A 67,926-nucleotide genomic window follows, 5' to 3' on the forward strand; every position below is an offset into this window, starting at 1 on the left:
TCTTAAAGCAGCAGCTGTAATTGTCTGCTGCTTCTCACTCTGCAATGAAATGACAATTGGCACATTGTGGGAGCAAGTCTGGGGTGTCTCCTGGTAGTGCTGCAGCCTTTTTATGTGAGAGGAGAGCAGCCAGGCTCTCTGGAAGAATCCTAAAGGAGACTTGTACTCCAGGCACACAGCTTCAAACCCAACTAACTCACAGCAGTCAAAGTCTTGCGAGTACAAAGAGATTTTTATGTCCCATTCTTTGCAAAAAAATACCTGAGCACTGCTTCAGCTCTGGCCTTCACACACGCCAAGGCATTAATTCTGACTGCAAAGATGAGGCTGAAAAACTCACCTCTGTGTATCCATTTCAGACTCTGACAGGCACTTGGTTCTCACCTTATCAGTATTTATAAAAGTATCAGTATTTTGACAAAGAATCCTGTAACTGGAGCTGGTTCGGTAAGCCCAGGAGCAGAAATGCTCTGTTTGTGCCAGTCCTGGGCACAGACAGACAGACACACAGGCAGACAGACACACAGACAGACCCTGCCCAGCCCAGCAGGGCAGTCTGCAGCTCCTTCTCACCTCCCACCTGCAGGAAATCGTGCTGAGGGCAATTCCATCTTATCCAGCACCACTGGGAGTAAACACTGCTCACAAAGCATCCTCCAGGTCTTCAGGAGGAATTCTCAGACAGAAATCCAGAACGGCTCCAAATCTGGAGCTGAATACGGATTTAAACACGACAGACCACTTCAGAGAACCCTGGAATGGTTTGGGTTGGCAGGGACCTTAAATACCATCCCTGCCCCGTGGGCAGGGACATTTTCCACTATCCCAGGGTGCTCCAAGCACATCCAGTCTGGCCTTGGACACGCACAGGGATGGGGCAGCCACGGCTGCTCTGGACAACCTGTGCCAGGGTCTCTCCACACTCAGAGGGAAGAATTTCCTCTGGATAGCTCACAAAAATTCCCCCTCTTTGAGTTTGGACCCGTTAGTCCTTGTCCTGGTTCTGCAGTTCCTGATGAAACTGTAAACTTCCTTTACATCCTCCTTCCCGGAGGTGAAAGCAAAGCAGCGGCCCCCGAAAGTCGCCCATCCTGGGCAGCGGCAGCTGCAGTTACACACCTCAACCATTCAGGAGCAGCGTGCAGGACCTGGAGCTCTCCCAGCACCCACACCCCTACCTGAGGGAACCGCAGGGCTCATGGAACCTGGAAACACACCAAGAACAGGGCAAGCTTTTGTCTACGTCGCCGCGACAGAGCCAGAGAGGCTCAAGGAGTTTTCTGAGAATGGAGCAGCAGTGGGGAAAACAGGAGGAGATGAATGAGCCCTTGCCAGAGCCTGGCAGAGCGGAGGAATGCAGAGGAGCAGGGTGCCAAAATCCCAGCCGTGACCTTCACGCTGACTAATGGCAATAATGCAAAAGCTGGAGAGGATCTCAGCCGGCAGCAAGGTGCAGAGGAGGTTTTTGTTGTTCCAGCTGCAAAATGAGGATGGTCCCACAGAGCTCCTGGCAGCACCTGAGGGACAAGGACCCTGCCTGCTCCTGCCCACAGAATGAGCTGGAGGAACCAGGGCTGCAGTTTGTGTCTGAAATTCCACCATGCACTGTTTACATCTTGTTAGGTCATTAGCTCATGGAGCACTGCTGAAATAAATGAGGAATTATTAATTTTTTATACAGAAAAGAAGAGCAAGGAATGTGTTCCACCCAAAATTTTGCACGTAAAGTTTTTTCTATTGATAAATGTCAGTCTCCCAGCCTGTAGTTAGATGCAGGTTACAGGCCAGAAGTAAAAGGCTGAGAGAAAGTTGGTCTTAAAACAGAGTTTTTCATTGAAACACTTACTTAGAAGACACAGGAAAATGCATCTGAGAGTCAGAGGCTCCTTGATCTACCACAGAAAGGCATTCCAGGATCCAGGGGCTGAAATGTAAACTCCAAAGTAAGGTGGAAGTTAAAGGCTGGAACAGCTCAATGTGCAGGTTCAGCACAGCTCCACACACTGACAGCTTTGCAAGGATATGTCCTTTATGGCCTAAATTATACACCTTAACACACTGCAACAACTTCAACAGCTGGAGGACTATTCTCTTTATTTTATTTATTTATTTATCTTATTTATAACGCATTTTCTAGCCTTGTAATTCACTGATTTCAGTCAACACTGAATTCAGACAACAAACAGCAAATTACACAAACTGCACCACCAAAAAAAAAAAAAATAAAGTATCTCTAAACAAACTTCCCAGTCTTATCAGAGAAGCGCTAGGAAACAGTTTAAAATAGAAAAATGCCTGTTTCCATACTCTCAGTTCTCTGGCAGCAGCTCAAAGTTAAGTCATGTTTTACTTTCCTTCCTGGAAAAGCACCCCTTGCTCCTTGGGAGCACAGGGCACAAAGAGGGACCTAATGAAGTGGAAATTAATTGAGCTTTCTCTTTTTCATGGGGATGCTGTATCCTGCACAAGGTTTTTCAGGAGTATCTCCGGGTTTTTGTTTTGTTTTGAAAGTGCTGGTTGAACTACACAGCATAGTTCAGGAATCCTGGTGATTTATTTTGGTTTTCAAGGCCCAAAACACAAAGGGATCTTCATAAATAGCAAACACGAGGCAAAGATCCTACAAACACTTGCAGGGACTCGGGGCTTTATTTTCAGATTGGATTTCACAGATATGCACACACACCAAGTGTAAATGATGTTTTTATAGTTAATTTTGCCATTAAACAATTCAAATTCTAAGCTTTCCATATGTGTACAGTGAAGCCTGAATCCAGAGTAAGGAGGACTCAATATCCCACCACTGAACTCAACCACACAGCACCAAAACTGGAGATTCCCTCAGGTCAAGGCAGAAGGGAACTTTCCCAGAATCTGATATTCTTGGACAAAAATGAACTTCAAAGAAACTTGAAGACAGTCCTCAACTCCATCAAAATGTGATTTACATCAGAATAATCCCAGAGCAAAGACAGTGCTGCCCTATGCAAGATCTTCTTGCATTTATTCTTGCATTATAACTAAAAAGGTTTTGAAGCTATTAAAAAGTTCAGGCCTGAGTTTCACTGTGAGTCCCAAAGAGAGAAACTTCCTGAAAGTAGGGGTTTATAATTTTCTCTTATTCCTCTGGAAAAAGAAAATCCCATTTGCACAAAGATTAAAAATACAGACAAGAATAACTAAAATGGGTGGCACCAGTAATAAGAATGGTGCCATTCCCACCTGGAATGAACAACTCTCCTCGTGATAAACAGAAATAACCTGTGCTCTTGAACCAAGAACATGGAGGCAGATTAACAATTAGGGTTTATGTCCCTTACTCTTTAATCTGCAAATTAAACACAAATTAGAAAACAGAAGAGAAATACAAGGAATACAATAGAGTTGACCAATCATACAAAATCTCAGCAATTCTACTTTACATTTCATATGCCACCACATTATTTTCCTTGCAGAGTTTTCCTGGACAAGGTGCTGGAGGACTTGGAGAAGGTACACAAGGCCAACCAGAGGGATTATTTTTATTAAGTGCTTCAGGAAATGAAGCAGATGATCCCAGGTCACTAAAAACAAAAACAAAACCAAAAACAAACCCAAGCAATCTTTCAAAAAAATTATTCCAGTTTATAAACAGCAGCTTCAATGTTTGTGTCACCCAGAACAAAACAGTTCCATAAAACATCTTAAAAAGCAAACCTGTAAAAAAAAAGGAAAGGAGAAGAAAGACAAAAGGAAGGCGCAGCATGAAGTAATTTCAGACAACCAGTTTTGTGAGAGCTTTAATGGCACAAAATGTTTATAAGCTACAACTTATACATGTAAACTGTATATAATGTTACAAAGTGCTAACTAATTTATGAAGAATGCATAATCACTTTGGCTCAGTTAACTCCAATATTTCAACAAATGTCAATTAAAAAATTTGAATTTCTAACAATCTTCAGCTTTCACTTTTGAAAACAGTAAGTAAATATGCATTTGCTGCAGTTAGGTCAGCTTGCATCTTTAATGTGCGAGTTTATGCATTTTTTGTCTTGATCCTATTTACAAATAGTCTAGGCCAGTTTTCACTGAATGTAAGAAAAATGAAGCCTACTTTTCTTTTTTTTTTTTTTTCCAAAACTGTAAACAGGTATAAAGCTTTTTAAACAACATTTATCTTAACAAAACTTCAACTCTCAATCATTGAAACCCCTTTCTGAATGATACAACACTCTGTTGCTGTTCAATGTACAACTGGAAGTTGCAGATTTTCCTCCAAAGCTTAGAACAGGGTCTCAATAAACACTGCACTGTACCCCAGGCAGTGTTTCAGTGACCACGGGGCATTCCTCAGCTCTGGGTTTCATAGGTTTTACTCCAAATATCATTATCCAGCCACAAGCTTGCACTGTTATTTATCAGCTATTCGGAAATTAATTTAGAAAGGGGTAATTTACTGGATTTTCCTCTTTAAAAAATACTCCCTACTTAGTAAAAATCTCTTTTTCCACTACTCCAATTTCATACAAAACAAGGTGCTGTGTTAGAACTGAAAGTGGTCCAGCCTTTCACCCGTGCCCTCAGATTTCAGGGCTGTAAAATGAAGGATTTGATGCTCCCTAAAGCACCCTCCACCACGTTCCCCTGCCCGCCCCCACCTCTGGGTGAAACCCAATATCCACACCCAAAACAAACAAAACCCAACTTGTGGGCAGCTCAAGTGCCACTAAGTATTCACAACCAAAAGGAAAAAAAAAAAAAAAAGCAGATTACTCAAGAGGATTTGTTGTTCACCCTGAAAGCATTCTCTGACAGCATTCAGAAGTAGAGAATGAAAATAAATACAGTTTAGCAGTGGATTCATGCTTCACTTTTTCACTTCCTGGGAGCTAACTAAAGTTTTTTTAACCCAAATCTCAGCTGGGCTTTAGCTTCTATGCATCAATTGGTTCAAGCAATCACTGCTCTAACAAATAATCAACTTTATAAAGTCTGATGCAAGCAAGCAATTACAGGTAGCTGTTTTCTCCAAATGGCTGACTAGATCTTCTTATTTTCTACAAAGTCAGCCTGCTAAAGTTTTTATTTAAATGAGATTTTTGCTAGTCTTAAAATTAGCATTGGTTCCCTAAATACTTAGTATTAAAGTCTATATCATATTTTTATATATATATTCATATACATATATATATAAAAACAGTATTCTATCCTTCAGAGTTCATGCTACATGTTCTGAAATCCAATAAAATCTATTTAAGGACACGTCTGTCCCGATGCTTTGTAACAATTTGGTACTAAAGCTTCACATTTTGAAAAGAAGTGTCACTGAAGGAGGACAAGGCTTAATGTTCCCTAAGATAAAAGTTCAACAACATCAGTGAGAAATCTACCCTAACATGAGACATCACAAGTGACTTTCAGGTTCCAAGTATCCCCAAAAAGGAGATTGTACAGTAAACAACGAGAGAGAGGAATATTGAAAATTCATTAGCAGAAGACATTTCAGAGCTTTCACAACTTCTGAGCCTTTATGCACCTGCAAGATTGTCCCCCTTAAGGATGAGCCAAATGCTTTTCCTGCTGAAACTGCTGGATCCTCACAGCTGTAAATGGTTCCACAACAAAAAGAATCATTTCCTTTTACACAGAGCCTACCTACACTACAGCTGTTGGGTTTTTCCTTAATTTAGAACTACTTTGAAAAGGAAAATTCCACACTGAAAATTTTCCCTTAAGAGATCAGGTAAAGAAAAAAAAGAAAGCTTCTTCACATGCAAATAATGCAATTTTTCTAATGTTTCCTAGGTATCAGACAGGTTTTCCTACAAGGAATAAGGAGCTGACTTCATAGAAAAGACAAGATTACAACAATTACCTAGTATTAAAATATGCTGATGGATTTAGTTATCCTACTTTAAAATTTATGCAGTCTTTGCCTCCTGCAATTCAAATGGTGTTTGTTAGCCAATACAAGGGGCCAAGTAAATTCCCCCCAAAAGCTGATTTAAACTGGATCTTTATTGCCAGTGATTTCTTAGTTTATTCCATAACCAGCTTCTTTTTTCTTTATTTTTTTTTTACAGAAGAAAAACTCTTTCCCACTCCAATCAGTAATTTTCTTCCAAAGAAACTGTTTTATCACCACCATGCAGTCAACATTAGACCATGCACAACTGCAACTGAAGTCAGGTTGCACTAAGGAGGCAACAGCATCACTGATAAAATTAAACTTGCTGGTGGCATTTTGCATTGAGAGAAGCCCTTGCAACATAGAGACAGTTGTAAACTCCATCCAGCAACTCTGACGTGTCTTGCAGGCCAAGAGGCAGGGGAATGGGAGAGAGGGAAAAAATGTGGATAGCCAAACACCTCAACAGAGTTCCAACACAATACTGAATTCCAGAGTTAGCAAAAAACCTGGATATGGAAGGAAAGGGTGAAGTCAGGGTCATGCTTAGAATGGTCTCAAGTCAAATGTACTAAATGAGACAGTAACACCTTCACAGGGCACGTGGGGTCCAGGTGTGCACTCCGTGGTTCAATAGGTGCTGGTCGAAGGTGTGGTCAGACGTTTCCCAATGTAGATGCTGAAATAAAAACAAAGGATGTGATATTGCACGGGAATGCTCCCTGCTCTCCCACAGCCCCCACACACCCAGCTGCCCTAATCCCCCTCTCCAGTCTCACATCCATCCACACACTCCACTTCTCTTCTAGAAAATGACTTACAGGGAGGTTTTGCATGAGTCTGGAAGGATCAGTGCTCTCAGTACTCACCCAAAGTGGGTTTTCCTCCAGTCCCAGGCTCATCTGAAAACCCCAATCCAAAAGCTTTTGAGTACCTGACACAGCAACACTCCCAGACAACTGGGGAAAAACAAATCAAGTGCTGCCTACAGAGAGGGGGGTGAGCTTTAAAACTCTGAGCGTTGAGGATCTGTGCAAACACTGACCACAAGCAAGACTTAAATCATTGCAGAAATGCACAATTTTGCTGCAGTACAAATATCTCGCAGTACATCCTCACATATTCCACCCTAATTTATTTGATAGTTCACAAGAATTTAAAGTGACACTTCAACTGCATCCACAAAGCCAAACACAAAGCTAAACAAAACCATGCTTTGAGTCCATGCCTTTGCACCATCCCAGAAGAACATAATGTGGATAAACAGAACATAAGGATTTAGGCAAAACCAGAGATTACGTGGGATTTTATTACACAGGTAATGAAAACACTGCTCAGCAGAGACACAGCTGATCCTGCAGGACACATCCAATATTTCATTTCTCTTTCTCTAAGTACTCAAACCTTGACTTTCAGCAACATCACAGGGCAGCATTAAACTGGAAATTACAGAGTTTGTGCCACACACACCACCTCAGCATCACTGTTTGGACAGTGTCCTTCCATACTGATCAGTAAAAGTTATTTTTCATCTGTTCTAGTTTTCCCCTTTATAACCTCAAGCATTTAAATAGAAGGCACATAATCAAACTGCACATGTTACAATTGCTAAGGTTATTTGCAAACTCATCCATATATAACTTGATCTATTCTAGAAATAAAGCACATTAAAGGCTGCAAAGTTTTAATTGCTGCAAAGTTTTCCTGCTTTTGTAAAAGTACATCAAGTTTGAGTGATTTAAAAATTGTTATTCTAGAAAAAGCCTTTTTCAGCAGGACCTGACATTCAAGCAAAGTGGAAAAGTAAAAGCTGAAGTGAGAATTAGGTTAATACTTACCCTAGTCCCAGAGCCAAAACATGAGATATGAACAGAGATGGAATGAAAACCTTAAGAAATTCTGCAGAGAAAATGCCACCTTTTTTCATTGCTCCACTTTTTCTCATACTTAGAGACACTGAACGTTTAGGATGTCTGAAATGGAATTCCCTGGAAGAAGAGGGGGAGGGAGGAAAAAAATTCAACAAGACTCTTTTGTTTCTTTCCTTTTTTTTTTTTTTTTTTTTTTTTGCACACAAATGCACAGATCTCTGTAGGAACTTTTTTTTTTTTTTTTTTTTTTTTTAAGTACAAAGAGCTAGAGATCAAAGCCCGAGATCCCTTACACAGAGTAAGGAATCAAAGATAGTAAGAGGAGGGATTGTGGAGAGACCACTTACACAGACAGTATAGACACAAAGGGAGCAGGAGCTGCAGAGAGAGGTAGGTCCGAGAGAGGGAATTTCAGGATGTGATTTGTTAGCAAGAGGCCTCATTTTTTGTTCCAAACACAGATACAGAAGTCTGCCAGATTTAAACAGCATCCTCTATTTTAATAAAAATGCTTTGCATTCAAGGATCTCAAGGTTTCCCCTTCCGTGGATGAACATTACATATTTTACATAGAAAGAAAAAAAGGGACAGAGAATTTAGGAGACTTGCTCAACACTCTTCCATTCAAAAAGCCAAGATTAAATCCCATGAATCCCAGCTGCAAGTACCCAGCTCTCCCACTAACTGTCATTTTGTCCAGAAACCTGGCAATCAGCTTGCTGTGGCTTCTCAAGTCATTCTGTTGCTATTTTGATTTTCACACTTCATTGTTTTGACCTTTTTAGCCTCCCCACAGAGAAATCAATCGTGACGATCCTTTCCTTCATCCATTCATTAAAATAAACTAATACTCATTAAAAACCCAGAGTTGAACTCACTTGGGAGGAATGTTTTCAGGTCTACTTGACCAGTCTGACACCCAGTCTGCACTTTTCTTCAAAACTTCCAGTTCTTTCTCTCCTTCTACTGCTTCTTCTTCGGACTGAAACACACAGGGGACAAGCCTTGAAACACTCCATTAGCTCCTCCTCAGGGTGTAAAATTGAGTGTGACAACAGTGGTGACATGATAAGCACCAAATGGTGGCACCTGATAAACCAGTAAGTTGTTCTTGGACTGCTGATTATTTCAAAGAGATTTGATTTAGCCAGCAGAAGTCAGGAAAACACAAATTCTGTTACTATATCCAGGATTTCCACATCATTGCTAGATGTTTGGGTTTTTTTAACTAACAAAAACAAAGGGTTATTTTAATCCTAAATGTAATGAACCAGAACTGTGCAAAAAATATTTACAAATGGAAGAAAACATTAGGTTGATGGCATTCCATTTAAAGCCCACAGAACACGACTAAAAACATGGGAAGTCAAATAAAAAACATACTGGTTTCAAAACCAGGATTTTAACATTTTAAAGGTGTTATTAGTCATTTAAAATTTATATTACTTGCAACTAGTAGCTTCTACTGGTTGAATCCCAGATGCAGGAAGGAAAGACAAGCACTCTACACATATATTTAACTTCACATCAATAAATGCAGAAATAAGTTAGGAAGAGTAGAGAACACCACTGACTTTAACTCCTACTTAGAATTAAAACAATCTGCTCAGTGACTCTTATTAGAATAATTAAAGCATTATGTGAGAACCACAGCAAACCCAGAATTAAACAAATACAGTCACAAGTGAGATGCAGAGCTCACCAACACCTTCATTCAGACCCTTCTGGCTCTCAGGGCAGAACTGCAACAAGTCTTTGACAAAATTAAATGCAAGGGTTCATTCTTCCAGGATTGCTTTTTATTTATACGGCTGCAGACAGCAAATCCAGTGGAATGATGGAACCAAGAGTTCAGCATTAGTGTCCTCTCAGTTTGTTATGGAGATTACTCACAGTCATGTGAGTGTCTGCACAGCAATCACTGCACACCCTGAAATCTTGTGCAGAAACACCAACATTTTAAAGCCAGCTCTGACACCCAGAGCCAGCAGGTCACACAGTAATGTCACTGCTAGGAAGGCTGTACACATGGAGACTTGTTTTTCCCTCACTCTAAAACTACTCATCTCTAAGTCCAGTTTCAATTAATGCAGAATTTAAGTCTTTTGACATCACAAAGAGCTTGTTCTACCCTTCAAGCCTAGACCAAATACCCACAACTTACAAATGTTTATTTGAAAAGTCAAGGAAGAAAATACCTGAGAACTACTGTCTTTACTTGTGTGCATTTCCACATCAAAAGTTATCTGTCCATCATCTTGAGGTGACGGGCTAAAGAAAAATTGATTTCATTACGTCATTTTGTCAACAAAAGAATTATTAGTGCAGATAAATCTCAGCTGAATCATTTCCTCATGCACTTCTGGACATTATTCAGCTGAGTTACAGACTGCACCACCCTTCAGATCCCAAATTCCAGCATCAGAAAGTCTTCCCAATCCCCCCATCTTTTCAATTTTTTCTATTTATAATCCTACCTTTCTCGACAGTGTTGACAGTTGCTCCCTAAGGCAAAGAAAGCACTGCCCAAAAGTTCAGCTGCTACAGAAAAGATGCAAACCCCTTGTTCTTGCAGGGAACACTGCCAGTATTGTGAATTACACATGTTTTTGTATCACTACAAGTGGAAGCACCACACAGTTACCACGAGCCAGCACTGGAACACATCAGACTGAGAAAAAGCTTTACCCACCCACAAGACAGAAAGGCAATGAACTGCAGGCAGAGCAGCCACCACTCCTTTACCTGTCACAGTGGGAACTACCTCTTGAGCTGCTCTGTCCTGACTCGTGCTGGGCATCCAGGAGGATTTTCTCCATGTCTCCATTGTGGATGGAGGAGGAGGACGGGACGTGCTCCAGGCCCCCGTTCTTGCCGGTGTCGTTGCCGTTGCCGTTCATCTGCAGCTCCACCCAGGAACCTGCGGGGCAGCCACAGTCAGCCCGGGACAGCCCGGGACAGCCCGGGACAGCCCGGGAACAGCCCGGGAACAGCCCGGGAACAGCCCAGGGACAGCCCGGGAACAGCCCGGGACAGCCCGGGACAGCCCTGGAACAGCCCGGGAACAGCCCGGGGACAGCCCGGGAACAGTCCGGGGACAGCCCGGGACAGCCCAGGGACAGCCCGGGACAGCCCAGGGACAGCCCGGGGACAGCCCGGGGACAGCCCGGGAACAGCCCGGGAACAGCCCGGGAACAGCCCGGGACAGCCCTGGAACAGCCCGGGAACAGCCCGGGGACAGCCCGGGACAGCCCTGGAACAGCCCGGGAACAGCCCGGGGACAGCCCAGGGACAGCCCGGGGACAGCCCTGGAACAGCCCGGGACCAGCCCGGGACCAGCCCAGGGACAGCCCGGGACCAGCCCGGGGACAGCCCGGGGACAGCCCGGGAACAGCCCGGGACCAGCCCAGGGACAGCCCAGGGACAGCCCGGGAACAGCCCGGGAACAGCCCGGGACAGCCCGGGACAGCCCAGGGACAGCCCGGGAACAGCCCAGGGACAGCCCGGGAACAGCCCGGGAACAGCCCGGGGACAGCCCGGGGACAGCCCGGGACAGCCCGGGACAGCCCAGGGACAGCCCGGGAACAGCCCAGGGACAGCCCGGGGACAGCCCAGGGACAGCCCGGGACAGCCCAGGGACAGCCCGGGACCAGCCCAGGGACAGCCCAGGGACAGCCCGGGAACAGCCCGGGAACAGCCCGGGACAGCCCGGGGACAGCCCGGGACAGCCCGGGACAGCCCAGGGACAGCCCGGGAACAGCCCAGGGACAGCCCGGGACAGCCCAGGGACAGCCCAGGGACAGCCCGGGACAGCCCAGGGACAGCCCAGGGACAGCCCGGGAACAGCCCAGGGACAGCCCGGGACAGCCCGGGACCAGCCCGGGACCAGCCCAGGGACAGCCCAGGGACAGCCCGGGAACAGCCCGGGGACAGCCCGGGACCAGCCCGGGACCAGCCCGGGACAGCCCAGAACCGAACACACCTTCACTTTATCAAGGGTGCCAGAGGGAAACAGCAGCGTGCTGCCTTCAGATAACACGCACTGAGCCGGAGGGCTCCCAGACACGGCACAGACAACACACAGCTCTCCTTTCACCCGCACGAACGCCCCGAAAAGCTGGGCAGCTGCTCCCTAACCCTGGAGCCGCTCAATAAAATGTCTCCTTTCTCCCCAGCTGTTAGTATTTCAATCAGCCACATCTCCCCTGCAGTTAAATACGGATCGCTCCATTACACGTCACCCTGTTCTACGTTCCTTTCTCAAACAGAATTTTATCCCTCTGCCCCTTACTACAAAACTCCCCGCTGTGCACCTTTCCTTTCCTTTCCTTTCCTTTCCTTTCCTTTCCTTTCCTTTCCTTTCCTTTCCTTTCCTTCCCTTCCCTTCCCTTCCCTTCCCTTCCCTTCCCTTCCCTTCCCTTCCCTTCCCTTCCCTTCCCTTCCCTTCCCTTCCCTTCATCCCTAACTTTTCTATACCTCAGGCAGGTTGCCATTCTCAGGTCCCATTCAGCTTGCTTTGCCCTGGCACAAACATCTGCCATAAAGTTCTGATTTACAGGTTTTTTTCCCCATTTTTTACCTAAGGGACATCTACATGTACACTAAGATTCAACAAAATGCAAGAGCATACCATAGATGACAAGAGCAGCTGCTAAGCGAGGATTTTTATTTTTAAATGTATTTCACTTATATTTTATGTGCAGATTAACTAAATATGAGAGTGTATGTATTGGTACATTTCTTAGTGGTGTGTTTCACCTGGAAACAAACAGCTTTTAGAGATACATGTCACCACAATTCCTGTACAATTCAGTTTATTCCACCTGAAGGCAGGAGCTTTCAGGGTTGTTGTTTTTTTGTATGTGGTTGATATTTTCTAAAGTTTGGACATGCTTCCCCATGAGATAAAAATATCCAAGTAAGAAAAGCAAGCCTGAAGCTTGCTTCAAATACAAATACAACATCTGAAACTACATTTTGAGCATTATTCGCACTAGTTCTACATTTTAACACTGATTTTTGATTTCTGAAATGCACCTGTGCGTGCCTGCGCTTATTTTCTGCAGCATGGTTTTGTCTCTGGGAGCTCCATCAGTGACACGGGAAGAGATGTTTAACAATGAGCCCGTTTTGAACTTGATTTGGTGAAAAATTCACCTTTAGTACCAATTATTCACTATGCCACTGCAGTGATGTCCATGGAAGAAGCATCGTGCTCTGGAGGTTCCCAGGCTGGTTTCACAAACAGGGAATTTTGGGAGTGCACAGGCACCAGCTCAGCACTACACATCAGGCTTTTCAGACAATCAAGTGTTAACTGGGAAGAGGCAGCTTTGCTCAGTCAGCATCAGACAGAGGCTGTGTTATCCAGACTGGTGATGACTGCTGGTGCCTGAATTCCTAAATTAAACAGCCAAACTCTAAGAACTTCATCAGGAATGTGGTTCTGCCTTACAGCAGCAAGAGGCCACACCTGCAAAAGAGCAGGCAACCAATGCAGTTAGCAAGTGGTCAAAAGTTAGTTAGAAAAAAAAGCTTTATATTCCCCAACAAACCACTTTTGGCTGTTAGAACACCAGATTTAAAAAGTCAGCAGAGGGCAAAGGTGTGAGGGGATGTGCTCCTGTGACACTAGAACTCCCAGAGGATGCTGATCACATCTCCTTATTATGACACACAGCTCTAAACCCACTGCCACAAATAATTTTTTATTGATTTACCACGGGCTGACAAACTCTGTGTTTATCTAAAACACGCCGTGGCCGTAGTAGGAAGAAATCCCCAATTCTCCTGTGAGTAAGGATTCCCTGGGAGCTGAGCAGCTGACATGAGGAGCAGCACGTTCCCAGCTGAGCTCACTGGGAATGACTCAAAATACATTCAAGGAAGCACAGTGTGCCATCAAGCTCCAGCACACTCCCACTCCCACTCCCAGCCAGTTTGGGTGTGGGGCAGGGAGCACGACTGGGTGCAAAACTGATCACAGGGACATAAATCTCTGCTTCTTTAAAGAGATGGACAGGAATGTAATGGAGAATAAACTCAGAGTGGGGTTTGCCCCGAGCTTTTTTGAGAACTAAGGAAGTTACGTTCATCACCTGCCTGAGAACTATTGATTTTACCATATTTCTACTTGACAGTAAAAAATAGGCAATGTGGCAGAATGAAGAGTGGTAGAATTAAGATTAATAAATTTAAGAAATGTGGCAGCATCTCCTCCCTTCACAAATCACATAACACACATTCTTTGGAATAAAAAAAAAACCCCAAACTATTCATGTGAATTTTTCTCCAAAATTGTTTGAATTTTGGCTTTGATCTATGGCTAATTATTTCACTATGAATTTATATACACTGACTTTAATTCTATGTTTTCCCATAATTTGGAAATATTAAATAGCAGGAGCTGAACACGTTGGGGAAGACAGGTCTCATTTTGTTTATTCCCTCTGATTTCAGCTGGGTGCATGAAGTGGAGATATCAAAGGCAATATATAAATTAAATACCTGTATACATTTTACAGATATAAAAAGAGTCCAAAGTAGTAGCTCACAAGTAGTCTGAGGCATGATCAACCTGAATAAACTAATAAATATCACTTTTACTATGAACTACTACATTAACAGAAAGCAAAAGAAGAGGGAAAGGGAAAAAAAAGCCAACCAGATTCCCACAATGGTAATTATTAAGCAGATTTTCCATGACAGAGAAGACGGGCTCTTGCCTAAGGTGGGATTTCTTTTTGTCAATATGTAACAGAGCTTTATAATAATTAAAACATAGGAAGTGTCTAGAATTCCCAAAGCAAGCAACTTAGGTTTTTTATCTCTATGAACCCAACAAAGCACATGTTACCAGTTTTATTCCCAGCTCTTCTACCCTCCAAGTGCTAAGGGATCTGTGAATAAAAGGCCCTAAACACGCACAAACAGCACACAGAACACCATGAATACATGTCTGAGCTCATTAGCCTGAAAAGTTCACTGAAAAGCTGAGAGAATGGCAGAAAACGAACCTCTCCCACCTCTCCCAGCATTGTGCAGGGGCTGAACATCTGAAAGCAGCACTAAGCCTGTGTGGAGCTGCTTGGGTGCATTTGTTGTGTTCCCAGAGCCCAGAGTGTCAAACATTTCCTCTCCTACCTTGTGCTCAGCTCCTCCAGCAATCCCTGAGCTGCTGACCCAGCAGCAAGAGCTGTGGGCAGACCCATCCATCCCCGACTCACAGAGCTCTCAGCTCCCGTCCCTCCTATCACCCAGCAGATTGAGTCCCACAGAGTTACCACAGCACCAGAAATCAAAAATAAAATACACATGCATCAAATATGGCCATTTCTGAAGCAAGCATGGAGTCAGGCACCTGGCATGTCACAACTTTGACAGGCTAATTGTTACTTAAGTATTACAGGTCTGAATAATTTGCCAAAGTTATTGACTCAGGTAACATTGTTTAAGGTACACGGTTATCACACGAGGCAGTGCTACCACAACACAATAGCAGCGTTATGAAACGAGCACAGTTTATTCTTCCTTTCACACAATTCCCATTGAGTTATGGAAAAGCAACCAGCGAGTTTATTTTGTGGTCAGCTAAACCTCACCGTAAACCACGGAGGTTACAGTTAATCATTAATGCAATTTATTCACCACTTTTATCTTGAAAATTTAGAGATGAAAGGACACACCGAAGGAGCTGTTTAGAACGAAGGGAAAGCATTTGCCGAGTAAGTACCAGAGCCTACATGATGTGTCTTACTAGTGTTATCCCAGGAACAAAAGGATGCAGCAAAGCAGCTGACAGAGATGCCGGATATAGAGGGAAATAGCTCACGTCAGTGCTATTGACTCAGCCACTGAATAAACTCATTCCCACAGCCACGCTCCTCCCCCCAGCCCGCTGTATCCCCACCGTCGCTGCCCGGGTAAACTCCGTGTAACCACGCAACGAGCTGGGCCCGTTCCTCGGGGCACTCGAGGGCCCTCAGCCCCCTGCGGCACGGGCCAGCACCCGGAGCCCGGTTTATCCACCCCGGCTTTCTCCCGGTACAGCCCGGCCCTTCCCGAACGCCCGGAGCTGCGGGGCTCTCCCGGTACAGCCCGGCCTTTCCCGAACGCCTCCATCGCCCCCTCTGGGCCCTCCGGCCGCCGCCGAGCCATTTATACCCGCTCCGCCGCCGCCCATTGGCCCCGGGCGGCTCGCGCGGCGCGCCCTCCGCCAATAGCAGCCCGAAGCGGCGCGAGGGGGTCGCGGCCCTCAGGGCCCCCCGCGCCATTCCCCGCCCGCGCCCCCGCGGCCGCACTCACTGTTGAGGCCGGGGTCGCCGTGCGTCGCGTCCGCCGGCGGGTTGTTGTTGTTGTTGTGCTGCGGCGGCTCCTGAGGGCTGGACATGGCGGCGGCGACGCGGCTGAAGCGACCGAGGAGCCGCTGGGGCAACAACAACAAACCCGGACTCCGTTCCGGGCCCGGCCGCCCCGCCCCGTCCCACCGCGCTGCGCAGGCGCAGCGCTCGCCGCTCCCGCCCTCCGCCTCCATGGCGCGACCCGCGACCGCGCACGTCCCGCGCGTGCGCAGGGCGGGAGCTGAGGGAACCGCGGCGGCGTGAGGGGAAAGGGACAGAGGAGAGGAGAGGAGAGGAGAGGAGAGGAGAGGAGAGGAGAGGAGAGGAGAGGAGAGGAGAGGAGAGGAGAGGAGAGGAGAGGAGAGGAGAGGAGAGGAGAGGAGAGGAGAGGAGAGGAGAGGAGAGGAGAGGAGAGGAGAGGAGAGGAGAGGAGAGGAGAGGAGAGGAGAGGAGAGGGAGAGGAGATAGAAGGGAGAGAAAGGGAGAGGGGGAAGAGGAGATGCAGAGGAGAGGGGGGGAGGGCATAGAGGGGATACAGGGGATAGAGGACATACAGGGAGAAAGGGGTACAGGGATGGAGGGGGATACAGGGGATCGAGGGAAAGGGGCAGTCCAGCAGGGAAAGCCCTCCCAGAACGCTGAGTTCCAGCAGTGATCGATCCCCACCTTGTCCCCAGCCCAGAGCTCTCAGTGTCACCTCCAGGAGTTCCTGGGACACCCCCAGGGATGGGGATCCAACCCCCCCCGGGCAGTTCCAATCCCTGAGCCCCCTTTCCATGGAGAAATTCCTGCTGCTGTTCCACCCTGACCTCCCCTGCATGGCCCGAGGCCGTTCCCTCTGCTCCTGTCCCTGTTCCCTGGAGCAGATCCCAAATCCCCCCCGGCTGTCCCCTCCTGTCAGGGAGTTGTGCAGAGCCACAAGGTCCCTCCTGAGCCTCCTTCCCATTTTGTTATCTTCATTCTGTTCTGTCATCAACTTTAAGGTTTATTTGGAGGCCTAGACTCTTTTTGGTGGAATTTTGTGACTTCAGTCTCATCTCTCTCACGTGTATATAAGAATTTTGCTTCCCAAAAGCTGTAAAGGAGCCTTTTACACCATAAAGTCCCCCCATCAAAAGCCATGAGAGTATAATTTGTGTTCTTTCATTGCTGTACTCACTGTAGGAATTCAGTAGCAGCAGCACTGTCAGAGTGATGTCACACAGACACAGCTCCAGCAGTGATCTTTGTTTACTCCCCGTTACAAACGTGAAGAAATCAATTTCTGTGTCAGAACTACTTTAAGGTGGAGAAAAAGCTTGTATGCACAAGTGTCACACTCATCCCATACTACAATACCTGTTTCAAATATTTTTTGTCTTCCATTCACCTGTAGTAATGCTGGATGTTTCAAATCCACCTTTGGTAACACCAGCATTTCTCCTCAATTTCACTGCAAGCCTTGCGTGACTGCACCAAATATCTAACCCTGTGGGAAATCTGGATGTCTCTGGGACAGCACTGGGAGAGAATTAGCTACATTAAAATGTAAAATCATAAAAAGAAAGTGGCAGTTTAATTAATTTGATAAAACATCTGTTTACAGGTGGAGGAGCCGCAGAAACGTTTGAGATTGGAGTCAGAACAATGAGCTCCTTGTGATTTTGAATAAAAAACCCACCTGGGTAACCCAATCCTACTTTGCAACCCTCAAATCACAGCCTAACGTGAGCATTTGTCACCACCCTCATTCAGGAAGCATTTGCCACAACACTTGTGGCATGAATATTTATCAGTCAAGTGGGACTATTAAAATTTCTGAGTCAGAAATAAATTGATCAAGATTATAGAGTGAGTCAATGCAGAGCCAGAAATAGCATTCACAGGGCCTGACTTTCAGCCCTGTGCTTGGAGCACTACACAGGTTCCGTGAGGCATTTGAATGATGTAATTGATGTTTGCAATTTGAATCGTGGGATGGAAAATGCTGCGACAATGGCAGGGTTGGACAGACACAAAACCACATGTTAATAGAAGAGAAACAATGGCCATAAATTCCTGGGAAAAGCTTTTTGTGCCGGAGTGCAATACAAAGGTTTTTCTTCTAGAAAAAAAAAAAAAAAAGCTTTAAATCAATTGAAATCAAACAATTGACAAGACCTGTGCCAAGATAATCCCAGTGGTTTATCTCATGGTTCCAAGGCTCGGAACAAGTAAAGAAGGAAAGCTGGGGCTGCCCCTGGATCCCTGGCAGTGCCCAAGGCCAGGCTGGGATAATCTGGAGCAGCGGGAGATGTCCCTGCCATGGCAGGGGTGGCACTGGGTGGGATTTGAGGTCCCTTCCTGCCCAAAACATTCCATGATTCTCAAGTCTAAAACATGCCTTGATTACTTTTATTTCCTCTGTTCAGTATTTCTGTCCCCCAAAGCTGACGAAGAGCCCTTTCCTGATGTGGCCACATCCAGCACGCCCCCAGCCCTGCACACCTCGGCTGAACTCTTCGTACAGCAATACTCCACCCTGGAAATGCTTTTATAGTGTTTCATATTTAGCAACAACTGCTCCCTGTTGATTCCGGAGCTGACTTCGAGGGACAGTGACCGCACCTCGCCGTGACCCCTCGCGGTTCCGAAGCCTCCGCCTCTTTACAGGAACGTTTTGCCTCCTAGTGGAGAGCCCCGGCTCAGAAAAGCATCATTAAAAGCAGCCAGGGCTGTTTTCCTGTTTGCGAAGGTTGGGATTGTTAAAATTGGAGGGTAAAATTCACTGTGTGGAGAAATGGAATTCACCGGGTTTTTTTTATTCTCTCAGCTGTGAAACAAACGCTGGTTTTATTCCACCGCTTATCTTTACAAGCCCAAACCGAGTTAAATAAGATGTTTGCTGTGGGCAAACAAACAGCTCCAGCCACCCGGAGTCATTACACAGCAGCCTCACTCCCTGCACACCTCTATCCAAGACACGAGTCCTTCCCTTCACAACAGCCAATTCCGTGGGAAAGGGCAAAAGGAGGCACCTTTTATTCAATAAAAGGAGTGCTTAAGTGAGCCAGGGTGTTTTACACCTCTACACGCCGAGGGGAAGAGCAGAAAAGCAGCACACAGGAAATTGCTTCCCAGCTCTGCTGTACCAAAGAAGATGACAATAAAAATCTCTTTTAAAATATTGGTATTCCATCATCCCATAGCTCCTGTCCAGGAGGGGAAACCCCCCAGGTTTCTGCTTGTCAGCACTACCTGAGCTTTTTCCCATCAGGATGATAATAAAAGGATCTTTAGTGAAGCAATAAATGATCCTGTCCTCCCGAACAGAGCAGCAGAGGAGCAGGTGCTGCCGCATACCCAGCGTGTTTTCCAGGCAGCAGCCACGTCCTGCCAGGGAAGGACTTGAGGCACAGGGCTCTCCTGCGGCTCGGCACCTCAGCTGGATAAACACCTCACCCCGAGCAGCTCCCGGGACAGGAGCGACGCTGCGGTTGGCACTTTGCAGATACAAACCACAGGAGTGGTGCTCGGTGGCATTCCAGTGCCATCAGTGGCGGCTGCACGACAGGAGCTGCAGGGACGAGAATGCCTTCCCCGTGTTTAGTCTGGCATTCAGGGACTGGGAATTGCAGCTTTGCGCTGGTTTGACTGGGCACTGAGGAGGCTGCACGGCTGGAGCAGCCGAGGGCAGTGACCAGCACCGCTCTGCCTGGGACAGGAATGGGGACGCTGTTCCCCAGGCACAGGGAGAGCCCGTTCATTCAAAAATACCTGTAATGCAGAAAAGGGGAGGGGCGGGAAAGAGCATAAAAAGCATCCCGACAAAGCGTATTCTCTGTGTACTTTTATTAATAAAATATACGATTTACAGCATGTATCAGTGGACAGTGTGCTTAGAGAATTCTCTAACGGATAGTGTGACAGCACAGGCAGGAGCTGGGTTCGGTGAGGACAAGTTAAACCTCAGATGACATCCAAGGATCACCGATACCAGCAAACCCAAACCCTTTCCCAAGGCAAGCTTTAACCCATCGCAGCAGGCCCGGCTGTGCTCCGAGAGGAAGCTGTACTGGAGTATTGCTCTAGGTGACTGCACCCGCTCACTCTGGGCTCACATCTTCACGTGCTCAGCACCTTCAGTGCATCCCTGGGGCTCTGGGTGCCCCAGAGGAGCAGCAGCCTCAGTGCCACGGCCCTCATCTTCCCCATCCAGCACTGGCAAACCTACCCCTTCACAAAACATGGCTTTAGCAGCTCCACAGCAAAAGCATCTCAGCACCTCTGTGTCCTCACTCACAGCAAGATAAAGAATAAACCTTGGCCCTGCAAACAGCTGTACATGTGATTAACGTTACTCAACGAGTTGTTTCTTGAACTCTTGGGAAGTCTGGTTGCTTGGAGTAAGATCAGTCACATGCTACTAAACAGGAGCAGGGCCCACTTGTTTATTCACCCACTGGAAAACAGCTGCTGTCTCTGGGGCAGTTCATTTGTTTTACAAGGCTAACAGGTGAAGAAAAAAAAGGTAAATCCTTACAAAGGCTCATGGTCAGGCATGCATGGTACAAGACAAATACTGTATTTAAGAGAACTGGATTAATAAATATTAGAATTTTTACATTTTCAAATCACTGCACAGGGACTTAAAAAGAACTGAAGAGTGATTGCAATAGTAGTCTTGTTAACAACCTCTAACCCAGCCAAAATTTTACAGCAGAAACAGTATCTCAGTTGATCAAATCATAATTTTAATAGCTACCTCTAAGCCACAGAAATAATTAAATACAGATAACTCAAAAGTAAAAATTCTCCCAGTCAAGGTAAATTCACCATGAATTCAAACTTCACTGAACATTTCCGTGAAGGAAGAGCAAAACCTAAAAGCACATTTAGCAAAAATATCTGGAAGTAAAAACTCATGAGCCATATAAAGCATCAATATCTAGTTCATCTTTGGATAAGCCTTATGTGCTGAAGAGTTGAAATCTCTCACATCACTATGAACACTTATTTCATGCAGCTTCTGTACTCCACATGTTTGGCTCCTTGCACCAGTGAACATTTCTGTAAAGTGCAGGAACTCTGCAAAGCCAAAAGCCAGAAGAAAACACTTGCATGGTTAAAACTACATTTCCAGTTAGCAATAAATACAGAAAATAGAGCAGCAGAATGCAGTGCAGTCATTAGCTATGGAACCATGTGCTGGTAACTACAGAACACCACACAAGAGCTCAGACAACTTCTCAGAAAGCCACAGGGGACTTGGTGCTCTAAACAAGGCATTAAAGGTATTTTATCCTAAAACAAGGCATTGAGGAAACCAGGACGAAACTAAACAGTAAGACATCAGTCCCATAAAATGAAATTTAAAACCTGAAGATTCTATTCCCTTTCTGATTAAAGCAAAAGGTTAAAAAGAAAAGCATTCAAGGACACAGGAAGTGACAGCTCAGATCAAAACCTGACAGCAGAGTTGGAAGTGGTCACACACTAGCTGGTGCTCAAGGTTACTCAGGAATGAATGCAGGTACCTGTGAAATCCCTCCCTCTCTTCATTCCCATGAAAAATAATTAATACTGGTTAAAATCATTACAAAAACCATCATTTTATTTTCATGCATCTAAGATAAAACACAGAGTATTGTATAAAGAGGTAGATTAAAAAAAAAAAAAGAAAACAGATTCTCCATTCTTTGTCACTTTTATTCAGTAGTTTGTCTTTTTCCTTATTTTCTTTTTTTTTGTTTTTGGTGCCAGACATGGCAAGGAGTGATTACAGTCAACTGTTTATTAAAACATTTGTTGCAACACAGACCCCCTTTACCACTGACCCCAAACGGACCCATTTTATGTGCTTTATTTTGTTTTTTTTTTTTTTTTTCCATACACCACCACCGAGGCGAGGTGGAGGGGGACGAGGGGGAAGGGGGAGTCCAGGAGGCCAGAAGGAGGAGGAATGCTACAAGCCACAGCAAGAATGAGCTGTATTTAATAAAAAAAGGGGGCCACGAATGATACAGTAATGAGGTTACACAATTAAATCCCATAGCATGATTGAAGGCTTTCCCTGTGGCTGACGTCATCACAATGGAAGGCATAAAAAGTGGAGTAAACCGATGTTGAGACAGTCCAGTCTAGTCCATTAGGCAAGATGGTGCAAGTAGTCATTTAAATTAAAAAGTGCCCTACCCTCACCTAAATGGCTAGCAGGCATGGAGACAACAGAGCCACAGAGCCTTCTCCATGGAGCTATAAAAGTGTGTTGTCATATGGCACATTTTTAAACACTGGAAAGGGGTGCCATAATGGACCTCTCACTCGCTTTCGTTACAGGTACAAACGCTAGATTCAACTATTTCAACTATGCAGGAAGTGACTCTTCAGTTAGGAATGCCAACCCTAATTCATCTTGTCTTGAAATATATACAAGTTGTTTGTGGTAGCTACAGCGATGATGTTCTCCTTGGGGTGCCAGGCTGTGTGCAGGATCTTCTTGTTGAAGTCTAAGCTGTCGACACTGATCTCGTCCTTCTTTCTCTTGCCGCTGGCGCAAACCTTCCGCGGCTTCAGCACCGTGCGCGGCTTGTTGTTCTCCCGGGACGCCTCCAAGGTGATGTCCCGCTTCGTGTTTCTGTCAAACATCCTGAAGAAGTTGTTGTAAGATCCTGTCATGACAATGCTGCACACAGGGGGAAGGAACAAAGAGGTCAGTAGGGAATTTCTGCTCCTTTCGCCGAGCCGGAGGGTCCCGACTCGGATCGCGCAAAGGGGAAGGAGGTGGCCTCACCCACGCCTGCTACAGCTAAAGGGAAGCAAATGGATTCTAGAAAAAATGCTGCAAATTCTAGGAAAAGTTCTAGCAAGAGAGTTCCAGCAAAAATTCCGAAAGTTCTAGCAAGAGAGTTCCAGCAAAAATTCCAAAAGTTCTAGCAAGAGAGTTCCAGCAAAAATTCCAAAAGTTCTAGCAAGAGAGTTCCAGCAAAAATTCCAAAAGTTCTAGCAAGAGAGTTCCAGCAAAAATTCCAAAAGTTCTAGCAAGAGAGTTCCAGCAAAAATTCCAAAAGTTCTAGCAAGAGAGTTCCAGCAAAAATTCTGAGCATTCTAGCAAGAGAGTGCCAGCAAAAATTCCAAAAGTTCTAGCAAGAGTTCCAGCAAAAATTCTGAGCATTCTAGCAAGAGAGTTCCAGCAAAAAAAAGTCCTAAACCTCCCAAAAATACCCTTTTCCCTTCCCTGGGCCCTTTGAGATATTTTGTTATCCAAGCACCTTGAATGTCATTATTCAATTTGCTTTTCACACATGGGAGAGCTCCAACAAACCCCAAACACATCAGATTTTTAGCCATGTGATTTTAGTGACCTACAAATTGTGTGAATTTAGGTACTAACCATCTAGGTTATGAAAACTCCTTACAGCTCCTGATTCTGCATCAGCTGCTCAGTAAGAAAAATACACTTACAAATTTCCCTGTTCTTCCTTTGCCTCAAAAAATACTTGAACAGAAAGATGCCAAATTAAAAAACAAAACCAAAAACATCTTGTCTGACAGTACTGAAGGGAACCAATGAGCTGCCTTAAATGTTAATGACATGATCATGACAGAAGCAAGAGCTGTCCTAAATGGTGTTTTTGGCAGGTCACTACCATGGCCAAGCACTGTAAAAAGGAACATTCCTGGAAGGTTTTCCCACGGGTTCCCCCCAAATCTGGTGCAGATTCTGAAGCACTCAAGTACAACAACATTGTCCAACACCTGGTATTTGCAGTCCACTGCTCATTTGAAGAATAACTTGGAAAGATGTGAAGTGCATAGGGTAAGAATTTCACTTGCCTGTCTGATCCATTCCAACAGCATTCAAATTTGTCAAAAATGCAATCGTTTTCATACAGCGAGCAGAGTTTACTTCTGAGGTATTCGTGCACCTGGAAAACAGAGATCAGAGAAGCTGAGTGAGCATCAGACTCACACACCTGTAAAACAACTTTCAGAGGCAGCTAAAAACATTTTATGAGATGGTTCACCTCCCGTTTTCTTCAGGACGTAACAGAAAACAGCCAAAGACTTTGCATGGTTCTCACAGCTGGAGATGACCTCTACACCTCCCAAATTCCCCCTGGTTAAGAGGAGGCTTTTTCAGCCCCAAACATGGATTTGGGTCCTGCCACCACCCTGCAAACACCAAGATCTTCCTGCAGGAGTGTGGAATCCCCAAACCTCAGGGATGCTCTGCCTGAATCTACAGACAAAACTGCAACTACCACATCAAGACCATCAGTCAGACTCAGCCCCTGTCCAGGCTTTTCAACTTCCAACTCAAATACCTGGTATGTTTCCACAGGTCTATTTTCCATATTTAAATCCCAGATCTTCACTGACAGATAATCTCTAGTCATCATATATCGACCACTATGGCTAAATTTGACATCAGATATGGAAGAGATGATTTCAGAGAAAAATGATCGGTTGCTAGGATCTTCTGGCTCTTCAAACACTGCGGGAGAAGAACACAAGCATTTCAGGAGATAAGTTTGTGTCTCTGGTAGGAGATACACCTGAATCACTTTAACATTGTCTCAGTAACCCTGTGTTACTCTGTGTTACATAAAATAACCTTCAAGGAGAAACATTTGTAAATATAGTTGCCATACTCTCTTGGAGCAAGTCAAGGTAAGCTTTTCAATAAATAAATTACTTGCTAGCATGTGAAATCTTGATTCCACATGCAAGGTTTCCAGCATCAAGTACCGACCAAATGGCCTTCAACCACCTGAAGTCTGCAAAAAGCCATTGCTGGGGTCTAAACAGAAGCTACTGCTCATTTTATTCACTAGTTTTACTCCAGAAAAACAAAGATTTATTTTGATTTTAGGCTTTAGATGTGTTCAGTACACTAGAGGAATCCTACCCAAATCCACACAGACAATTCAGGGGTTGATATAACCTAGCAGCAGGTGTCCTGTGACACAGGGACACCCCGAGCTGCAGCACTCACACTTTGAATGTCTGTCACACAGGGCTGATGCTCTCATGTCACACAGGCGAATGGTGCCTTTACTGCTGCTGTAGACAAACGTGCTGCAGCTGTTGGGGTGGAACTCTGCAGCTGTGATCACCTCTGTCAGCTCCTCCATGTTGGCAGGCTTGATGTCTACAATATCTGCAGCAGCTCGTTAGGGAATTGCCTGCAGTGAAATGGGTTTTTTGCCAAGGCATTTTTCAGTTTTAGGTACTTTCAGAAATGCAGCTTCAGGCTTGTGGGACCCAGGCAAGAGATAAAAATCAAGGCACACCATTTGTCTACAAAGGAAGGTTGTAACATCACATTGTGCACCAGTTTCAATTCAATTCAATCTGCTTCAGTTTTCCTCCACTCCAGCAATAATTAATTCTATACCACAAATTATCTCCCAAGTTTTTCATACAGAACTTTTTATTTTGCTTAAATTCTAATTGTACTGCTACATTATAAAATGCTGTTTTGTATTAGAACCTTGACACAGGTGGGGCTGCTCCATCCCTGGAAATGTCCATGGCCAGGTTGGAGCAACCTGGGATAGTGGAAGGCATCCTGCCCACCTGGAATGAGCTTTAATGTCCCTTCCAAACCAAAGCATTCCTCCTCCAGAAGTAAAAACCCCTTTCAACTACTAAGGAGAAATAACCAGGATTAATGGAGATTAAATCTCTGGATATATACTAAAAACACTGGATATATCCAGTATTATCTATATGGATATATATATTATTATGGACATATGTATTATGGACACATATATTATGGAGATATATATATATATATATATATTATGGACACATATTATGGATATATATATATATTATGGACACATATTATGGATATATATATTATGGACACATATTATGGAGATATATATATGTTATGGACACATATTATGGATATATATATGTTATGGACATATATATGGATATATATGTTATGGACATATATATGGATATATATATATTATGGACACATATGAATATATATATATATATATTATGGACACATATGGAGATATATATATATATATTATGGACACATATGGAGATATATATATATATTATGGACACATATGGATATATATATATATTATGGACACATGGATATATATATATTATGGACACATATATGGATATATATATATATTATGGACACATATGGATATATATATATATATTATGGACACATATGGAGATATATATATATATTATGGACACATATGGAGATATATATATTATGGACACATATATGGATATATATATATTATGGACACATATATGGATATATATATATATTATGGACACATATGGATATATATATTATGGACACATATATGGATATATATATATTATGGACACATATGGAGATATATATATATTATGGACACATATATGGATATATATATATTATGGACACATATATGGATACATATATTATGGACACATATATGGATACATATATATTATGGACATATATGGATATATATATTATGGACACATATATGGATATATATATTATGGACACATATATGGATATACATATTATGGATACATATGGATATTATGTGTATATATATTAAATCTCTGGATATATACTAAACACTTCTCACGAAAGGAAACAGAATCCAAGTTTTCCTGTTCTCCTGGCCATGGGAGCAATGGCAAAAGGATACTAAAACTTCTGTCTGTGATTTCTAGGTGCCACAGGTTGATCCGCAGGTCATCCGCAGACAGGTACGTCTCGTAGTCACTATTGATGGAGATGGAATTGATGTGGTACGTGTGGGCATTGGCAAATATCCTTCGTGGGCTGGCCTCCACCATGAGGTCCATAGGCCTGAACACTGGCACCTGCAACACACGGGGCAGGGCAGGAGTGAGAGGCAGACCCAGCACACACAGCAGCGCCGCCCCGCAGCACGCCGAGCTGGATGCAATGCCTCAGAAGTCACTATTTCTGCCAAGTGGCATCACAGGGAAGATGAAGGTGATGATGTGATGGAGTAGTTCCTCCCAGAGCCACGGGCTGCCAGAGGGAGAGGAGAAATGAGCTGACTGCGAGCTACTCACCCGTAGTGTTGTAACTGTAGTAGGATCCCTATACCGTCCATCCTCCTCCTTTAAATTATAACCCTCGGGTCTCTTGTCCCTTTCACTGATTTTCCACAATTTTATTGTTTTATCTGCAATGAAACAGCCACGGTTTAAAATGAGACCTGTGGAGAGACACCAGCCATCGCTGCTGATGCCTTCAAACAAGACAAGGCCGCCCACGCGCACCAAAAAAAGACAAAAATGCTGCTTGGGGAAAACAAGACAAGATAAAAAGCATTAAAAAAACCTCCTCCACAGCTTGTTCTTTTTATAGGAGTTCGAGCAAGTTTCAGTTGGGACAGGAATTGCTATGAATGGTTAACGTAAGCTCTGACACAGGGACTCTCATACCCATGAGGGTCTCTGGGCTACAAAGCAACTAAACCCCAAACTTGCCACCCTGTGCCCAGGGAAGCCACCAGAACCACAGCCCCAGATCCCTGCAGTTAAACCTGCTTGATTCCAGCTTTTTGGAGAGGATCAGACCAAATCCTAATAGCAAACATGCTATGGTACAAAATAAACTTACCATTTGTAGACAATAAAAACTGAGCAGCATTTTTCTGGGGTAACCACCTAATTTTGTTGATCTTCTCTTCAATTTCTAAACTTTTCAAGTAGTCAAACTCTGGTTCATGGCTTTGAAAGGTACTGTAAACATTATATTCTCCCCTACTGTGAGACTGGGTTTTGTTCTGAAAAGAGAATTAAATGATCAAGACATGTATACAATGTACATTGGGGTAGAAGCTGCTTGATTTTCATGAGCCTGTCAACCAAGTGAGATGAGCATCATCTCTGTTGCAAGAAATTTATTCAAGTTTCTACAATTTTGGCTAAAATAAATAAAAAAAAAAATCTGAGAAGAGATACTTTATGCAGCAGCTTAAGTTTCCAGAAACTCCCCAGAATGTAAATAACATCTCCAACACTTTTTCACATTTACGCTGAACAAACTAGTATGTGGCCTAAATATTTTATTAAAAACAAACAAACAAAAAAAAAACCACCACAAAAACAAACCACAACTTCTTCAATCTTTAAATTCTCCCACCTTTGCTGTTTAAAGGAAATATTCCTTCCCCTGCAACACACGCACACAAAATGGCAAATGTGCTCTGTGAGTACATTCAGCTTTCCAGGCACGCTATGGAAATCCCACATGGCACTTCTCTACATTTATACCAGCAGCTCCACTATTCTGGTTTATAATCTCCAAGCCCCCTGAGAGCTTTTGAACTGCTTAAGCAGCTTTTTCTCCCTCATTCTAGAAGGGCAAAAAGCTCATCACCTCTGCTGAATACAGCTCTGGCACTAGAGTCACCCCTGCAGTTACCTGTCCAGGTAGAAATGTTTGCAAAACTGAAAAAGCTGCACAATTCCTCTTCCCAAAAGCTGTGTTTTAGGCACCAAAACATTGCACTGCATGGACAGAGCCTTGAATTTCATCCACTGGATGCAGAAAACTGGAGCCAATCCTGGTGTAGTGTTCCCCACGTTTGCCTGAAGTGGTTTCAAGCTGAATTTTGGGATTTCTTCCTGTCCCGCCCACTCCAGAGATTGCACCAGCAGATGCCTTTGCTGTGATATGTTCCTGGCTGGAGACTTTGCTCCTTCCTTCTCTGGTGTCTCATGTCCACGGGCTCATTTCATCCCTCAGTGCCTCACCAAAACACAGCTGATACAACCCTTGCTGGCCCACATTTGTCACATTCCTTGCATAATTTTCTTGTGCTTCATGCCCTGAGAGCCAGCAGGAATTCTTACACTTTAAAATAAGCTCGGGGCAGGGAAGGGATAAGGGGGCAAAATGCTCAGAAATCACATCTGGCCCCAGAATTCTGTACCACACCTGTCCCTTACACTGCTTTTCCCACCCTGGAGAATGGAAGGAACTTTGTTCTAAGCCTCAGTCAGAACTAACAAGTGAAGCTGGGTCAGGAACAGGTTGGAAAGGAAATCTATTGTGCTCTAGGAAATGCCTTAGGAAATCCAGAGAACTTTCCTTCAATTCCAGACTTACCATAACAACTGAGGCTTAAAAATTCTGTGTGCATATTCCAGTAAAACTTTACAGGACCAGAATAATACATAAACCCAGTAATACATAAAATCCATCCTTGGGATAAAAAAATCAAAATTTAAACTCTGTCTCATGGTGCTCAAAGGGAAAAATAAAATTCCAAACAAGGAGAGGTGTTGGCCCAAGTGCACGATGTTAAACTCCAATTTAGGTAATTGCAGTGTGCCTACGCAGATTCCTCCCCAGTTTCTGGGAGATGCAGCAGTCACTGAGTATTCACTTCCTGCCTGGCACTGAGCTCATGTCGCTGCCTGCCACATTCCAGCCCGGAGGTGGCAGCAGTTTGGCAGTGGGTGAAGCCACACGGGTCTGCAGAGTTCTTCACACAGCCCTTGTCAGTGTTTCTCTTCCTGCAGGTGTGGTCTGCAAAGCTCTCCGATGCAGTGTGGTACAAGGGGGCACAGAATTCCAAACGAAACACTTTTATTTTATATGCTTTCACATATAAATCCTGCTCTAGACAGTTGTTTGGTGGAACAACCAACTACCAGTGCATCAAGGAATTAAGTCCTTACGCACAAATCATTCCCTGAACACAGAGAAACCAAAAAATGCCAAAAACTGTTCTGTGGAATTTCATCTTCCTACCCCTGCATCCCAGCCCCTAAGGATGTGACCTTGAATTATGCTCCAAAAACCAAGGAGTCATTTAAACACAGCTCACCTCAGAGCAGGCAAGGAACTGCTGCAACTTTAAGCCACACAAGAGGATTCTTAAAAGCATCAAGCTATAACTGGAGAATCAAAAGTAATAAAGGAATAAAAAGGAAACAATAAAAAGCCACAAACGACCTCAAGAGCTGGTGCCAGGCAGCCCCACTAGATGTCCCCAGTGACCGAGGGGAGCTCTGGCACAGGGACAGAGCCTCGCCCACAGACCACCCCCTGCTCTGGGAACCGGAATTCCGGAGCTTTGGGAGTTTGCAAATGGAAATGGAAGGAAAGACTAAACAAAAACCAGCAGTGACATCTCTAGGCAGTGAGGTGACATCTCCCTGAAATCCATCCTAACCACAGCAACTTCCAACTACAGCCTCAGTTAAAAAAATCTGCAGCTCAGCTGCCCACTGACATGGGGGTAGAGCCTAAAGACCAAAAAAACAAAGACAAAAGGAGAAAAGGTATCTCTGCTATGAGGATTCTGTGGTTTTACCTGATTGATACCAGAGTGAAAAGGACATCTGAGGTCACAGTCACACACTTGCTGAAGGGCAACTTTTAATATCCCCAGCTACAGTGACATCTGAAATCATCCTCACAGCCAGGAGGAGTCATTGTAAAAGAACCAACTTCAGCTCCCTCAAGGTCTTCTGTGTCCTACCCCTGTTTGGTTTTCACTTCCAGCATTCTTCAGACCACAGCCAAAGTGTGTTTAAAATTAAATTTCTATCAGTGTCACAAAGTTCCCATTAAATTTCGGTACTGTAATCACTTATCACATAGGCATGCACTTTGTGTGAAGGGTTTTATAAAAACACTCTCCTTGTCTTTAGAAAGGGAATAGAAAAACCATGTAATACAGTGTAATGAGACAGCACTCACCTCCTGCTCCTGTTGAAAAATGACAACTCTCCCTCCCTTGTCTCCTGTTGCTAACAACTCTCCAGAATGGTTAAATTCTACTGTAGAAATTATATCCGCTGCAGAACAACAAAAATAAACCCCACAGATTAATCATTCTTTTAAATACCAAGTGGCCAAGGAAGCCACGATTAAAAAACAAAAACAAACCATTAAAAAAATCATACTTTAGTTAAAAGACATCTATAAAATGCAAGCAGACATTTATTCCAAAAAAATAACAGTAATTTTTTTCATTTGAGAATCATTCATCGATCACCATGCCAGAGCTACAAGCTCGGTGTTGTGCATCACTGTGTTCTTAAGGATTAATATCATCAGCTTAGAACTGACTTTTCTGCTCTGACTCTACTTTACATAACACAGACTGTACCTTTCCTAGCAAACTCTGTACCTTTATTTCCTCAGTTTTTCCTAATGCATGATTTAGATACAATCATTATCCATATGACCTCAAAGCACCTTTTTTTTTTTTTTTAAGGACTCAGTACACATTTGATAACTTAAAGGCAAAAGGTATCAGGGGAGAAAAGTTCAGACATCACTGTCTAAGGAACACAAGGAATAAAAAGCTGCAGAAAACTAGAAAAAAAACCTCAATAGTCTCCAAAAATCCCGAGTATCTCTTCTGGATGAAGAAGGTTTATGTTATCACAAGTGTTTCTATAGGGAGTGCTAAAATTAAATTGGAATATACACTGGTAAGAACAGTAGTCCCTAGTATCAAACTGAGCTGTTTATACATCAGAAAGGACAAATTACAACTTGAACTCAAGCCTGCACATTTCCAAAGGTACAAATGGAACGGTCCTTGAATCAGAACCCAAACCATTTTTGAAACACCAAATTGCAACACAACTCCATAAATCTGATTTTCTGCAGGAGAAATTCCTTGAGAGTTTTACATACACAAATCTTGAGGCCATTTCACTTCCATGCCAATCAGCTGCAGGATTTTCTGTGGGATGGTTTCTTTTTTCTCCATTGCATTCATAATATTTTAGAGTTTGAAAAGATCAATACCTGCTTGACTTAGAGCCAAGCACCAGCTCCACAGTTTTGTATTCCACAGCACAAACTGCCTTAGAAATCCCCCCACCAACCTCCTGGCACTGCTCACACTGGCTGGAATGTCTCCAAACAGAGTAAAGGACAGAAATACAACCTCAGCCTGTACTTCACTGAACCAGGATCCAGATCACACACAAAACGTCTTTAATTCCATCATCAATCCATCATTTCCCCCCCCCAGAAGGCAGCAGTTACTTCAGCCAGTCATTCTTCTATTTGTGACCAAGATCAAGTGATTTATCTCATGTGTAAGGCAAAGCACTGAGCTGCAGATAAGGAATTTAATGGTTCCTCTCCCAGGTGAACGGGGGGCATAGAGATAACAAACAATTCATCAAGGGGCAGAAAGAGGGAGGTGCAAACCAAGCAGTCCAATTTTGACTTTTCCACACAATGCAAAAGCACATGGTTGCACTCCTCCAACAGGAAAAGACCTTAAAATGTTATCAATTAATTGAAATAAAGCACACTACCATCTCAGCAGTGAGAAGTACACAGAATAGTTATTATTGTGAAAAACACAGACTTAACACTACAAGCTCTGACAGTCTTGAAACTGCCATGACAATACAGTAAATTATCAGCAGATCCAACGTGTCCACGTATGTAGAAAGAGAAAAGCAAAGAAAAAGTTGCCTCAGAAGCCTCATATCCACCTAAGAATAGATGGATAAATTAATCAAAGTACTTATTTGGTGAAAGTCATTGAAAAGTTTAGAACAGGCAGCAACAACAGCCAGAAAAACCTTTAATTTAGGATAAAAATGTCTGTTTTCCTAGGTCTGATGATGCTATATATTTGTATTTACTAATAACACAAATCTCATATATAGCAGAAAGACAAGCACTTCTCTGTAATCTCAGACTTTCTTGCTTTCTGCATTTATTTTAGTTTTTGGGAGAATCCAAGCTCTCCCCCAGTGATCTCCCAGCTGATACACTGACACAACTGCTTGATCACAGACTCCAGTGCACAAACAAACTTCCAGCACCCACATCCCACACGTCCCACACCTCCAAGAGTCCAGCAGGCTCAGGCAGTGGTGACAAGGCATTGAAAACTCTCCAGTGCCTGACTGACACCATGCAGAACATTCCAAGTACTTGGATCAGTTTTAAATTAAAGTCAAATACATTCCTTAGTGGCCATCACAATGGAAACCTATTAATTAATTTTAAAACTCAAGATACATCAATAAATGCAATGTGCCTTCCACAGTGTAATCATGGATTGTTCCCTCTCCAAAGGCAAAACAAAAGGTGCTAAAAATGTGACAGATAAAAGCAATTTCTGCTTAAGTAATCCCAACCCAGGGCCAAGATACAGATCTTACAAAGAAATCTGTACTAGAGACAAACAAGCAGTTGTACATTCAAACACAGGAACTGTGTTCTGTGTGTCCTGTCTGGAATTCCACATTGCCACACCTTTGTCAAAGGGAGAGCCAGGGCACTGCTGCTCACCTGGGTAGCTTTAAAGGTGTTGGAGAAGTGTTAGTGGGAGCTTTTCATGCTCCTCAGTGCCCAGGTTCACTTGTGGATTCTCATCTGTGTTAATACCCTCATTGCCAAAAACATGTACCCACCTTATCTTTTTTTCCGATGACAACTGTAATTCCCTGACGATTTCAGCCCCTCAGCAGCACAACAGAAGATCCCCAACCTTGAGCTGTTTCCTCTCCTCTCCCTAGGTGGAAGCCTGCAAACACAGAGCTGCCCCTGCTGGGAATTGATCCCTTCCCAGTGCCAGGAGCACTTGAGGGATGTTTAAGGGAGAAGCACATGTGTAGTGCCCTGCTGTCACCACACTGATGGCTGCTGGAAATGGGATGCATTTCAGTGCCCTCTTCTCCAGCACAGTGCCAGAGATAAACAACCACTGCCCCCTGATCTGACAGCCAACCCCTGGCAGGCCACAGCATTATGTGCTGTCACACCGACCCTGGAGATCAGAGTTGTCTTCTCCTCCCCCAAGCATCAGCACATCCCTGACACCAAGCTGCAGGGTGGCACTGCCAGGGCTGAGGGGTTCAAACACTACATGGCAGCATTGCTCACAGGAGATGAAGACATGATTGTGACAAAGACAGAAATGAGGAGAGCAGGGTACACCTGCATTCCTGCAGGGCACCTGCAGTACCAGTACCAAGTGAACCAGGTTTTCTCCTTCTTGCACAACGTGGGACAAAGAACTCAGAGGTTATTACATTACTTACAAATATTTCTCTGCACAAATCTATACATTTGTCCTTTAGTTCCATTCAATATCCCTTCACAGACACTTACTGTTGTAGAAACACTTCTGAGACTGCTAAATGCTTTCAAATAATGTGTTTTAGTGACCTGAAAGCAAAGGGGAGGTGGGGTGGGAATCACCTACACTACCTGAAATCCACTTATCAGTGAAAATGTTTCCTCACACGTTGAGTAAAACACTCTGGAAACACAGAGCTGCTGCACAGTTGTATCCCCATCACAGAGATCTAAAACTCTACAGACAAACCAAGCCACTGATCACAAAAATCTCCAACTCAAGAGAGATTCTGGTCCCTGAGCCATCAGCACATGGAGACAGGGCAGAGTCTGCTTCTCCCAGAGACATCCAAAGCTTCCTAGAGCTCTCCCAGATCCAGCAGCTGCAATCTGGCCAAGCTTTCCTTCCCTTCTGCACATCATCTTTATTTTCACAAGATGCTTTAAGTTTATTAAGCTTCAGTGAGACATCTTCACTTTTCAAGTGCTCCCAACAAAAATCAAAACCAGCAAGATCTGGAGACTTGACTGGATTCAAGCAGGACTAAATTCTTCCATGGTAGACATAGAGACAGGAACCTGAGGAGCCAAAAAAAAAAAAAAAACACCAAAAAACCCCCACAAAACCAACCAGAACAAGGTGTTTGGCTTTGACAGGAAAAGGATAAAACACATCTCAAAGCTTCAGGTAAGGCTCTGGGGCCACTGGGTCAGTGTACTGGAAAGAGCAGCAGTTCAAATTAAAAAAGAAGAATAAAGGAATCCAACAGATCTCAAATGCCTTTTTCCCTGTTAAAAGCAGTGTTTGGAACAAGAAAAACTCAGTGACAAATACTTAAAAACACTTTCACACTTTGGGGACCTCCACGTGTTGCAGTGAATGCAGAGTGTGTGCACTGTCACCATCAAGGTTTCTGAAACTTTAAAGAAAGGATTGTGATGAAGTTTTAACTGTCCAAATGTCTTTGGAAAAAGGGAATAAACCAGCAATCCAAACCACCAAAAGAAAACGAATCCAATGACTTCATTCCAGAAGGCCCATCACAAACCTGAAAAGCAATTCTGTATTAAATTTGTTTCCAATAATAGAATAAAGGGGATTTTATTAGTACACAAGAGGCTATCTATTTTAATGTTCCATGAACTTTATATAAACTCTGCTTAGAAAACATGCTTGGTAGGCAAAACATGTCACCTACTCTGCAGCAGCGAGTCAATCATGGCAGGAACAAAGAGAGTCTTTATTTCACCAGACCCAAAAGGTTTCTGTGCAAATTTTTGGAATCACGTTGATCTGCTGCCTAAGCAGAGAGCAAGCAAATGAGAGTGTTCACACAAGTGCAGCAAACTTCTGATGTTTCCAAGGACTGAACGAAAAATAGTAGCATTTAAAAAAGCATTTTAAAATTATTTAGGAAGTATTGCTTATATACCTTCCCAGTGGTTTAAACACCATTTCTGGAATATGTGGAGGGCATGTCCTCAGTTTATCAGCCTGGAAAAGCTATTTTAATCAAACCAAACACAAATCAATCATTCCAAGGAGACTTCAGAAACTGTCTCCAAAGAAAAATATTAAGAAACCAGCTTTTAGGATTAGTACTAAAATCTACAGGAGCTCAAACAGCCTCAAACTGAGGAAGCAGCAGAGGAATGGATAAACATCACGAGCGATGACAGTGAAGTATTTGAATTTGATGCACAATTGCTGAACATACCTGAGCCATTCTTCCTAGAGAGAGCAAGAGCATCTGTCCATGAGAAGCTGCAGACATTAAGTGTCTGGAAATCACTTGTGGGTTGTTGGATCCTTTCCAGCCCAGGGTGAGGCAAAACCTCCCTGCTAACTCCAGCTCAAGTCACAGCTAATGACAGCAATTTAAGGCTTTTGAGTGGACTTTCTTGTTTCCAAGAACAGTTTTGTTTTGCAGTTAAGTACTTCATCATTGGGGGAAAAAACATCCAAACAAACAATGAAAGACACTGGAGAAAAAACAAAAGCTCTTCCAAGGCGTCAAGTATTTTAAGCAGCTCCACAATGCACTGAGTCACCCAACCAACACCCCGGGGTCTGTGATTTGGGTTTACTACTTTATCCAGAGTCCTGATGCATTGTCAATTTATCTCTGAAGGTAGACAGTGAGGTGAAAATCCCAAACTGAACGGGAAGGTTATTTAAACAAGATTAAGGTCGGGTGAGCACACATCTGTGTGCAGAGGAGAGCTCCCAACACAGGCTACCAAACTTCACACCCCAGGAAAAGAGTGAGAGCAAAGTGCCACGCACTGTTTAGTGCTGCTGGAATAAAAGAAAACAACCCCCTGCATTCCAGCCTCATTCCTAATTTATGTCTGAGGAGAGGGGGAAGGGAACACAAGTATTGGATGCTCTAAAGTTACCATGACCAGTTTTACTATTGACTTCATTTCCCTGTTCTTCATTCACTTGCAGGAGTGATTCCCTGCATTCATTCCATCTCCCTGAAGTGACCAGGCAACAAACCCAAAGGCAGCTGGGAGAAGGCATTCCTACTGTTCAATTTACTGCTTCAGATTTGTTCCAGAAGTCCTTTAAATAGATCTCTTCTCTACTAGAGAGGGCATTAAAAATATATTAATTCCTTAAAACCCAGGGACAGGAAGAAATGCACGTAGAAACAGAGAAGCCAGAAAGGGTTATTGCCCTTGTAGCAAAAATCCTCCCTCTGTGCCCTGCATCTCTGCCAGAGCCAGCTGGTTCCTTGTTCTCTCCCAGGTACCAGCTCAGGAATTTCACAGCACACAAAGCTGCCCTCCTTCCCAGGGAAGGGAATTTGTCTGGTGGCCAACTCACTCTGCAGTGCTGCTGGCCCTGCTGGGGCACAGACACACAACCAACACACACACACCCAACACGGACACACACACACACCCAACCAACACACACACACCCAACACGGACACACACACACACCGAATTAACACCCCCACACCCAACCAACACACACACCCACACACCCCCAACCAACACCCACACACCCCCAACCAACACACACACACCCAACCAACACCCACACACCCCCAACCAACACACACACACCCAACCAACACATACACACACCCAACCAACACACACACCCACACACCCCCAACCAACACCCACACACCCCCAACCAACACACACACACACCCAACACAGACACACACACACACACACCGAATTAACACACACACACCCAACCAACACACACACCCAACACAGACACACACACACACACCGAATTAACACACACACACCCAACCAACACACACACCCACACACCCCCAACACAGACACACACACCCACCCCAACCAACACACACACACCCACCCCCAACCAACACCCACACCCAACCAACACCCACACACCCACACCCAACCCACACCCACAACCAACCCACAACCAACACCCACCCATACACAACCCACACCCACACTCAACCAACCCACACCCACCCCACCAACACACACCCCACCAACACACACCCCACCAACACACAACCAACACCCACAAGCCCAGGCTGCAGCTCCAGCAGACTCTCACTAGGCTGTCTTTGCTGGCTTGGGAGCCCTGGGAGCTCTGGATACACAGAGGAGGAAGATTTGCAGAGTGGTCCCTGGCCTGCATGTTCACTCCAAGTGAGTGAACTCACCTGAACAGCCCTGGGAGGCTGAAAATGAAAAACGTGACCACGATGAAATTGTCATTTCCCTGCTGATGCTGAAAGTATTTGGAGTTGTTTGGGGAAGCTGCACTTCAGGGCTGAGACTCTGAGTCCTTTTTATATCCCTACCTGTGTGCAGCATACACAAGATACCAGTGGCCAGACAGGGAATACATGTAGTATTTCACAGCATAAATTACTCACCTAGGGAAAACAATCAATTATCAACCTTGACAAGCAGGCCTAAACCACCACAACTTCGCTCAAGTTTCCTGGACTCCTCTATATTCCCATTTCCTTTCTTTTATTCACCCTTTCTTCCCCATTTCCTTCTCTAACTTTGCCAACCTTTGAGAAAAGATACACTAGGGAATTTCTAGTTCAGTAATGAATTCACCTTTGGATTAGAAAGCCTGAGTGATTTACTCATTATTATTACTACTACACATTTAATTTTTAACTTTTTATTTAGCTCCCTAAAATAAAATTTGACACTGCTTGATTAAGCTTTTCCTGTTACTTCCAAAGTCACATTAGCATGCCCCATGTCTGCCCTGCTCACTGTGGGCTCAGGTAAGCAGGGCTCTACTCCTGCATGGCAAAGCAAAGCTCAGAGTGTGCCACATACTCCAGAAATCCCTCTTTGTGCTGTCAAATCCATGTACCAGCAGTGACAGCAAGAACACTCTGTTATCACCAGCCTTCAGAAGCAGGAGCTGGAATTAAGTCATTTTTTCTAAGGGGAGGAAGAACTGAAGGCAAGGGGAAGAACCAGTACTCCAAAGACTCCATAGGATTTATGTGTATTAGGATGGCTTAGAATTTTACAGCTGTATTTGTAACACTCAGATACTCTACAGATAACGCAACTTAACCACTCAAGTACAAAACAATGTTATTTTGGTGGTTTCTCAAATTCATGCAAATAAATTTTGTTAAGCCTCATGGCTTCCTAGAAAACAAACAGCAAACTTCCATCCTCTCCCACAACAGGAACGGTGGCACCAGCCCTCACCTTGTTGCCATTAGTTTTATGTAAAGCCAGTAAAGCTCCTAAATAGCTTTACTGGGCTCAGTGCTCAGAGCAGAACAACTCCAGATCCATCTGTCCCATGCACCAGAAGCTGCTCCTCCCAGCAAAGCCAGAGGGAAGGATGGCATTGGAGCTGCAGAGAACAGCATTATCACAGAAATTACTCAACAGCTTCTACAAGTTAGAAGTTCCCTAGGAATTAGATACTAGTTCCCTTAGTATCCTACAAGGGATAGGAGCAAATATGCAGATTAAGTGTTTTACAAGATAATAGTAAAGAGAGAACAGAATCACCCTCTGCTAATCTCTCATCTGCAACAGCAGCTTCTTGTGCATCAGAAATCTTAATGTGATCTCGAGTTAACTATGGCATCAAAGTAACATCCTCATTTCAAGAGAATTAATAGAAAGCACAGTCTATGGTCAACATCACAATCCAGACTGGAGAGGCAACAGCACACTGAACGTTTGCATTCTTGTGTTTGGCAAACAACTCCTGTGCCTCACTTGGGCAACTGCTTCAACATCTCCACTCAGGGCAAGTTCCACCACCAAACTGACCATTATTTTTCCCCACAGTCCATTTTTGGAACAAGGCAAGAGACCAACAAAGAATTGTTCAAACCCAGCAAATCTCAGAAGAAGCAGAAATCACTACAGGGAACACTTACAAACATCTTAACAGACACTGCCACCACCTCCAAATTCTGTGAACAATGGCAACACATGTCATTTCTGGTAAACAATTTGTATTTTGCTAAGGTAACAGAGTTCACTGAGACTGAGCTGAAGGCATCAGATGAGCAAATCTGCAAGGAACACACTCAGGAGCAGCCACATCTCCAGCTAGCACAGCTGGATTTGCAAAGACCATGGAGCCCACACCCAAAATGCCAATTAACTGCATTTCTGTGTGCAGGCTCCTTCCATCTACACCAGGGCCAGGATCTGGCTTTGCTAGAACAGAAACAAAACTGATTTAAAGCTCAGACCACAGGCTTCCTGTCTCCATCTATAGTAGGAAACTCAAGTCTCCAGTGCACAGGACTCCAAGACACCTGTGGTGGCAGGGAAAAACAGAGATGACAAACTGCAGCAAGTACTGATGTGTCCCTGCTTCCTACCACTGAAAATGAAATACAATTGCTCTGAAATTTTATCTTCATTAAAAGAAAGCATTCAGACTGAAATATAATGATATATATATATAATACCATGAGATTTGGGAAGGTGTTTTTACACCTTGAATTGATTTAAGACTGTGTTCCACTGTGCAGTACCTGTACCATGATCACTGTAACCACTGGAGGTTTTATTTCTGCTCACCCAATCCAGCACTGCACTCTGTAACTCCTTTTGTGCCAACTTCACTGCAAACCTACAGAAGAAAGAAACCCTATGGGGTTAGGATTCGTGTTAGCAGGAAACAGTCCTAAACTGGCCCATTGAAACCATTTCATCTGATGAGAGAAATTAACAGTTTTGGGGTCTTTAACCCCAAATAAGTTTTTATTAGTGTTTCAAAAATTATTGTGAAAAATCCTTTCCTGTTAAAGAATGCTCTCTCTATATAAACAAATGCAAAGCTGTTTGGTTTCTGGATAGAAACCATTAACCCTCATCATGCTGATTAATTACTTTCTATTTTTGAACTTAAGGACGTGACTCCAGTTCCCTTCAAAACACATGGACAGGAGATCAAGAGGCAAACTGCCTCCTTCCACCAAGCAAAAGAGTTATCAACAGAATGAATTAAGATGAAAAGATGCTGCAAACCAGAACTCCCAGTACTTGCCTTGCCCCTAGGCTGGACATGATCTAGTTGGGAGAACAGAGGAAGGCACAGGCAGCCTGATCACATGCAGAGAAGCAGGAAAAGAAATACATTTCCAGGAGAGCAGACAAATAAACCCCCAAAAATCTCCTGCTGACTGTGCTGCCCACACCCAGACACTGCATATTTAACAGGTAAAGGTTAACATGGCTCCAGCAGTAGTTTGATGTGGAACATGTAACACCCTGCAATCAGCAGAACAGGAGGTGTGGCCCCTGCTGCAGTTCCCAAATCCTCTGGGAGCTGTCTCCACCTCTGAGGATGGATTTTACAGGTACACCACCCAAGGTGATGTACCTCCCAGTCCTTCCCAGCCTGGAACTGGCAGGGGGTGTGTCTGAAGCTTCTTCCAGAGCTCCACAGCTCTGGGAGATCGCTGCTGTCCCAGTAACTCCATGTGAACACTGCTGCAAAGTGAGGACCTTTCCAGATCAAGACAGAGGCATTTTTCAACTCAACACGAACTACATCAGCCTGAAAATACTCCAAACTCAGTAACAAGGGATTATTTAATACCTGACAAGAATTCCCTGGAGGCCCTAAAGGCATCCTCTGCCTGGAAACCACAAACAGCAGTTACAGCACTCTGTGAAAGGCAGCTCAGCCTCGAGATGAGCTGAGACACCACTCCCTGATTTCACTTTATCCTAAGAGTTTCTGGTCTTTGCAAGAGGCCTCCGAGTTTTCATTTGAGGAATAAATGTGATTAGGAAAGCAACACCTAAGTCAATTCCCCCTTTTAAATCTTCATTACACAGGTGCAGAGTTCTTCCCCCAATGAATATCCTAAATAATGTATTCAAACGGGGGATTCCACCTTACATTATTAGCACTGCAAACATATTTAGGAAGATAACAGAGATACACACAGGGAACATTTTGCTGGGGACAAAGAGCAAGTGATGAACATTTAGTTCACATCTCTTAATAAACACACTTCCCAAACTCAAATATTCCCTCAAATATGACAGGAAGTGCCTATTTGCTTTTCCTATTCATACTAATTCAGGTCTATTGTTGGCTGAAACAAAGGTCTTTCAACCTGCATCGGCCGTTCCCAGGACATTTGACACCAGTTTATTAATATCATAAACAGGAGAGGCCTGAGTGGCAGAAATCCAGCCCCGCTGCTGGTGCCCAGCTGAAGTCACCTCAGAAAGGAGGGTGAGTGTCTCACAGTATCTCCTTGAGCTTTTTCTTTCCAGTTACTGTAATATTACAGAATAAAAATAATAATTTTTTAAAGGATTTAATCTGTCCGCAAGCTTTTTTTTCCTTCCAAGCAGAATTGTTCTGCTTTTAAACAAAAAGTAATCAACAGTAAATCCAGCATTTCAGCGTTTTTAAATGCCAGGCACCTGTTTGATGGAAAAGCTACCGTGGGGTTCAGTTTCCTAACATCACAAAATTCAGCTGCTGAGAGCTTCCAGCTCCTGAAGCTCGCATCTATTTTCAGGCAGGGAAGAGGAAAAGAAGAGTGGGCCTCCTACTGAGGATGTGTCACACTCAGCACTGCATCAATCCCCTTTCAATTACAGTGAAAACTCCTCTTCGCTCACAGGCTGGGATTACCAAAAAAAGCCTGGGAACAGTAGTTATCCAGAGGTTGGCTAACACCACAACTGGAGACTGTGCACCCCTAGCACTCCATGAGAAAGGATGAGCTTGATGGGTAATAGGAAAAAAAAATAACAGACACACAAAAGATATAAAATATCTTACCTAAGCAACATTTGTGCTAAAAACCTAAATGCATTTTAATTCTTAATTTACTTTGATGTTTCAAAACATCACCTGACACAAAAAACCACCTGACATCCTGGGTACCTGGCCTGGGTTTGCTGGTCCCTGCTGCCATCACAGGCCGCTTCATCATCTGGAGAAATTGTGTCCCTGTTTCAGTGTGAAGCAGCCCAGAACCTCAAGCTTCCATGAGAAGTCCAGGAACCAACAAAGTTTTTAACAGCCCACAAGAGTCATCGAATCAAACCTTCTTTAAATGCACTGAAAAAAATGAACCTACACATGTTCTTTGGTGCTACAGCAATACAACTCTACCTAAAAGGAAATTTATCCCCCAAATGAAATATTTGCTCAAAGGTAAGAATATGGAAACCATGGTTTGTTTGAAGGGGGACTGGACCCTGCTTCTACAGTTTTGAATACAGATAAAACACGAGGTATTACTGCAACACAGAGATAATTTGGCTAAATTACACAAGAGCTTCCTTTCCTTAGAATTTTCCTGTTTCAACCATTAAAAAGTAACTGCACTAAGTGCTACACACAATCCCTACCAGTTCCAATTCTGTTAGAAATACTTTCAGCCACCAAAACCTACACTGATTTCTGAGGCAAAGATGACAGAATGGTTTAGGCCTATTTGTATTATGTAGAATTTAGTTAGAGAGTTACTCATCATTTCTGTCCTTTGTGCAACTGCATACAGATCATACATATCTAATTATAGGGGAACAAAATTAACTACAGCAGGAATCAGCTTCGTGCCCACAATTGCTTCATCTGAGATCCCCTCAGGTGCCTGAACATTCTGCCACTATCACTCACAAAACTGGGACTTGTTGAGCAACAGGGGGAGAATTGAGACAAAAAAAACCTTATAAAGAGCACATTCGATTATTTCCTCTAACACAGCATTTGCCTGGTTTCAGTACTCTGGTACATAACTTGTTCCAACAGCTTTTCTGCCTGCAGAGCTTTAACTTACATCCTATCATTAATAAAGCTGCAGCAAAACTGACTTCCAAGAGGGTAACAACTCAATTTTACCACTGAAGACAAAAATGCATGTTTACTGATTTTCCAGAATAAACTTCATGCTAAAACAAAGACATTAAATGTCTATTTCTGACATTCATGAGCTGTAGGAAACATGCCTGCTGCCCTGGAGATAAAGTGCATGCTAGGAATCTATAAAAGATTCAGGAGACCCCAAATCCATCTCAAGTCACCACTCTCTGGAAAACCTGTATGCACAGAGCTAAGTCACAGTTCATTCTCTCAAGGCACTTCAGGATTTATCCATAATGTTCACACAAATGCTCCATAATTCTCCTGAAACATGCTTTGAAATGCAAGTTATACAGAATATAAGGATCCCCAAAATGCATCAGACTGAGTCTTATTGAAACTTAATTTCTTCTCTCTGTGAAAAATGTATCTGTTTTGCAAACCCAGGCTAATTACCCCCTTGGTAGCAGAAGTGCTTGGCTGGAGTGCAGAAAAAAAATGCTTCATTTATACTTTTAGTTTCTTAGGGAGCTGCTCTCAATGTGCCTACAAGGTATGAAAAAGAATGTTCACAAAATTAAAAAAAAAAAAAAAGTGAACAAGTTCAGAAATACCACCTAGGCTTTCAAAAAGAAAAGGGTGAAGCAGTTAAACTGTTCTTCCTACCAAGAAAGATGGAGAGGGACTATTTACAAGGGCCTGGAGGGACAGGACAAGAGGGAAGGGATTCTAACTGAAAGAGAATAGATCGAGATGGGATATTGGGAAGAAATTCCTCCCTTTGAGGGTGCTGAGGGACTGGGATTGAATTCCCAGAGACGCTGTGGCTGTCCCAGTCCTGGAAGCGTCCCAGGCTGGGTTGGGCAGGGCTGGAAGCACCTGGGACAGTGGAAGATGTCCCTGCCTTTGGCACTGGATGAGCTTCGAGATCCCTTCCAACCCAAAGCATTCCAGGATTCTGCAGCTGCAGGTCACCCCCAGTTACCAGCACCAGGTCAGGCTGAGAGCTGGCTCCCCTGCAGCCCCCGTGTGCCCCAGCACACCCACGGTGACGTGGCCCCCACCAGAGGGGACTTCACACACCCCCAGGGCTCCGGGCACCTCCGAGACCCTCCTGAGGCCGCTCATGGCCACGGCTGAAGGGTTTTAATGAACGTCCAAGAGGAGCAGCAGCTACAGCTGAGATCTGCACTGGGAGAACATCCTGAGGAGCTGCTCTCCCTCAGTGATCCCATCCTCTGGCTGCCAAACATCTGTGACAGCCAGGGGCTGGGGACGCTCCGGAGTCCCTGGTCTGAGCAGCGGTTTCTCAAATGCCAAACTTATTTTTTGTGCTCTTCGGTTGCTTTTAAAAGGAGATTTCTTCTTTCTTAGGAAAAAAAAAAAGTTTATGAGCAACAGGACCAGCAGAGAATCAGCCAGGTGACTCAGGCAAAACACAGAAGTATTTATTCACCTATTTTCCAATTCACAGAATGTTTGCAAGTTTCTCCTCAAGACTACAAATTACTCAGGACAGCTTGCACCAGTTATAACTGAATATTCCATAAAATATTATTTATAGTCTATATTATACTAATATATATAACAATACTGTATTACTTATTCAAGTGGGTGTTTAGCTACACAGCACTGGAAAATAGAGTCCATTTCCTTGGGCAGATATCAATTCACATAACAAATACCCAACCAGTATACGTTTTGGATGTCTGTTCATGGAAAGAATAAATAATTTTAATTTCAAGGTGCATTTATATGAACCCTAACGTAATGCTTAGTCATTATCTAATAGCTTTTATCTTTAAAAATACAGAAAGAAAATCTACTTACTTCTGCTTATATTTATTAATTTTTATTATCCTTTTTCTCCCTATGCTCAAGCCAGGTGATTATTGAGTCCTTGGATCTATTTTGATTGGTAATTACTTACTTTTTAATTCCTACTGACAACCCCCATATAACCCTATAGAAAAATTCCTCACATCCACCCTGAAGTACACACTAATAACAGGCTGAACAGTCCCTCAGCAGACCTTACTTCAGATCTTTTCAGGGTTTGTTTGTGTTCCCAAGTAGTACAGAGCTATTTATGGAAAAATCTCTGCTGGAATCACAGCCAGAATTTCAATAGGCTGCACGGCACAGTGCAGCCAGGGGTTGCTGTTCTGTTTGCAAATAACAATATATTTGGAAATAACATACTGGGCCATTGTTCTGCACATGGAGAAAAGAAGCCTTCAGGCAATGCCTTTCTTGTCACTGAGAAAGCCACAGACAGAGCTCTGCAAGAGCTTAATTTTCTCTTTTTGCTGAAACCAATCCAAAACACATAGTACAGGTTAAAATTTAGTAATAGTATTATTACAGAAAAACATAGTACTTTGGCAATGCCTTTCAAAATTAGAACTCTGATTTGGTGTGCATTCCTGCTGTAGATATATAAAAAATAACTCCTCAAAACCACCCTGCCGTTTCAGACTCTTCTAACACATTCTTTGACCAAAGGATTCATTTCAGGTGCAAAGCTCAGGCCAAGCATTCGGAGGCTTTTAATCTTGGTGTGCAGAATGCAGGAGGCTGTTGTGGCTCAGACAATGCATGAAGTGCCTCCTTCTAAGCAAGGAAAATGAAATGAGAAATTCCTCTTGCCTACCAGAGAGGCAGGGAGAAGGGCAGGAGGAAGGGCTGCTCTCCAGCTGCATTTCAGGCAGCCTGCTGGGGAGCACAGGGCCTGTGAAGGTCACAACTACAACTGAAGTTTCCAGCAGAGACAAATACACAGCTCTGTGGAGTGACTGGAGAATCCAAATCTCTGATCACTTCCCTCACCCTACCAGTTAATACTTAATGCATCTTTAGTGGCACTTGGAACCTTACAGAACAATCTTCCTTTGCCCAGTTGACTTCTCTCCCCACCTCCCCCTCGAGTAAGTTTTCCTGTGTTTCTATTCTGGCTCAAGCACACATGCCTCAGCTTCTCAAAAAAGAAAAAAATTATTAAGCAGAAACCAATGCTAATTTCTGGCCTGGACTATGAGATTCCTAACACATGGAATCTTGACAACTCCAAGGCAAATTTATATCACCTCTTAAAATTATATATAGCTTACTAATCTGAGCAAAATGGCAACCTTTATTTTGAAGTGTTTGTTTCAAATATGTCTGCTTGTAGATCAGATCTTTGGGTTTTGGAAGAGCTGCATAATAGATACATAGATATATATAATTTGTTTATACAACTGTTACATGTTGTACGTATGTTTTACATAGAGAGAGAATTTTGGTAGTGTTACTGCCCTGCAAGCATATATCAAAGTTCATTACAAAAAAAAAAAAAAAAAAAAAAACAAAACTATCAAAGGCTTTGAAACTTTATTTTGGGAAACACCACCCAGGTCTCACAAGCAGGGAAAGTAAAGCAGGGAAGGGTTAAAATTACTCCAAGGAAAACAATTGTACGTAATTACTTTCAGTTATCTCCATTTCTAGTCTTCCATCAGTCTCCCCACAATCCCCTGGGATAATGACATTTTAAATTTAAACTTTTAAGTTGGCAAAAAAGCAAAAGAGGAATAGGAGCTCTGTAAGAAAATGGACCAAAGACCGTGGTTACAACAAATGTGAATTGGAAGGTGCCAAACAACTTCCAGTTAAATGCACTATAAAACCCCTGGAAAAAGAATTTCAGTGTATATATAAATACAAGTTTATGGGCACAAAGAAAGGCTTCTCTTGAGAAGGGCAGTGAGCAACCAGCAGGAAGGAAATGCAGGATACAACCCCACCATGGCATTTGTCACCAGCACAGCCATGACCTGCTGGCACAGTGGTTGGTGCCTACTCAGAAGCAGCAGAATGAGGAGCACCCTCCAGAAACAGGCACACGTTTGGTGCTCCCAGGCCTGGGGTGAGCTTCCTCAGGTCACACCAAGCAAAAGCATCCCCAAACTCCAGGGAGCCAACAACCTCATGTGCAGAACATCCAAGTGGTTTTGTTTTGTCTCAAATGCTCTGCCTTCCTCCTGCCCTTTCCTGTGAGGCAGCTCATTGCTGTGAGACACAAACGAGCTGGGTTAAAGCGTAGCTCGTGTCCTGCTGCAGGAACACAACCCTGCTGCCAGCTCCCGCTGCTTTCCAGAGCAGGTTACCACTTCCAGAAGGATCTGGAATAAAATGAAAGACTCTGGATACTTCTTTAACACACAAACAAACAAACATAAAAAAGGAGTGTAAGATTTCGCTTCAAACAAACAAAACTAAATCAAAACAATGGCATGAAGCTGTGAGAAGAACTGAGAAAAGGCAGGAGGATTATACAGAAAGTTTTAAACTTCCGGGCAAAAAGCCATTCCTGCCAGTTCCACATTCCAGTAAAACAGCTTATGAATGTTTCACTATTACCTCTCTAAACAGTGACATTTTCTCACTGCTGGGCTACAAAATGAACACCGTAGGCTTCAAATGTAACTGCTGGTTGTTCATATTCATCTATGAGAAGAAATGTCCTCAAATGCAAATCTCAGTGCACTGAAAGAGTTTCCATGTGAAAGGCAGACCATGAACCAGCAGGTATCAACTGTAAACATGAAAAGGCTGAGGAGGAAGCTGAATTGTTCCCAGTTCCACAGTTCCCACGTTGCCTTAGAACCATTATCAATTCTCCAAGAGAAGCAACCCAATCCTTTCACTTCTTACCCTATTCCTGCAGAACCACCAGCTACCCCACCACAAACATTTGCTAGGAGTTGCACAAATCAAGTCTGGAGAAGTTGATGTGGAATAAAACTAATCCAAAAGGAACCCAAGACATGTAATTTCCATTTGGGTTGGTTTCCCCAGGATCAGCTGGCTCAGCTCAAGGCAGTGGCTGCCAGAGGCACCAGGAAGGATCATTTCTCTCAGGAGCAGCAGTTACTTGAAGTGCCATAATTTGAATTCCACTTCCTCTTCCCACATCAAGGTCACACTTCAAAACAAGCCAAACTAGGTAATTATTTTAAAATAATCCAAGTTGTTCTTTCTTATCACCAATATTCCTATATATTATTCCATACACGATGCACCAATTCACTCCCAAGTTATTTGTAATAAACCAAGACCTTCAGATTACACTTATAAGAACAAACATAGCTCATGACTTATCAAATCATCATTTAACAGTAGCACAAAGGCCAGCTAAAATCACTGCTTTTAAGGATCAAAGAATGGTCGCCGAAATTCTTTTTATAGTCATTGAAAAAAAGGGAAAATTACAGTTACTGGCATTCAATAAAACTATATTACAACAAGAATACATTAGAAATTACACTGTATTCTAAATAAGTAACTATAATACGTAGTCTCAATTACCTTAACTGTTCCTGAATACATGCAATTATCCTTTCTCAGGTTCTCAAAACCAGAGTACCACACAATTCTGTGTGTTTGGAGCTCACATTATTCCCAGAGCATTAATTTAAGAACTGCAATCGAAAATGCAAAGGGAAACATTTCCATACAAAATGCCTTCCATATATTTGGGGGAAAAAAAATAATAAAAAAAAATCAATCCTTCTTACAATACAACTCTTTTAAACCCTCTTTCTCCTGACCCTAAAATTTTCTTCCAAAATTAGATGCAAGAAGAACTGCCTCAGGGGCTTCACATGTGACCTAAATATGCTGGTTCTCTTCATGGTGCTATCACTTGTGGATCGCTGAGAGGAAAATACATTTTGATAAAGAATGGCTGCCCAAATTAATAGCTTCTCCTCCAGTGCCTAACAAAAGAGTGATAAGTTAGGAGAGGAAAGGGAGAAGCTTCCAGCCACTTCTGTTTCTCTCACTGAATTACAGTCATGCAGAGAAGCCTCAAATAATTGTTTTCAGGAATATCAGCTCACAGTAGCAGAATCTGATGGTGGTACTTAATTCCAAAGGAAAATTAACAACCTAAAACCTTCCAGTCACTAAAGGGCCAGGCAAGAGCACCCTCATGGAACACTGCCTGCTGCCCAGGGCAGTGTCCCACAGCAGGCCAGTGGGGGAAGCCACAAAGTGAGCAACACTCCATCCAATCCAGGAAATCCTGCCACGTAAAATTATTCATAAGTGCACACACACAAGGTATCAATGCCTCACCTCTCCAGACTCCTTTTTATGCTCTCCTCTTTTTCAAAGGCACAGAGGAAGGCAATGTCCCATCCATTTCCAGTTTACTGGCACGATGACCTCACAAAAGCAGCATTTAGCTGGTGCATGTTGCAAGAGTGTAACTGAGCTGTGCCAATATAACAAAGTTATAATTACACGTGTTCCACTCAAGTTTAAAGCCTAGAAAACTATCCTTGCATTGTTATTTTGACTGCAAGATCTACCACTGCTTCTGGAAAGAGATTACTTCAAATTGGTTTGGATCAATAAACACTTCCTGTATTTATCTGCTTTCATTTTCAGTGGAGCAGGGTAACTGTTGCCTCTGTTCATATTCCCAACCTAAACATCAACCTAAGCCAAGGCTTTTTACTCTTTTCAACCATTTCCTTGAAAGTGTAAACCTCAGTTTCACATGATTAATGACCACTGACTTGTTCTGCTAAACTTTTTCACTCCATACTAAAAATACTGTAGACACAGTTCTGGTGGTGCATACTATAGAGCATTGAAAACGGAAAGAAGGCCTGAAAAATACCCTTAAGGCAGTTACTAAAACACCTTATATAATGAAATTATTGTAGGAGCACAGTGTTTCCTACAGATGAAAGGACAAATTGCAGCCTTAACTGAGTACCATCAGTAATCAGTTTTTGTTCAAGAGGCACACACAGAGCAGATTTAATTGCATACACACTTTAACAGCAGCTAAAACAAAGGCAGGCTAATTCCACAGCATTTAATGCAAGACAATACATTGGTTTAGGTGAAGATGGAGCCTCAAAGAAGGGATCCATTTTTCAAATCATATTAAGACTGATAAGACAGGATAAGAGAAGATTATCATTTGTCAGATTATCTTTAAGTACTTTACAGTAAAGCAAGCTGTAATAACCCACCTCCCATTCAAGTGGTATTATTTCCCACAACAACTTCAAAGAAACTGAACTGCACTGATAGCACCAAACTCGTTTTACTAACAGAGCTCCAAACAACACTGAACAAATCTCATTTCCACAGACTGCTTGTGTGGACACAGCAGAAAACCCACTCTGTGTGTACTATAAAAATTCCAGCACAAAATAATTCTGATACTGCAACAATGATTTTATTGCTGGCATGCAGATAGCACATGTTCAAAGTATGGATCTTGAACAGCACAGGTTTAAAGTCCTTTTTAGCAGCTGATTTCACCCCTCATAGTAGCACAGCACTCCGAGATCAATTAGGGTCCTGCACTGCCTGTACAGAAAGTCCTACAGAGACCAATGTTCTTCCAGAGTTCCTCCTGTTCCTCTGAGCCACTTGATCACTCTCCACACTCTGCTGGCATCAGCACATGCAGAGCTCTGAGAATCACATCAGGGTTCAATTCAGCCGAAAAATAATCCAGTGAAAACACACCATTTTACCGATTTTTCAGCTGGATCAGCTTCCCCAAGTTCACAGTGCACTTAGGTGAACAGCCATGCCAGCAGAGTAGGAAGGAGTGCCTCTTTAAGCAGAAATGCTGCCAAACATGCAGCTGTGGCCTAAATAGGCAAGTCAGGGAGAACAGAAAGAAGGGGGGGAAGCAGACAGTACAGCTTGGAACACCCAGCTTTTAACTCTTCCTTCAGCTCTGCATCCATAGGGAGCTTTAGTCTTCATTTTAGCTCTTCCAAAATACATTCTGTGAAGCTACAGCTACCACAGAACCCCACTCCTACAGCAGAAACACCCAAACCAGAAGCACTTAGGTAGCCTGTTGAAAATGAAAGGTTAAAAAGTTTGACAAAGCTGATCCAGAGCTGAAATCCATCAGGACTGCTGCTGACAGCCTGGCTTGCACTCGTGTGTGCTGTGGAGTCCCATGGCTTGATCACTCCAGCAGTGCACTTGCAACACTAAAGTCTTTTTTCCAACTAATTTTTAATTTAAGACAGATATTCCAAGAACAGCAAAGCCTCATAGAAGAGACAGAAAAATCCCTTACTGAGAAGCTGAAGTGCCCCAGCTTCCATACCCATGCAAGAAAGAGAACTGAATTACTTCTGGGGAGCTGAACAGCCACTGCCTATTTATCAGTCTGCTAAATGCTCTTTGTTTTGGGGGACTGCACACTCTAAATGCACACTCTAGTCCATCCAGAGCAGCAGCTCCTAGAACACAGTAGCCTATTTCTCTCTCTAGATACAGACAGTCATTCTCTGAACAGCTGAAGAGCTCAAATACAGAAACACACTCAGGAATACAGAACAGGACTACAACCATGGCTCCTTTTTTTCCCCCCCATCCACAGCATATTTCAAACTACCTCTTAAAAATAAACCCATCACTAGGCCTTGCTCCTTGTAAATGATGTTACCTCATGAGCACAGAGAACATAACCACAGCCCTCAAAAGCCCAAATTAGCTTCTATCCCACAACTATATCCCAATCTTTCCTCAGCAATATTATTGCAACCTCACTGTCACACTTTTCTCTGAGAGTTTTTTCTACTCTCCAATTCCATCAATCCTCAGTAAAAAAAAAAAAAAAAAAAAAAAAAGAAAAAGCCCAGATTGTGGTAAACTACTTTTTTATAGCCATCCTTATTCCTGCCTTCAGTTCTCTTTACTCAGAAATAACACTCTTCATGCATTCAAGACAAACTACCACTGCTGAAGCCACATCAGTCCCCACTTCCCATTGCTGCTCTATAATTCTGAAACCTGTCAAAAATAATTATCAAACTACACTTGACAGACATAACACACACCTAGAACCAAACACAGAAATCATTCCTGAACAAGGGAAATGTCCAATTTTGTTTCAAAGTTTTACCACACACAAGTCAGGGACAGAATTTTATAGTTTTATCTGTTCATCATTTTCAGTCTAAAACAGACACAGCCATGTTTGGCCCTAAGAGGAGACATGAAGCAAATCACAAATAATTAACAAAGCATCACAGAATGGTTAAGCATTAAGCATAAATAAGTCAGTAATTAGCACCCACAGCAGATATTCAGGTGCTTCTTTCAGAGACGATTTGGGCACAGAACAGTTAAATAACTCATCCAAGATGAGCAGTAATCACTCAGGGTTAAACCTTAGGACTTAAGTTCCTGGCTCCCAGCCTTGGACCTGGACTATCAGACTTTTACAGATCTTTCAATTACACCTGAAAGAACACTGAGATAGAGCTGCTTGACTCTTCTCCTTCTGTTGAGCAATTAAAACACATTTGACTTAATTTGTTCTGAAGTACAAACTCACTCCATTAAGCAACTGTGAAGTTTGCAGAGGCAGCTTAAACTCACAATTCTTAGCTGCTCCCAACTGCAGTTGCCACAATGCAACATTCTGAAGAACAGCAAAAGAGTAAAACCAACAAAACTGCTGCTGAAAACCTTTGTAATCCTTTTCTATAATCATTCCCATAAAGCAATCTGCCACTAAAAAAACACTGGAGTATTTCTGGACAATTAAGTCTCACTTGCACCGAAACTGTGACGGCATAAAAGAAAGAAATCTGTGCATTACAGACACTTTTGATAACCTGATCACTGAAATTATCCCAAACAAGCACTCTGTTCTCCACCCCAGAAGACCTGTCTAACCCTCGCCACTGCACACTGAAAAAGCTGAACACAGATGTGTTGTAGGACTGGGTTCCAGCAAGATGAATATGAAACTAAGAAGGGAGGAAAACTATTTCAGAAAGAGAGGAAGCACAAACTACAACCACCTTTGCCCTCACGCAGTGGACTGCTTAATCACTGGAAGGCAAACTTCTGCCATCAATTAAAATTAAGGACCTGAGTTAAAATGAATCTGAGACTGAGATTTCAATTTCTAACCTGATTTCTGTGCTTAACTGTGATGTGACACAGCCAGGCCACAGCTCACAAGCAAGAACAATTTCCAAACATACCAGGGGGAGAGAGGCTACTTCTGCTCCTCACATTCACATTCTCAGGAGAAAAGCCTTGCCACAGCACTGACCCAGGCAGGCCCCAGATACAAGTTCAGTGCCACTGCTCCCCAAGCTTTAGGGACAATTTCCCCTCCTTCTCCTTACACATCACATCCATCCATCACACAGTGCTTGGAGAGCCAGAAAGTTAAAAAAAACCTGTGTATCAGAGTTCATGTTTCAGCAACCAAAGCCATCAAATACTGACTTTGTAAAAGCCAGCCAGCCTAGTCCAAGTATCTAAAGAATTATAGGTTATACATGTGATGTATACTGACCTTAAATATACTGGAAGCTACATAACAGCATTCTTGACAGGCTTTTAAAAGTTGCTACACTTGTTACTGTATTAAAAATGTTACTGTCCAAAATATTATTCTCCACTGTCCTGTTTCATAGACAAAAACCACTGAAGAGAGACAGCGTTACAAACAGGGCTTTGTATCCCACTGAGTATTGCAATTAAATGATGCAGTTTTCCTGATTATCACTGCTTTAGCTCAGTTCAAGACAGCTTTCCAATGTAAATATTGCAACACTGAGTTACCAAAAGGAGAACAGAAAGTGAAACTCCAAATTCTTTCACGTTTGTTTTCTTCACTTGGTTTTTAATGAAGTTTCAGCATTCCACACCAAATAGCCATTTAGATTTTGAGCTCAGCAGCCATTCAAAAATCAGATCTCCACAGCCTCGTACTCCTGTACACAAATGGGTACTGTGCTCACCACAGGCATGATTGGAGTCCAGACCTGTTCTCTGGCAGACCACAGTGGTTAAAGAATCATTAAAGCTTCAGAGTAAGAGTTCCTGAAGCTTTCACCGTGGGCCTGCCCCAAGAAAGCAGATGGAAAAGCAGGGAATAAAAAATGTCCTCAGACTGCACTTGGACCCACTGTCAATTTGTCCTCGGGTATTCCAAAAGGCCAGAAGCTGCTGCTCCAGTTGGTGCAAGAACCACACAAGGCTCCATGTCACTGAAGTGAACCTCAACACCAGAAATATTGCTGGGAAATGGAAAAATGCAACCCCCCTGGTATACACTTCCAACAGAACTACAGCGAGACACACTGATGTGTAACAAGAAATCAATATAAACACCTGCTTTCACCAACTTCCAGTATGGACTGTGGGAGCCAAACACACAGCAACAGGAGAGAATTTCAGCTCAACACAGTAATTACAACATCAATAACATTTGAGATCTCTCGCTAGGCAGCTCAGTTTCACCACACCTTGCAGTGTAATACAGTTTGTATCTCAAGACTTATCCTGAGTCAGGCATAGCTGACAATGAAATAAAGTTTCTCTTCGCTCTTTGGGTCATAGAATCAGAAGGCTACACTGCCCATAAGACAAGAACTGGATATTCTTACAACGTTTTGGAAACCGAGCTGCCTGGCTAGCTGAAACTGAAGCCAGTTAATTCCCTCAAAGGCTTCCCTGAACTGCAGCCCAGGGTTGCAGCAGTGCTCAGTGCAGCTCCCAGCCTGGCAGGAGGCACAGGGCTGGCCAAGGCACCTTTCATAACACCAAGTGCAACACTGTCCTTCCTTCCTATTTCCTCACTTCTGCATTTCCAGATCCCTATAAAGGCTACTTTTCTATACCTATATACAAGTTCATTACTACTAGAAGCATATCAGTGGCTACTTCAATGAAGAATTACTTGCAAGCACTGCAACCACAACTTCTTCAATACTTGTTCTTAAGTATTTGGTTTGATAGGTAAGAAAAACTAACATCACCAAAAAAAAAATTCTACCACATTTAACAGCACTTTTGAGTTCAAGCTTTAAAATCTACTTCCTGAAGATTTTAAATTAAAATTGTTACAGCTTTCTCATTTCCAAAAACTATTTCAATTTGCAAACAACAGAAGCCACAGTTCATCGTTTGCCACATGCTGCAGCTAATAAATAGAAACAACTCAGTTATGTTTATACCCATCCTTTCTTTCAGCCTTTGGAAGCTAATCTGAACCACACATCAAGCAGGGAAATAATGGAAAATGTAGTTACTGCTTTTCTAAATATAACATAAATCTCACTTGTATGTCAAGAGCATTCAAGATATGCAAAAAAAGGAAAAAAGCCAGGAATTACATAAGTGACAAGGCCAAGGGCTTGCAAAAGAAAACTTTTAACTCTTGATCTTACAGGGTGCTTCGTGCAAACAGGACTTTATGGCCAAAGAAATTCACAGGTCAGGGGACCTTTCCTCGAGAATGATGACAGAAGAGATTCTGCTCTCCAGAAAAGCACCATTCCATTCCTCCAACAATCCCAATTCCAAGGAAGAGGATAAAAAAAAAAAAAAAAAAAAAAAAAAAAACCCAAAAAAACAATACAGCTTTAACAGTGAAATTCAGAGGCAGCCATCTTAGTGCAACATGACACTTGTCACTGCCAGCTTGGAAAAGTTTTAGACAAGTTCCAGTATTATTTCAAACCCAAACCTGCTCTTTACATACTAAGTAGGCATGCACAAATATTCAGATGTCTTCCTCCTTTTGTTAATAGGATCTGGAAAGATTTGGACAACTTCTTTATCTAGTTCTTAGATCTTCAAAGACTATGAATATTAATTGTCACAACACCTCCTTGTGGAACCCAAGTATCACATTCCCCATTTTGCAGATTAAGAAAAAACACAGATCAGAAGCAAAAAAAACAGAAAAATCTTCACAATCTTAGAAAACAATTCCAGCAAAAAAAGTTAGGAAGCCTGAACTTTTCTACAGGAGTGCTGAATAGTACTTTCAAAGCACAGTCTAAACCTGAATCTGGATATGGGAACGCACACGAAATGCCCATTTGCTTTGCTCAACGTGCACACAGCAGCACTGGGATATTTCCCTGACTACATCCACATCTCCCAGCCTCAGGAATGGCTAAAAAGTCAGAAAGCAGTAAAAAAATATCGCTCTTACCTTCTGCTACATCATCGTCTACAGCGCCTTTCACCTGAGAAAAACACCACTGAATGTCATTTCCTCCTCCAGCTCCTAAAAAAATGGAAACAATTCAATAAAAAGGAGCCCCCCCAGAGCAGCAGTGGGAGCACACAATGGTTCCAGATTGCACATTTCAGAGCCTGTGTACGCCCACTTCCTCAGCAGTGCTGAGGCACAATCACACACCACCCTCCCCACCTTTTTCCTTTGGATATTGTTTTTGTCAGCCTTCAATGCAGCGTTTGTCAAAAACAGGGAAGCACAAGCAGTGTAAAAGCTTCACTCGCCCAAAGCTCGCTGGACTAAGCACCATTAACTATGAATTTAAAATTCAAGTGCACGTTTCACACAAAGCTTTTCCTACTTGAGCAGTCAGAACCCCTTAAAAACACACACACTAACAAATATCAACTATCAGAGCTGTGCATTTTTAGAAAATTTCAATCTCCCATCTAATACAAAACAAGCACACAATTCATTTCCTCCTTTCACAAACCCACTGCGCTGACCCTACGCACTCAAGCCTAAAAAAAAAAAAAAAAAAAAAAGAATTTTACCACAATTTTAGAGTCTCTTCGCAGCAGTAATGAAAGCAATTATCAGCCTGAAAAGAAAAGCAGCAAATCCGAGCAGAAAAAGCAAACAAGCAATCGGAGGGGAACAAGTTCTACTACCATAGAAAACGGATCGGAGAGAAAACTTCAGGAACATTACTGCCTCGGCTGAAGGCAGTGATTCATTTAAACCGTGCCACCAAAACACACACCAAAAATCACCACCCATTTCTTTTGCATTTCATTCTGAGCAAATCACTGCAGGGCTGAGGACATACAGGAAGGGACAGAAATGGGCTTGCCTCGGTTGGTTGGTTGTTTTTGCGCGTTTTTTTTCCCCTCTTTTTTTTTTTCCTTTTCCCAAAAGCCACTGTCAAAATGGAACTTTTCCTGAACACAACTCAAACCGGCTGAGCAACAGATGGCATTTACACATTAATCCCGAGCTCTGGTAGGGCTTTGGGGATAACAAAGAACACAGGAGGAGACTCTTCCTAAGTTAAGGGGGGCAAAAAAACTCAAAGAGGAGGGGAACCAGAAGCCTGAAAATAATCTTTCCAGAAAATATGAAGTGCCTCAGAATGAGAAGCCCTGGAATACAGTACAGTTTCCATTTTTCGCTTGCTTTAAATTCTTCCCTGAAGGATTACAGACATCCAAGCTGCAAAACCTGAGAAGGTGAAGGCAAGCAACAGCACCCATTTACCCAGGAGATGGCAAAATGCTTCCCCCCCCACTATCATTCCCCAAAAATCCCACAACCCATTTTCTTTCCTCTCTTCAACTTCTTCATTTGTCATTTAGCACCTAGCATCATAGAAGCACTCAAAGGGAACAGCTTGGAGAAAATCACTGCGCCTGTACTTGGAGCTGAAGTCCTCTTTTCCATACAATTCTCTTGAACCAAGTTGGCACTTTTCCCCCCCACGACTAAAACGGCAAGAGGAGGGTGGAGCATGTGCATATGGTGTAGGGGGGGAAAGGCAAAGCACAAGCCTCACAAAGCCTCCCATGCTTTGCTCCTCCACATGCAAAGCACTGAAAAGACAATTCATGTGCAGAGGAGGGGGATGAATAAATTTCCAAATGAAGAAATCTCAAAGAAAAGTAAGAGGGAAGAGATCTGCTCTGCACACACACTCCCAAGCCTACCAACAGCACTTTGGGATGCTAAATGGGGAGCAAGCAGTGGAAGGAATGGGAAAGAAAACACAGCGAGACCTGTGCTGTTTAATTACACCCTGTGCCAAATTCTACTGGCATTTGCAGATGCTCAGAGGCTGCTCCCTACAGAAGGGTGCGACTGCAATCTGGACACCGCCTGCACCTGGAACCTCTCCATGGACGGCAGCGCTTCTGAGAAATAACCACAAGCACCGACCCTAAAGCCTCAAGGGGGAAACTTCACCAGAGCGTGCAGTGACAGGACAAGGGGGAACGCGTTCAAACTGCAAGAGTAGGTTGAGCCGGGATACTGGGAAGGAATTCTTCCCTGTGAGGGTGGGCAGGCCCTGGCACAGGCTGCCCAGAGCGATCCTGGATCCCCGCAAGTGTCCAAGGCCAGGCTGGATGGGGCTTGGAGCAGCCTGGGACAGTGGAAGGGGTCCCTGCCCATGGCAGGGGTGGCACTGGATGGGATTTAAGGTCCCTTCCCACTGAAATCATTCCATGATTCCACGAAAAGGCAGCAGACCCACCCTGCCTGCAAGCTCCTCAACTCCAAAACACACCGCTTCCCCCTCCACCTTGCTTCTTCCATGCATTTTTTTTTTTTCCGCGAGAATCGAGGGAAGGAAGGGTGGGTGGGAGCAAAGCACGAATTCCCATAAGAGAGGAATTAAAAAAAAAAAAAGAAAAGAAAAAAAAACCAAAAAAAACCCAACAAACCACCCCACAAGCAAAGGCGCAAGCGAGTCGGAAGAGGAGAGGCGGCCGGGAGGCAGCGGGGAAGAGCCCCCAGAGCCATGCCGGGGCAGGGGGGCCAGGCTGCCCTTACCTGCCATATTGTGCTGGCGATAGCGGCCGCGGCGGGTCGGGTGGAGCGGGCGGCGCGGGCGGGGCGGGCGGCGCGGGGCGGGCGGCGGCGGCGGGCGGCGATGGCGGCGGATGGAGGCGGAGGCGGCGGCGGCGGCGCGGCCGCGGCGGGGCTGGGGCGGCCCCGCTCCGGCCCCCCCGGCGGTGAGCGTCCAAAATGGCGCCGGCAGAGCTGGGGGTGACGTCAGCGCGGGGCGGGAACCAGCGGCCCTCAGGGGGGAGGGCGGCGCCGCCATGTCCCTGCCCAGCCATGCCCCAGCCCCCGTGCCTGTCCCAGCCGTGCCCCAGCCCCAGCCCCTGTTCCCCCCTCTTGGCGGGGCTGCCGCCTCTTAACGCTGCATCCACCACCCCCATGGCGGGGCTACCGAGCCTCGCTCTGCTCGGCCCCTGCCCGCCCTCATGGAGGGGTTGCCGCCCCTCAGCCCGGCGTCGATCGGCCGCCTTCATGGCGGGGCTCCGTCCCACCGCGGCCCCTCAGCTCGGCTCCTGGCCGCTGTCACGGAGTGGCTGCCGCCCCTCGGGCCGGCCTGGGCCGCGCTCAGCCCCTCCGCGCTCCGGCGTCCGCCACCCTGTGCCCCCCAGGCTCCCCTGCAGGAAGATGTTCCTCCGCTGAGCCCTGTGCCCCAGGGCTCGCCCTTCAGGAGTTCCAATAGCCTGACTTGGAAGGGACTCAGCAAGGACCATCGATCCAGCTCCTGGCCCTTCACAGCCGCCCCGAAATCCCACCCTGTGCGTCCCTGGTTCAAGTGGCAGCCTCGGGGCCGTGCCCGTGGCCCAGGGAGCCTGTTCAGTGCCCCACCGCCCTCTGGGGAAACCACATTTCCGTGATAGCCCCTTCACGTCTCTCAGAGCATCCCCCCTCACTCATCCTTTGGTTTTATTGGGTTTTTTTTCCTTCCCCCTTCCCTTTGCTCCCTTCTGCCATTTCCCCGTGCAGCAGCCACACATAACCTGTTTGCCTGCGCATTTTCCACCCCATCGGATGCTTTCCACAACGGCCGGGGCTCGGTCTCTGATTTCACTCCGTTCTCATTGCTATTCCCTGCATATACCAGCCATGCTCCTGAGCCATTTTTAGCCTCCATCCACCTTTCACACTGACAGCCAGCAAGATCCACAAAGAAAGGCTTTCAGCTGAGCCTGGCTTGGCTCAGCTCCCGCTGGCTCGGGGAGGATGGAGGCTCCTTTTTAGCTTGCTGGTTCCCAGTTACAGTCTCAGCTGTAGTTAACTACGGGACTGGGATAATTGATTCAGTACAATCTATTTAAGATCTTGTGAAAGTCATCGGTTTCCCTTCACAGATGTTTGTGCGAACATTTTCTTCTTGGGCTGGGTAGATCTTGCTAATCCAGATTTCACTCAGAGATTCATGAGCTCATCCTGCAAACCCAGCACTGCCACAAACTCGAAATGTGACTTGGAGCAAGCCTCCAAAACCATCCCGAGCACTTTTGGATTTTTGCATTTCCCAGCTCTAAACACCTAAGAGGCTGCTTTTATAAACTAAAAGGCCACTGAATTGCTGGTAAAGTCCAGCACAAAACAGAGCTGTGGGAGCTGAATACCACAATGAACATGGCCAAGCTCCCACCAGAAACCCACAACCGGCCCAAAGTACAGGTTATTTTGATATTCACATTTATCTCTGCATTCCTGATAAAGAGATTGCACAGGCAAATAAATAAGTCTTGGAAAGAGCAGTAAAATTTGAAAGAACACTCGACATGCACGGGACGTTCTAAAGAATTGCAACTCACCCAAGTTTGGAAATTTCTGGAACCAAGTGTTTTCCTTGGGTTGTTTTGAGAGCAACCTAAAACCCTAAAAAACAAAAATACTGCAAGTTTGCAAACAATCACAACGAAGACAAACTTCCTGGTCCCAAACACCCCAGTCCACATTTCCCAGAGCTTAACAGCAAATCCTCTCAATTCTACAAATCTGTGGCCATGTTTACTTAATACCAAATTCAGCATGAAAGCTGGCATTCCTCTCTTGCAAGAATTCTTTAAACATACTTTTTTCAACCTGAGCAGAATTATCCTGTAACTGTTTAGCAGGAAAATTTGCAAATCTAGTCCTTCAGTATAACTACTGCAGAATTTGTCCTCATAGTAGAATAAGCATTGGTTCGAGAACTTTTGTTGCTAAAAAAATTTAAATACGGCAAAGAGACCTGCAATTAGCTCTGTAATAGAAATTAATGAAGCCTTACTACATACCTTATAATTAAAATAAAATCCCTCTTAGAAAAGATTTAATACCATGGTGCCAGGAGGATGGATTATAATTCCAACATTTCAGGTTTTTGTTGTGAACTAACTGAGCTACAGAAAATAATGGAGCCTAATAAATAAATAACATTAAATCACAGCCAGAGGAATTAGTGAGACATCTTGGGAACCACAGCCTTTGCCTGGGTGTTCACTTGCTTGGTAGTTCAGAGCGTTCACACTTTGAATGGCTGGAGCAAATTAGGCAGAGTGTGTTCCACAGCACTGATTCCAAGTCTGTGAGTACATTCCTGGATTTCTCTGGAGCTTGGGCATTTGTTGAGGTGCTCTGGGGAGATTCTAACTGTATGATGTTACATTTAGACACAGCCACAACAGCACAAAGCTTTAATGAGCATTTATCCACTCTGATCATGCTTTAATGACTAATCCTTGCTCTACACACAAACTCCTTCAGCTGAGGCTGAAGAACACCTCTGGGAAGTGGGAGGGACTTACAGGAACAAGGACTCACAAAACAGCATTTCTGGATGTATTTGCTGTGATATTTATCAGAGAATTACATAAAGAGTGGTCACAGTTCACAGCAGCCTAGACTAGGAGCTCTGGAAGTTAGAACTACCTAAAAATCAAAGTGCAACATGTGACCAGCAACCAATAAAAATATGTAATAATGTCAAATGACTGATCAAATAGCTGAGGCTCCAAGGAGGAGCACTATCAGCAACTCATTTTGTATCTGCTTTCGTTTTCCAGTAATTTGACCTGTTAGACAAGACTATAATGAATTACATCAATTCAGTTTAGACATAAAGGGAGCAATTATCACCAGAATTATCACTGGAATTTAGTAATAGCTGAGCCATCTGAGGGCATGTGCAGGTTAACATCAGGGCAGTATAATCCCCTACTCTCTACTTAATTCTGTTCAGCTTCAAGTGTCTCACTGAGAGGTTTCCATTGTGTTTTTGCAGAGCATTTCAGAGAACAACAGCCTTAAGTCCTAGAAAACTTTTTTTTTTTTTGCTAATGTTCACCCCCTATTTCCCACTCTTAATTCCACACAAACAGCCATTATCAAACCAGTGCTGAGTCACATCTCGGTGCTGCTGCAGGAAAGCTGAACAAAAGGTCAGGCAGACCTGGGTTCTGCAACCAGTCTCAGGGAAAATTACCTGTGGGACAAGTCCCAATCCATCCACCCTCTTCACCTCTTACACCAGCCCCGCTCAGGCAGCCGGGTCCCCACTGCTGTTCGTGGTGCCAGCTGCCAGCCCAGGGCCTCTTCTGTGGGCACACAGAATTTCATTTGCTTTTTCTGGCTTTACTCGACCCCATTTCACCTTAACCATGTTCCACCTGCAAACCCTCAACTGCCAATGGCCACAACGTTTTGGCTAAAACCAAGATGTAAACAAAGGTTTAAGCATTTCCAGTTCCTGCCACACCGCGTCCTAAACCTGAACACTACGAAGATATTTCTTGTGCTCTATATCACTGGGACACTTTCAAAGTCATCGGGTTTCATTTTTGGAAAGGGAAGTATTGAAATTAAAGTTTCTTACATGACTGAGTATCTGCAGTGTTGGGGAAATCATGGAATGCTTTGGGATGGAGGGGGCATCCCCTGAGCCATAAAATATCATCTGATCAGTCACTGGGCAGTTTAGTTTAGTTTTTATCAATGATAAAAAGCAGAAGAGGATAATAGATATCTTTCACTTTGATTTGCAGCTGCCAGGAATTTTTTAGAGACCCAATTCCCAGGAAAGCCAACCTAACAACCATGCAATGGTTCTGGAATAGAGTGCCCCTAACTACTCCTCACTGAGCAAACCTCTGCCATGGAAAGTCACTAATTCTGGTAACAAGCACTTTGTGACATCCCAAACTGTAAAGTTCCATGGATTAAAGCCCTGCTACTACAAGAGGAACCCTCAGCATTCTTCTCCCCCCATAAATTATTAAGACTTTTATTCTTAATTTTAGCCTGATAGAAGTAAACAGAAGAGCTAATTAGACTTGGGGAAAAAAAAATAATGTGTTCATTACAATAGTAGTTTGCAAAACAGGTTTAAAACCAGTTTCAAATTTGATCTGTTTAGAGTAGGGCTAAGACACAGTTATTGAAATTACAGTTTGCAACACATTACTCTAATTGATTATTTAAGCACATTTTGCAGACAATTTGTGCACCTGAATTTTATTTTAAAACAAGTGCAAAAATACAGGGATGGATAAAGGAAAAGCTAAGTTTCTGGAAAAGAAGGGAAAATATGTTAGAGATAGTCAGGAAACACCTGTCTGGAGGGAAGAAAACAAGTATTTTTCAGCTTGGAGGGCTTGTTGGTAAAGGCAGGAATGTCCCAGTATTTTAGGATTAAAAATTAAAATAAGAAGGGTAAATTGAGATTTATAGAAAAATTTAATTCTTATTTCTGTGTCTTTTACTATGGGGGTTTTTATGCGTGTGTTTTATTTTATGGGGGTTTTGGGTTTTTTTGGTGGTTTGTTTTTTGTTTGTTTTTGTTTTTGCAAACTGTAGATAGTTCCATGGAAAGATGATCCCAACCAAAAAAAAAAAAAAAAAATAGGAGAACTGTTATGGGATGCTAATAATCCTATTGAAACTAAGACTGGAGCCATTGGAGAAGGTAAGAAGTTCACGAGGCACAGGTTTAACCCTCTCTAAAAAGAAGCAGCTACAATTAAATGTTTGGCTGGGGATAACCTGGCACTTGGAGTCTTCCAACTCAGGATAATTTAGACATAACTTGGAACTCTGAAAGCTAAAAACAGTTGGAAAACAACAACAACGAACCAAAATGAGAACAGTGATCCCAAACTATGCACCATGAAGACAACACAAGGCCCTCACAAAGTGGTTTTATTGTCACAAAAGTGATTAAATACTGAACTACTAGAATTGCCAGAAAATATCTACAACACACGCACTACAAAGCACTCTTAATCCCAGATTCCCTTCCTGGGAACAGGCTGAGCTGCTCCCTGCCCAAAGGTGAGGGATGCTTTTGTCCTTTACAGCCCCAATTTCACCTCTCAACAGAGAAACAGATTCTTCAGTTGAAAACACAGGTTCTTTTACCAATAGCAAAAACAAGTTACACCAAAACAAGTAAATCCATACTCAGAAAACACTTTTAAAACTGTTAAATCCTTCTTCTCCTATTCAGTGTTTAGAAAGGGGATAATTGACACTTCTTGACTCTGTGAGCATATTTAGATCAATGAAGGGAATATAACAGAAATACAAAAAACGAGAAGAAAAAGTTACCTTGGGGGGAAAGGCCAGCCCTGGATGCACAGCCCCATCGGACAGCACGGTGCATCTCTCAGGTGAGTCCCAGGTGAGAGGAGCCTCGGCCATCCCCACCACCTTTAGAGAGCACTTTGCAGGAAGGGGAGGAGCCAGGATACACAACTCCAAAGGTCTCGAGGAGTTTTTATTTGGGGTTGGGTTCTTTTAAAGCTTTCTAACTCTCATGGCCTATACACAGAAGAGTTTCTTTTTTTTTTTAGGGTGAAGGATTGCAGGGTTATTGAGGGAGAAGAAGTATTAATTTTACCTTACTAGTAAACCTGCCTAGGTGATCTAAATAAGTGAAAGAAAAATTTTAGGAGATATTTTTGCTTAACAAAAGCAGGAAGCTGAAAAGCAAGCATGTCAAAACCACTCCTGTCTGTAGGATTTCCCTGTTATTTTTAACAGTGGTCTTTAACATCTTCTACTTTAGATTCCTACTAAGGCAAAGTGCTTTTATGCATTAATTGAGTTAACAAGCTATTATCCTTCAGCAGGAGCTTGAAGAATTACACCTGTGCAGGTGTGTTTCAAATGGGAGATGTAAATACAGGTCTTAGCTCAGGCTCTGCAGTTATCTTGTATGTACCACTGAAGCTGTTGGTACTAAAACACACCTAAAAAGCCAACTGGCCATGTTTTTGCCCTTGGAAGAAGCCTGTAATTTTCGTAGCACTTTGCAGTGTGAAGTTAATTGGTAGCTCTGATTGGTGCTAGCAGGGACTATGAACTTGCCACATCAAGGATCCCACTTTGCCAGAAGAAATGCTCCTTAAAAACCATGGATTGTGGGGAATGATGATTAAATATATAACTTGGGCTAAAATGTCACTTTAGGCTTTGAGCTGAGGCATTTTTGCTGTTGACCCCAGGCTCTAGACAATTTCAATCAGCTTGGTGTTACCAAATTCCCATGGTGTTTAAAGGGTGTGAGCACACTGATATCCTAAGTCCTGGAATCAGAGAAAGACATAAGAAATTTTCAGGTGATATTTTTCTGGGAGCTTTTAACTCTTGATTCCAGGAAATGTGGAGAGAAAAAAAAAAAAAAGGAAAGCAAAGGTATTATCTCTTTAAAACTCTGTTGATAGTAACTTACTCTGAGTAGTAACACTGTCACTTTAGTGTTGCTCAAATCCTGCGTGCAGAAAATGACATGTGCAGGTAACTACCATTCAAGTCATTCATTAACTTACTCCTTGGTTCAGGAGTTCATTTACCTTTTGGTTTCATTTTTCATTAACAAGAACACCATATTTTGAGGGTATTTCTGAAGTGTTTCAAACTTAATTAAGCAAACAAGTACATACGTTAAAATTCAAGTATTTACAGCTAAAACATTTGTTCTGAAATGTTCTTTTCTTGCTTTGCTTTGTCCCACAGTTCTTCTGGTACCAGGTTTGCAAGGACCTGAAGGTAATGCCAGGAATGAACTGAGAAGGGAAGGAAGGGAGGCCGAAATAGCAGAATTAATTGTTCCATTCACATGGCTGTTCTGCTTGGGAATAAGTTCACATTGTAAACAGGAGAGAGGTGTGGTTTGCAGATAGGACAGGAAATCCTTAGTTCTAATCCTTGCTGTGTTGTTGGTTCCCTTGGAGACCTCGAGCAAATGCATTCTGTCCCCGAATTTTTCATTGGGAAGAAACTGGGGATGATAGCCCTTAGCTAGCTGAGAAGAGCAGCCTTTCACTAAAACCTTCATTACGTGTTTAAAAAGAGCTCATGGCACTCAGGCTTGGAATGCACTCATCTGCTCTGGGGGTAACTCCTTACCCTGCTCTGAGGACCTTCGGGGCTGAAGTCAGCAGAGCACAGGCTGCTCTGTGTGGAAATGTAAGCTCCTGTTGTCCGGTGTGATTTTCTCTGTCATCCTCAGTGCACTCTGGACCTGGTGTCATCACATTTCTTACCTTTCTCCCCTTGGATTGCACACCTGTGAGTGGGGGTATGTTAGGGGGAGGACCCTGCCGAGGAGAGTGCCTTGGAAGGGGAGCTCTGTGTCAGACCCTCTTGAGGAGCCCCAGCTCTGGCTGTCGGGCAGGGGGACAGTGCCCTGTCCCCAGCTCTGCCTGGCAAGAGCTCAGCCAGGTCTGATGGGAAGGATCCTGCAAGCAGCAAAAATGGTGCTGAGAATCCTGCAGGAGCAGAAAGCCTGGAGGTGTCACAGCCCTGCAGGGAATCGGGGCACAGATTCGGATTTTTTTTAGTGCAGATTCTCTGTATTGAGGTAAATGATGGTGTAAGTGATGAATCAGACTTACAGGCTTGTCATCCTGCTTTAATTAGGAGAACTGCAGTGACAGGGTGTGCTAACAGCATGAAAAGGCTAAGTCCAGACTCCTGGAAGGTGTCTGCACCTCAGGTTCCTCACTTTTCTTTCTCTCTCACTGCTTACAGAGACACTTCCAGAGCTATTGAGCACACACAGCTTGTGCTAGTCCAGAGGAATGATGGAATATCTCTAGAACTGAGTAAAAATTTTCTTCCATCACATAATCAGAGAAGGAAAACTCGCTGAAGAGTTGTCTGTTACTTACCAAACCTCGTTGGCTTTTCATTTGACTGCAAACATTTTGAATTGTCCAGTGTGCCAGTTCATAGAAAGGAAGGGCCAAGTAACTCCTGTGTGGCTTCCAAGAGCAGAATTCTGATCACTGAATTATGTGCTCGTGCCTCAGACAATGCCATTCTCAACTTGGCAAATGGGAAACTAATGATAAGACACCAATGAAAGACACAATTATTTGTAATTAAGCCTGGCAATACATCGCAATGGTACTGCCACAGCCAAGTGCTGCCATGAAGGAGGAAAAGGTGAACTCCTTCCTCAGGGAGAACTGTGAGGTATCTGTGATCCCCAGCAGAAGATACAACTCAAAGGAGCTGTGTAGGGAGGACCTCTGAGAAATAGGAAAAGGGCAAGTTGTTTAATGTGATTGTTAATTGGCCAAACCTAGAGACTGTTTAAAAATCCTAGGCAAGAGCAAACCCTGAATTACTTTCTTTATTGACCTTCTCTCCTGTCCCTTTCTGTGCCTGTCTCATTTTTGCACTTCACTACCTGGAACAGAATAAATTTGCCTTTGAGGTTCCCTGTACATACTGGTTTTGACATGATCCTGCTTCTTGCTTTGCCCATTAACAGAGAGACCTGGGTACTTCTATCCCAGGGGAAAAAGACATTTATTTTTTTTAACCAGAAGTTGCGTTATGAAAGATTCCAAGAGGGATGGAGGGATAGAAAGTAAAAACTCCTTTCCTGATACTTGACTATCAATTCATCCA

At 43.6% G+C, this 67,926-nt stretch overlaps 2 protein-coding genes across 5 annotated transcripts; both read right to left on the reverse strand.

The window, feature by feature from the left end:
- Positions 1-3,763: 3,763 nt before the first annotated feature.
- BNIP3L (BCL2 interacting protein 3 like) lies at positions 3,764-16,222 on the reverse strand. 3 transcript variants are annotated; one of them, XM_062510759.1, is made up of 7 exons: positions 16,066-16,222; positions 10,507-10,681; positions 9,960-10,032; positions 8,640-8,743; positions 7,729-7,878; positions 6,760-6,792; positions 6,534-6,569 (listed from the first exon to the last, which is right to left on the reverse strand). In XM_062510759.1, exons 1-6 carry the CDS (start codon positions 16,148-16,150, stop codon positions 6,789-6,791), a joined length of 591 nt encoding a protein of 196 aa, XP_062366743.1. In that variant the 5' UTR covers positions 16,151-16,222; the 3' UTR covers positions 6,534-6,569; positions 6,760-6,788. The 3 variants fall into 3 exon arrangements, with proteins under 3 accessions (XP_062366741.1, XP_062366742.1, XP_062366743.1); XM_062510757.1 differs by lacking the exon at positions 6,760-6,792 and having other exon boundaries at positions 3,764-6,569; XM_062510758.1 differs by having other exon boundaries at positions 3,764-6,792.
- Positions 16,223-22,031: 5,809 nt separating this feature from the next.
- On the reverse strand, positions 22,032-59,118 carry PPP2R2A (protein phosphatase 2 regulatory subunit Balpha). Of its 2 annotated transcripts, none has more exons than XM_062510558.1 (10): positions 59,044-59,118; positions 56,470-56,544; positions 30,802-30,899; positions 27,706-27,871; positions 27,153-27,265; positions 26,756-26,933; positions 25,057-25,221; positions 24,386-24,555; positions 23,895-23,986; positions 22,032-22,743 (listed from the first exon to the last, which is right to left on the reverse strand). In XM_062510558.1, the coding sequence occupies exons 1-10, from the start codon at positions 59,048-59,050 to the stop codon at positions 22,464-22,466; spliced, it is 1,344 nt and encodes a 447-aa protein (XP_062366542.1). In that variant the 5' UTR covers positions 59,051-59,118; the 3' UTR covers positions 22,032-22,463. The 2 variants fall into 2 exon arrangements, with proteins under 2 accessions (XP_062366542.1, XP_062366541.1); XM_062510557.1 differs by lacking the exon at positions 59,044-59,118 and adding an exon at positions 57,168-57,525.
- Positions 59,119-67,926: the final 8,808 nt, after the last annotated feature.

Source organism: Cinclus cinclus, chromosome 29 (assembly GCF_963662255.1).
Source record: "Cinclus cinclus chromosome 29, bCinCin1.1, whole genome shotgun sequence".
NCBI classification, from domain to species: Eukaryota; Metazoa; Chordata; class Aves; order Passeriformes; family Cinclidae; genus Cinclus; species Cinclus cinclus.

Coding starts and splice junctions, on each gene's coding strand:
- BNIP3L (XM_062510757.1), bottom strand. CDS start 16,150: ATGTCCAGCCCTCAGGAGCCGCCGCAGCACAACAACAACAACAACCCG. Junction 8,744..9,959: donor GTAAAGACAGTAGTTCTCAG/GTATTTTCTTCC, acceptor TGTGTGTTTCAG/TCCGAAGAAGAAGCAGTAGA. Junction 7,879..8,639: donor CCTGAAAACATTCCTCCCAA/GTGAGTTCAACT, acceptor CTCTTCTTCCAG/GGAATTCCATTTCAGACATC.
- PPP2R2A (XM_062510557.1), bottom strand. CDS start 57,276: ATGGGTGGTGATTTTTGGTGTGTGTTTTGGTGGCACGGTTTAAATGAA. Junction 26,934..27,152: donor CTACAGTTACAACACTACGG/GTGAGTAGCTCG, acceptor CGTGTGTTGCAG/GTGCCAGTGTTCAGGCCTAT. Junction 23,987..24,385: donor GACCTGTGGAAACATACCAG/GTATTTGAGTTG, acceptor TCTGTTTTCCAG/GTGCACGAATACCTCAGAAG.